Source organism: Coptis chinensis, chromosome 5 (assembly GCF_015680905.1).
Source record: "Coptis chinensis isolate HL-2020 chromosome 5, ASM1568090v1, whole genome shotgun sequence".
In the NCBI taxonomy this organism is placed as follows: Eukaryota; Viridiplantae; Streptophyta; class Magnoliopsida; order Ranunculales; family Ranunculaceae; genus Coptis; species Coptis chinensis.
Genome location: NC_141460.1, coordinates 17,864,985 through 17,937,073, shown reverse-complemented (window position 1 = coordinate 17,937,073; position 72,089 = coordinate 17,864,985). Strand labels below are relative to the sequence as shown.

General features: G+C 36.1%; 4 long non-coding RNA genes and 1 pseudogene across 6 annotated transcripts; 2 read left to right on the top strand and 3 right to left on the bottom strand.

The window, feature by feature from the left end:
• Positions 1–41,930: 41,930 nt before the first annotated feature.
• On the bottom strand, positions 41,931–43,222 carry LOC147496957 (uncharacterized). Its single transcript, XR_015194980.1, has 2 exons — positions 42,945–43,222; positions 41,931–42,848 (listed from the first exon to the last, which is right to left on the bottom strand). It is a non-coding gene; the product is annotated as an uncharacterized LOC147496957 (long non-coding RNA).
• A 2,647-nt stretch (positions 43,223–45,869) lies between these two features.
• Positions 45,870–49,458, bottom strand: LOC147496956 (uncharacterized). Of its 2 annotated transcripts, XR_015194978.1 has the most exons (7): positions 49,259–49,458; positions 49,096–49,138; positions 47,946–48,039; positions 47,745–47,861; positions 47,165–47,418; positions 46,717–46,861; positions 45,870–46,191 (listed from the first exon to the last, which is right to left on the bottom strand). It is a non-coding gene; the product is annotated as an uncharacterized LOC147496956 (long non-coding RNA). The 2 variants fall into 2 exon arrangements; XR_015194979.1 differs by lacking the exon at positions 46,717–46,861.
• A 2,319-nt stretch (positions 49,459–51,777) lies between these two features.
• On the top strand, positions 51,778–52,701 carry LOC147496955 (uncharacterized). The gene is made up of 2 exons (XR_015194977.1): positions 51,778–52,274; positions 52,398–52,701. It is a non-coding gene; the product is annotated as an uncharacterized LOC147496955 (long non-coding RNA).
• A 79-nt stretch (positions 52,702–52,780) lies between these two features.
• On the bottom strand, positions 52,781–61,490 carry LOC147496953 (uncharacterized). 2 transcript variants are annotated; one of them, XR_015194975.1, is made up of 4 exons: positions 61,313–61,490; positions 59,256–59,398; positions 54,701–54,863; positions 52,781–53,460 (listed from the first exon to the last, which is right to left on the bottom strand). It is a non-coding gene; the product is annotated as an uncharacterized LOC147496953 (long non-coding RNA). The 2 variants fall into 2 exon arrangements; XR_015194974.1 differs by having other exon boundaries at positions 54,701–54,854; positions 61,313–61,489.
• On the top strand, positions 57,866–59,249 carry LOC147496954 (uncharacterized; annotated as a pseudogene).
• Positions 61,491–72,089: the final 10,599 nt, after the last annotated feature.

The window sequence follows — 72,089 nt, the reverse complement described above, 5'->3', positions numbered from 1 at the left end:
CATAATTGAAATCTTATTGGGACTATCTCCTATGCAAAGGAACCACTATTTTGAGTAGCAATGCCATGCTCAAAGCTCTGAGCATAATCATCCTGTAGGACTCACATACATAAATGCAATTCAAAAAAGTAATAATCCACATCAACCAAACAGAAGAACTACACAAAAATGAACAACTTAAATCAAATAAGTTGTCTGATGATAATGCTATTGAAAGAAAGATACCAATAATAAGGAACATCGCTAAGGTATACACACAAAGCAAGCACAATTCAATATGAGATTTATGGTGCTCTACAAAGCAAGCAATTGTAACCCTTTTTATGCTACCTAATTATTAACATAGCATAGAAGTAAAAGAAGATCTGCTCTACATTATGACAACAAATTTCAAATTACAAATCCAGGAAAGAAAGTTCAATTAAGCTAAGCTAAAATAGTACTTAAGTAATTGACAAATAATGCTTCACTTCACCTGAATGAAATCAACACCAGGAAAACTCTAAAGGAAGTAATGTGTAATCTTCATACGCAAAGGAGTTTCACCACTTCAAACTTGTTTCAAAGTCCCCAAATCACACCTCTCTAGAGCCTTTCTACTTATCAAAGCCATCAATAATGGCGGAAGAGTTGGCAAGTGTGTGACACTATGCCGATTGATAGCTCTAACCATCTCATTTCCATTAAAATTCCTCATAACCACAACATTAGAACACAAAGACCTTTATTGTATACTATTCAATATTATGTGATTAATTCTATTTTGTTATTGACTCGTGCGACAGTCTGACGATGCAAAGTAACCGGACAAAAAAAAACCATTCAATAGTTATTATTTAAAAAAAAGTCGTTCAATAAATTATTTTAAATAAAACAACAAATATGCCTAAACTTAATTATAACCATAGAAACCATGCATCCCTAGCATAAGAAACTATAAGTATTGCTACATATATAATCTGTTATGTCCAAAACTATGCTTATTGGGCTATTGGCGGCAGTTCCTGTTTTTAACTCATTTATTTCATCCCACAAATAGATGAACACTTAGTCTAGGATTAGCTAATTCCAATTCGAGTAGGAAAAACAACAAAAATGGTCCAAGTATAATGCCATTTATGAAGGGCATGCACAAAGAAGATTGATGAAAGATGAACTAAATAATTTAGGACATACCTTAACCGAAGTTAAAATCAAAAAATTAATTTAGTCTTTCTCATATTTGTTTGTTGTAATTGGGAAACACGTGGGTTTCTCAAGAATTATCCATTGTAACTCTTCATCAAAAACACTCAATCTCTATTCAATCTGCAATATCCTCCATCTCTTACATAAATTTCACTGGATCTCCAAGTTCGGCTTTGACCCAGATGAGGACACCTAGAAAATTAGCAATGCTTGTACATATATATATGGTTTTTCGAATCTTGAAAACCAATATACCTAGCAATATACAATGCACAAATAAAGATAATCACTACTTGTAATGGACCTCGATATAATATAAACAAGCCATAGCGGTTCATTTGATAAGAATTATAGTGGAAAAAATTCAGACAAAAAAAAACCTAAAAAATACTTCAAGTATGAACACATTTATGCAATGATTTTCAAGTCATGAAGGAAAAAAGCCTAAAAAATACTTCCACAACTTCATTTTTAATAATATTGATTACTTTATAACTATAGCAAATTGAATGGTCTTTTCCTTCACGAAAACAGTGGTAAATGCATAAGAGCAGCCCTTCTAGATAAATAAATAAAAAATGCAAGTCTGTTAAGAATTTTTCTATCCCACTCCTCGCTAAATGGATTACTAAAAAGAAACCATTCTAGTGGCCAAGCAAATTAGTTCAATCAAATTCCAACGTCAGTACAATAGTGGATGCATACTGCAGTAACTCTCAAATTGTTTATTTTTTGTAACACTGAACTATATGAAACACCTTGAACAAACTGGATTCAATCAAGATTCATGTCTACAACAAATCTCATCTAGCCGAGTATCATATTATAGGTGTATGCATAACATGGAAAAAACTTGACTAACACACGACAAAAAGCACTAACAAACATAGCAATGCTTCATTTCATTGGGCATGGTCAACAAAAAATGAGATGTGGTCTCTCACATAAAAACTACCTGAGCTGGTGTTGAACCTGTGATGGAGATGAGCTGCCTAAATTCCAACGTCACTACAATAGTGAGCAACTAAAAAAAACCCCTCGTGGCAATATTGAACTACATGAAACACCTTGAACAAACTGGATTCAAGATTCGCATATATAACAAATCTCATCTCGCCGAGTAACATACTATAGTAACATATTGTAGGTGTATGCATAACATATTAATAATGCAATATAATAAAGTTTATCAATTAAAATTATTAATAATAGAGTTTAACAGTATAGCCAAGGAGGGATACCCAATGAAATATGTAATATAGTAGGTGTTGTTAAACTATCGCATCGTCAGTAGCAGGCAACCTCTACTTCCTTTGAACAACTTGCTTTGGAACATTGATATCAATAGCAACAACAACTTCCAACTATATAATAACTTCAGCAACAATTGATCATGCCATTAAAGTGAGATTTGTAGTTCTGAAATTTTAAACACCACTACATTCAATTATGATTAATATCAACAGTACTAATAATTAAAAAAACAAATATAATTCTCCTAGAATCAGTAGCTAACTTTAAAATATATACTTCATGCAATGCTTACTATGGAGACCAAAAGAAAACCCTAAAGAAAGATTAGTCAGTGTTGTCTAGGCAACGTTATAGGCACGACTAAGGAAATGTGTACTGAGGGCTGACAGTGACATGAAAATATTAAACTAATGACACCACAAAGTAAATTCCTAGGATAGAAATTATTTATGATACTAAAATTCCTAGGATGATGGTGAATGCCTATGCTATTAAGCTATTGACACCTTGCCACATAAAGATCAAGAAAACTGTTGAACACACACATGAACAGACATACTAACAAAAAGTTTACCTATTGCATATGCTAGTTCCTTTTAGAAATAGTCTGTAGAAAAAGAATCAAGGAAAAAGAGAGTTGACAATGGGTACTGATTCTCAAAGCGTTTTCACGTGGCATAAGAATTGCTCTTTTGAAACTTTAAGAAAACCAAGTCTAGGCAACTTTTTCAAATATATCCTTAGTTGAATTATAATGTACATACTAAATTGCAAGAGTTTGACTTTTGGGAGCCTTTAAGTTAGCAACACACCTTTATATAACAAAAATCAATGGAACATGACAAATATCAAATCACTAACACACCTTTATTCCATGCATACATTAAGTGCGAACCATCTTCGAGAGTGAGAGAAATTCAAATGATGAAAAGGATGGGGTTTGCGAAAGGGGAAGAGGTTGTCGTTGGAGAAATCATTGGCGGCCTCATTTAAATGGAAGTGACTCATTGAGAGAGGATTGGAGGAAGATAGAAAAAGCAATAGGTTAATTTACTTTGATAAAGCTTAAATTTCTTATTAGTGGTGAAGAAGGCGAAGTGATGCTTTGGGCAAACACATTTCGCAAAAATGCATTATAAGCTTTCGAGCAAATTCTGCAAGAGGGGAGTCAAGCTAGTAACCATTGGATGAAAACTTGTGATGCAGTGTATAATCCCCCAGAGCCAAGTAATATGACCACTTGAGAGTAAAGTATCACGTCATGTTGATCCTGACTACAAAAAACAAAAAACTAACTATCGACGAATCCATTACCAATTCTATGAAAAAAGAAGAGATGAAGTAGAGGCAGGGTGATCCCATATCACCATATCTCTTTGTGGAAGTTCTCTCAGGCCTTATTAATCAAGCTCTCATCTTTGGACAGATTAAGCCACACTCAAAATGCAGGAAAATGGGTATCTCCCATTTGTTCTTTGCTGATGATGCCCATTATTATTTTGCAAAGGTGAGATGGACTCTATTCTGCCAATCAAATATATACTCTTGCTTTTCTCTCAAGCCACAGGGTTAAATATCAACTCAGCTAAATCCACCCTTCTAGCTGGTTGTACATCTAAAGAAGCTGGTATGGACTTAGCTAATGCCATGGATATTTCCCTCATCTCCCCTCCTATTTCTTATCTTGGTCTCCCTCTGACCTCATCAAGACTAGGAATAAAGGATTGTCTTCCTTTGGTGGAAAGATTGACTTCCAGGATCTCCAACTAGAAAAATATTTGTTTGTCAAGAGCAGGCAGGTTAGAACTCATTTAATATGTTCTCTCCTCCCTTCCAAGTCTACTGGTCAAAAACCTTTGTTTTGCCAAAAAAGATTCTAGACAAGGTTTCCAAGATATGCAATCGTTTTCTATGGTCTGGACCTAATATGACAAACAAAATGCATCATGCCAGCCATGAAGTATTAAGATACTCTAACGAACAGGGTGGACTAGGAATGACAGATGCAAGAACATGGAATAGGGCTGCTTATTGTGGGATGGTTTTCAAAATTGCAATGAAAGAAGATTCTTTGTGGGTCAATTGGACTTCTAGATAGCATATTAAGAAGAATTACTTCCATCTAGACTATGAAAACTCCTTTTAGTTACTCTTAGGTTTGGAGAGAAATTCTCAAATACAAAACAATTGCCATAAAATTTATGAAATATATCATTGCTGATGGAGCAAACACCCTTTTCTGGCATGACCCATGGTGCTCTAATACTCCTCTTCATTTGGGAGAATCCGGATGCAAGGAGCCTCATCAATATCAATGAGGATGCAAAGGTAAGTGATATCCTTGTTCATGGAGTCTGGACCTCTCTAATTACTTCTCTCCCTGATGGTGACATTAAAAGATGAGGTTTTGTGATCACCTAGTAGCTCAGCCAGATTTACAGTGAAGTCAGCTTATGCAGTTCTTAAGAAAGTCAAAGCAAATTAAAGGTAAACTGGTATAGAGTTGTCTGGGGTAGGCTCTCGATCCCAAAATACTCTTTCACTCTATGGCAACTTCTTTCTAACTGCCTCCCCACTCAAGATAGACTGATCCAGAAGAAGGTCCTCCATCATTCTAAATGCATTTTTTGTAACAATTCTTCTGAACACTCCAACCACTTATTTTTTGACTGCCTATACTCCAAAAAAGTTTGGGAAGGTGTAAAAAATAATATTGGAATAGGGGGCCATATCAGAGACTCTACTCCTAAATGGTACAATATTTGTAGGCTCTGTAGACAAATGAATACTTGTGTTGATATCTATAAAGCCTTTGTTGGAGCCACAGTGCACGAGATTTGGTGTGAGAGAAACAAAAGGAAAAAGAACCATCTTAATCGCACTCCTCAGCAGTTAATCTCAAAGATCATGAGCAACATGAAGATTTATCTTCAGAAGACCTTGACAAATGTTAAGAACTTCACAGGCCTTCAGGCTCTGACATCTAGACTGGGACTTGAACTTAACTTCACAGTTCAGGAACAACTAGGGTGTACATGGTCTGCTCTAAAGGATGATAACTACATGCTCAACACAGATGGCTCTGTCCAAGATGGAGGTAATGGTTATGGAGGTATGATCAAAGATGCATTAGGTAATATTCTTTTGGCTTATACAGCCAACTCAACTAAGACCTCGGTTATCTATCAGGAACTACAAGCTATTGCAGAAGGCCTAAACAATCTATAGGAAGTCGGATTACAAATCTGGAAGTCCACTCAAACTCATTAGGAGCTATCAATATCCTCAATGGCTTAGAACGGTGTCCTTGGTACTGCTCCAATTTGGTAGCTTTGATTGTAACTCTCAAAAGTTCTTTTTTTATTTGTAACTTTAAACACATCTTTAGAGAGGGTAATCAGGCAGCTGATTACCTTTTAAAGTTGTACAGATCATAGGTGATCATTATCTCTCTTTTCTCCCTCCTCTGGATCTCAAGTTAAATTCTAGGGTTAATTAGACTAAACCCCCCATTTTATATACCTGTTTAGACTAAACCCCCTATTGTATAATGCCTTGGACATAAACCCCCATTCTGTTTTCTCCTCGTCACACCAATGTTGGTATTTCACCTACTACCCTAACTACCCTTATTGTATAATATTTTATTGTAGGCTAAGACAAAAAAGTTGAGGAAAAGAAAAAGAAAAAGAAAATAGAACCTCACTAGTCGGCTTCTTTATTGGAAGCTCTTAGTTCTCACCATTTTTTGTCTCCATTGCATCATCTTGGCATATATCTTTGTCAATTTCCTCTTTTCAAGGTATGTTATTCATTCTTCAAAAATATTCTCACATTTTCTCTTCGTTCAAGTTAGGATTTTTCATGTTTTAACAAAATTTATATTTTTAACCCTCTTTGTTAACTGCGTTACTAGTTTTACATTTTTTTCACATTTTATTTTGTCTTTGTAATGAGATATGGGTGATGAATATGATCATAGAGAGTTTAGGTGTCACTATGATGGTGTTTGGAAACAAAATGCAATGAGAGTTTACACCTAGAACCAGACCAATCAGTAACACTCTTCATAGGCCAATAAATCCTGAAACTTATGAAGACTTGAGTTCTGTTATGGGAAGAGACAATACAAGTGAAAGAGCACCAAGTGGAAGAGCTAGGAGAGGGGCGAAAAGAGGAGGTCGATCAGGTGGAGCAAGGGGAGGTAAAGGAGGTATACCGTAACATGCAACTATGTCATTTAGTGAGTCTCAACCACCTCTACCACTTAGTCAATCACAACCAGCACCGGCCGGCCTCCACCCAGCAGTTCCAGTAGAGGAAGAAAAGGAGGTAGAGCATGCAGAGCAAGTAGTGCTAGAGGCAGAAGAGGAGGTCCAACTAGCACCATGATAAACTGTAAAACAATAGTTTTACTTACTATTACCTAGTTATGCTATGAATAAGTAAAACTAAATGCTATTTTACGCTATATTATCAAAGATTCTACTCTCGGTTATCATTAAATATGTGGAGTAGAGAATTCGTTCCACTCCTAGTTTGTTTAGACATGTGATTTCGCTAGTTTAATCGATTCTAACAAAAACGAATGAGAGTAATGGATTTAATTATACTAATACAGTGATTGTAATTATCATAACTAGATTATACTAACGCCAATTTAATACTAAGATGTGAATATGGAGAAGGGATTAGGGGGATTTTATTCCACTTAGATAAATTCCTAATATGCTAGCATAGATTATTGCAATCTTAACCAATAAAGATTAAGCAATTGATCCATAATTATTCATGGCAATCTCTACCAACTAATAATTAGCATGTGAAGAAGTTCAACCCATTCTCCTGGCGAATCAACTAACCTACTAGAGTGAAACTCTTAAATGCAATAATTCTAACTAACACATCAAGTTTTCATTAAATCTTCATCAAACCCCTCTAATGGAGGTTTAAGCTAGAAGTCATTAGACTATTATTAATATATAAATAAGAAGAAGACATAATGAATAACAATAACTTGGATATTATTAATCTAATGGAATAATGAAGAACAAACAACTAACTTAAAACTAATGAAAGAGCTATATGAACTAAAACCTAGGTTTAAATCTAAGTACATGAATTAATAACTTAGTTCCTAGGTGATTAGTAAGAGTTTGGCCTTAGTCCTCTTTATATAGGAGAAGACTAGGTTTACAATTTCGTGCATGGGCTTTGGAGCCATGTTTTGGGCCCTTAAATCAAGCCCAAAACCTAATTACTTAAGTCCAAAAAGGGTTTTTCTGCTGGAAATTACTGCAACAGCTTTTTCATCCACTTTTGATCCTCTAATTGGGTCAAGACCTGGACTATTAGAAAGCTCTTTAATACGTGCATAATAATCAATTATCTACGGATAATAAACTATGCTATGAAATGCAATAACATGTTTGTTTCTAAAACTTTGGAATAGCGTCCTTAAGTAGGTCCTCACATATATGTCAAGATAAAAACACTCTGATTTTTCCACTCAAGTTTCGCTCACTCCAGTGTGCAATGGGCACACTTTACCTTACAATCTCAATGACACACAAGGAAGCCAAAGTCGATCAAACACATCTACCACTTACTATCACACTAACATATTCCTAATTGAGCTAGAGGTCTTTATTAGGTGTTGCGGGGATTATGAGATAATTTAAGAAGGAAGGAAATGGATATTTAAAAAAGGACAAGTCTGAGATAATAGAGTCTTCATATTATATAACTAGAGAAAACCTTGTTCTTACTTTACTTCTACACTTTGTTTCCATCCTTAGCCTTTTTCTTTTTCTTTTTCTTTTGGCTTTTGACTCCTTTGATTCTGTTTTTGGAGTTCTAACTTTTTATTTTATTTTTCTTTTCTTTAGATGGAAACTTTCTTTTCTTATTTGAAACAACTAACAATTCTTGGTTTCACAGGTCTTTCTCTTTTCTATTCTTCATTTCATCTCTATTCTCATACTCATTCAAAAATGGGTAGGCTGATTTTTATTTTTATTTTGTTTTGTAAAAGGGTAAAGGATTTGCAGTTTATGAAAGGCTAAAGAAAGGCTCAGAGGGGCGACTAGTGGAAAATAATTTCATAAGGTTTGAATTTCTAGTTATATCGATCCAAAAATGGCCTAAATTCTCGCTTAGGATATGGTATAGTGATCAAGCAAGTGGACGTGTGATTTCTCTATTCGAAATTTACTTCTCCCTTTTGTCATTTCTCAAATATTTCACTCATATAAGGCTTTAGGCTATATTCTCACAAGATTTGTAGAATAAGTACTCTAGCCTAGATTTCAGAAACTTACTGCAAATACAAACATAGATGCTCATGTAATATATTTATGGAAAGATGTAATGATTATTACCTACATATTAACCTAAATTTCTAAAAACTATTCTAATTTAAAAGCTAACACGAAACTTCTAGACTATTATCATCATGGAGAAAGAAACAATACCAGTATTCCTAAGTGTATAACATAAAATTTTTATTTACATTTTTGAATTTTTGAATTTTTTTACTAGAAAACAAGTGCATATTAACATATATATATATATCCTAATAGGTGCCTTTAATTATGTGTGTTTCTATGCCACACCCAAACAAGAACATGCTTTATCCTCAAAGTATTAAAATAAGAAGGGTAGGAAATACTATGGAAACGTGTGAAAATTGAAGAACACCTGCAAAACAAATTTAGAACATACTAATATAGATAAACAAAAACAGACGCAACTCTATATGAGTTCCACCCGTTATGGGGTTAACAAGAATTAAATTGCTTGGGATATAAGCAGACACGAACAAAAAGTAAAACTTACCTCATATCCATCATTTAAACATTGTCCTCCTCATCTATATAGAAGCGAGGTTCTTTTATGTCCTGCCATGCCATGATAACTTGCCAAGCCTTTCTCCATGTATCATCAACCCGTGCTAACCTGTCAAGCGTTACTCTGTCTGATGGGGTGTAAGGAGCAACCCAAGGAGGTTGTACCCTCCATCCCGGCCAAGTCATAACATAAAACAAACGAACAACAGAATTGATGGGTCTCATAATTTCAACCCCAACCCAATCCGTGTAGCGGGTACAGAAATTAGGAAAAAAGAAACGCATGATGCGGCAAACCAAAACAGGCATAAGAAGGTACTTATGCCTCATATTATGAGCTCTTGCTAGACTAGCCACTAAAACCTGGGGAATGTCATATAAGAAACGTCCCTCAGCTAAAGCAAGGAAAACGTCATCAGTGGCATTACTCGCAAAAGAAAACCGCCACTACCCTAAGATATTCATCATGATAAAGAACATGGTAGTGCCTACGTTCAGGGACAGGCTACCAAGAGCTATGTTATATTACCCTTGGTCCTATACATGAAAAACCCCTGCCCCATAAGTCTCATGAAAATACTCATAGTTATAAAGGTATACATTATCAGACAGATAGCCCCATGAGTTTTTAGGAACAGGCATAGGCATTCTCACAGCAAAGGCAACCTAAAACTTGGTAAAATACATTGTCGTATCATTAACTATGATAGAGAACACTTGTTCTCCATCTGGTTGATAAAAGAACTTAGAATTATTATAGAAATATTCAGTAAGTTTAGGTGAATACGAGTCAACAGGACTTACCAGTAGATTCTGCCATCTTGACTGCACGATCCTTTCACGGAACCATCCTCCATAGGTCTCGCTCCCAAGCAAATCTTTGAAGGACTGCTCCGATATAATCTGAGGAGACTTCATATCACACAAACACACTCTAGAACTGCTAGAAACAACCTCGAAAGAACCCATAAAAAAATCAGAACTGGAAGTGGCTGCGGAGGTTAAGGCACGGGTGCGCTCAAGATTGCATGTGTGAGGGCGCGGACGCGCTCTTGCTTGACGAGAGGTCCAGTGTTTTGAAGGCGACCACGCTCAAACTTTAGGCACAAAAGGGGGTGTGCGCGCTTCGTGTATATGAAGTACTATGAAGTGAAAATCAAAGGTAAAGTGAGAGGTGCAAAGTGAGAGGTGTGATGTTAAGTTGAGAGTGAACCCTGTATATATAGAGGACTAGTTTCTAAGTTCCACAAGTTTCCCAACTAGTTAAGGCAACATGATGGAAAAAGACATTTCTAACTCCAAAATAGAAACAGACAAGAGGCATACTCCAAAACCAAACCAATAGCTTTTTGGCTGGAATTAAAATAGCAATCATCTAATTACGACTCCTTGAAGTTGCACCAAACAACACTAGCTAATTCTAGCGACACCAATTTAGCAGCATACTCACATAAACGCATCATTATCAAGCAAGCAATAATATTTCGACCAAAAATACGTGGATATGATTAGAGGCATTGCTAAATAAATAAATTCACCCCCAAACAAGTTGGAAGGGTGGGATTCACTACACAAAACATAGCATATGCTGGAATTTAAAACAATTTCAAATTTAAAATAACAAATACAAAATTCAAAAATTAACTACTTAACTAAACAATTCAAAAACAAAATCTACTAAAAACAGGGAAAATATTCTTAACACAACAATAATACAATAAAACTAGCCACGGGACGAGGATGGGCCAGAGTCATCCGTCCTGCGTCGATGATGCTCATGCCTTACAGAGTCATCAAAAGAAGAACCCTCATGAGGTGGCAAGCGTCGTAGAACTTCTACTTGGAATTTGCATTGTTGTTCCATAAATACATTCATGGCTTCCCAACGCTCATCCTCACGCTAGACGAGAGCCGCCATGTTAGCTTGGAGATCCCGATGACTATCACTGATCTTCTCAAAATTCTCATGAATGGTAACCTGCCTAGTCCGAGTATTAAGAGAACACATGCCACGATGCAATAAGGAGGCACGGGCTTCATCCGTAGTAGCCTTTTCCCAAACTCCGGCATCAAAACACGACATCTCGCCCTCATCCTCCTCATCCGATTCCGTCTCAACACCCCTATCCTTAGGCAACCGCCACTCCCTCTGAATACATTTCTTATAAATACATGCATTTTCATGCAACTTTAACATAATCCTATCAGTTTTGGAACACATCCCCAATGCAGCATGATCTTAGTAATCAATGTAGGTAAAGGGGCGGTATATACACCTACTGCTCTAATCTCAGTTATCAAAAAGTCGAGGATACAAAACTCATACCTCTTCTCCTACAGGACCCAGAGAATGTGCATACACGTCGAGTTGATGTCACTTACTTTAGTGGTGCCAATGATATTCCGACCAACCGACTGAGCTACAGCTAGCTGGTTGGTTCGCAGAGACGATTGTCGAACACAATGCGATTTCGAATTGTAAATTCCCTCCAAAATAGCCTCCTTCATCAAAGCCTCTATTCCACCCCACTGAGATTCCTGCATTGTGAGTATGAGGTCTCTTTCCTCAATGCCAAAAATCACAGACAACACAGCTGTATTCAATTCCCTCTTCCTACCATCCACTTTCACAAAAACCCAACGACCCTCAACCTCCCTCTTCTTATAAAAATTCAACACCAAATCGGTGTGATAAAAATCTTCCATCGAATACCACAAAAAGTGCCACTTCCTACGAATCATCTCGGTATCATAAAAGGTTGTGAACTGTTGAACTTCAAATATTTGTTCTGGAAGAATCTTGGGTTGAAATGGAGCCATTGAGTTGGATTTCAAAAATTGGGATTAACACAAGGAGGGTTTAGGGAAAGGATCACTCGATCGAGAATTGAGTATGGGTTGTGTGGAGGTTAGGGCGCGACACGAGGGCGTATGCGCTTAAGTTGTTCTTGTTTGGATTGTTCGTGAGTTTTTGTTTGATGGAGGCATGGAGAAGAAAGAAGAAAATGCGTTGGGGTTTCACGTGACTGCGTAGAGTTTAATTTGTTGGGCCCAAGCCCAAAATAATACATAAAATACCCATCCTATCCTATGCCTCGTATAACTTAAAACTGAGATACCCAATTCGTTAACGGTCTGATTTTTTCGAATGAGTTATGAAAACACTCAGCAAAGAGAGTACAATCCAATGATCTGTAAAAAAAAACTCAAATATAACCGTGGCTGACATATAAGAAAATGGAAAACGCCTCAAAGTCCGTGCATAACATAAGTTATGTGAGCAAAAGGAATCTAAATTCATAAATATAGTCAACTCGAATCAAAATACGACTAAACAACATAAATAACAAGAATAGGAAGTTGAGTGATCAAGAATGGAAATACCAAACACCCCACCCCCAAACAAATTTTGAAAATAGGGTTTAGAAAATTTGTTTAAACGCATGGGTCTTTTAAAGTCAGATTCTCGAGATTTGCTGGATTACAATTTTTATGGTTTTAACATTTTTTTTTTTTAATAAGTTTAATATAAAGGAAAACAATAAAGTAATAAAAACATAAAGCACTCCATAGAGAAACATGACTCAAAAACCGAACAAACATGCAAGAGCGGAAAGCATGAATTATATTAATCGTGGACTTAGGATCCGGTACTTACAGCCACACATTCTAAAGGAAGGGCCCTGTTACCTTAATGGTGCACTACCAAAATATAAGATTGGAATGGAGTACACCGAAGAATAAAATGAGTCTTTTAGAGTCAAATACTCAAAACTTTATCTAATATATATATATATATATATATATATATATATATATATATATATATATATATATATATATATATATATATATATATATCATACAGTTTACCATATATCAACAACCGAAATAGTTGTGGATCTTGCCATAAATAATTATCACAGAAAACACACCCAAACACAATCAAGTACCATGATTTCCCATGACGTGGCCTAGCGGAATTAGAGTGAATACTGATGTTTCTAGAACCTAACCTAGCATGCAAAGTCTTCTTGTTTTTCCAACGAAAGGGTGGCCAAGTGAATGATTGTGAGAAAATGGATGGGTGTGGAAGATATGGTGGATATGGATGAATTTTAGAAGTAAGAAATGGAAGAAATGAGAGTGTGGGTTTATCACAAAATTCATTGGTGGAGTTGGTTGGTATAATCACACAATTGAAAATGAAAGTATCATGTGGCTCTTTAGGTAGTATTTTCTTACTAGGAGAGTTTAGAAAATCATGAAGCACAGGAGAAACAAGAGGGTCAAGTGCAAACTCAAGGGTCCTTTGAAAAGGGGGAAGGCGGGGAATCGAGGCGGTTGGAGCGCAAGATAGTTCTTGAAATGGTGGATCATCACAGTCTCTAAGAAACTCATCGAGCTTGGTCGCATCCATATGATTATGGTATACCTCTGCATCTTTAAGAAAGTCATCAATCTCGTCCAAGGAGTCAAAATTGTGATTTTCATCCTCGGACATAAAAGGGGTATCTACAAGTTTAGGGACAAAAATGTCGGAGTCGGAACTTCCGAAGGAAAGGAATTTGGGCATCTGATTATCAGGAAACGTGTTATCAAAATAATCTTGAGCTAAGCTCTCGATCATGTTAACCTCTCCATCAATAATCATATCTGGGAACTGTTGCATCGTTTTGAAAACATTTACCTTAACAGAAAGATGGCCAAAGGACAAGGACATCGAGCCATCGCGGCAGTTTATGAGCGCGTTGGTAGTTGCCAAGAAAAGACGCCCTAAAATAATAGGAACAGAGTCATAAGCGACTTCTGTGTTGATGATAACAAAGTCAGCTAGGTAGTAAAAAATTTGAACTTTAACCAGCACATTTTCAACCACACCCTTAGGATACTTAATAGAACGATCAGCTAATTGCAACATCATTTTAGTTAGTTGCATCTCGTTTAAACCTATTTGTTTATATAAATAATAAGGTAGTAAGTTAACACTCTCCCCAAGGTCTAATAACGCAGTCATCGTGTGGGTATCCCCCAAGGTGCATTGTATAGTAAGACGACCAAGGTCCTTATTCTTAATGATTCCATTATGTTCAGTTATAGTTGGAAATTGTTCAATTAAAAAGGCGTCTTTTGGTATATTGGTCTTCCACCTAGTAGTGCACAACTCTTTTAGAAACTTAACATGTTGTAGTAACTTTTTAATAGCGTCAAGAAAAGGTAGGTTTATCATTAGATTTTTAAAAATTTCCTAATCTCATCAAAGTTTGTATCCTTGTGTAACATGGCTAGTCTATGGTTAAATAGTGGGTTCTCTCTATATTTAGCATATGGATCAATAGGAGTTTTGACCTTGGCCGCTTTCCTCTTGGGTTGAGATTTAACTGGTACCTCTACAGGAGTAGGATCGTCAGTTACTACATCCGTATCTAGTAAATTATCAGGTGCAATGACCACTGGTGGGGTAACAACAGGCATAGTTATGGCGTTATCTACTACCCTGCCAGAACGAAGAGTGGTGATAGCATTTAACTCACCTACGTTTAAATGTTCATTACTAGGATTATTGGTTACTTCAAATACTATGTTTGGCATTTTAGGATTAGGTATGGCTTGACCTGGAAACACACATTTTGGTTGGGCTTTCTCTTAGGCTAACTGCTAGATGGAATGATTAATGGATTGTAAAAGTTATTGGTTAGAATGATTAATTGATTGTAAAATCTGTTGGTTAGCCTACATGTAAGCTTCGAAACGATTCGGTTGTGAAGGTGTAGTGGCCATAGGTGGTGTGACTGGAACTATCTCACGTTGATTATTAACGGGTGGGTTGCAATACTTATTATTAACCAGATCGATACCTCTATTAGCATTATAATTATTATAATTACCTTGTCCTTGTCCTTGTCCTTGTCCTTGTCTCGGTGGAGCTTGGTTGTAATTGGTCGTTGGCCTGACATTTTGATTATTAAACCCTGGAGGTGTAACTTGTTGATTATTTCTCCAACTAAAGTTAGGATGTTGTCTCCAAGGTGTGTTAGGTTCGCTATTAATGGAACAAACATTGTTCGGTTGAGTGGATGGTTGTTCATAGACTACAGGACAATAGGAGTCGGGGTGCTTAGGGCTCAAACAGAAATTACATGGAATAGAGTTGACATTCATGACAGGAGTAGGCTTATGTTGGATAGAAATAGCTTCTATCTTTTTAGTGAGAGATTCGATTAAAGTTTTAAGCTCAGGATCAGATTTAACCTTAAACATACTGGCAGCCTTAACTGTGGAAGAAGAATTAGCGAAGCGGGAGATGTCATTGCCCCCCAGTTATTATAACGCTTAGATTGATCCTCCAAAAACTTATAAGCCTTTGAGGCTCCTTTACTAAGGAAACTACCCCCATTCATTATGTAAAGAACCTTTTTATGGTGATGTAAAATCCCTTTGAAAAAGGCACGAACAAGCGTGTCTTTCGTAAGGTTATGATGTGGACACTCGATGAGAAGATCAGTGAAATGATTCCAGGCCTTTGAAAAGGATTCATGATGCTTCTGGTGGAATAAATGAATCTTATATATCATTTCATCTATCTTCAATGGTGGGTAAAACTATTCCATAAATAATTGAACAAGTTTGGCCCATAAATCCACATAATTTGGCGCTTGGGCAGTTAACCAAGATGTTGCTTTATCAGCTAGGGTGAAAGGAAACACCCTCAATTTAATTTGTTCCGAACCTACATACAATAAGATGATGAAATGTGGTAAGAACTTGTTCTATCCTACGCATATGCTGATAAGGCTTCTCATGGTCTAACCCATGAAAAACTGGTAACAAATTAAATATATTTGGGGGGATTCGAAAATCCCCCACTGGGTCTGCAAGAATGATGCAAGACTTAGGGTTATCGTTAAGGGATTTATAAAAGTCAGATAGAGGAGTCTCTGTTTCGTCAGCCATTGTTGCAGGTGTAGTGTGTGGTATTCTAGATAGGCGTGTGCGTTGACATTTGCGATAAATACCAGAAGATGGTTTACTAGTACCGGACCTGAATCTCATGAAAGGCTAAGGCCAATAAAAAACAAACCACTAACAATAGTCAAACAACCTTGATATGCTAGAATTAAAAACACCTCTGATAGAAGAGGCAAGAAGTGGAAGGAGTACTTGAATGCCTCCTTGCTATGCGTTTGAATAGCATCTTGTATACGCAATCTCAGTGTATTCAAGAAGTTGGAAACAATGAATAACTTGAACGAAGAGAGTTGGAAACTAACCTGTGAAAAATCGGGCTAATTCATAAATGGGCGCGAGCACACTTGGAAACAGGCGTAGAAGGGCGCGGGCGCACTCTTACTTGAACCGATTTCCAGCATTTTCAGGGCATGCGTGCTCTCAAAATAGCGTACCTATGGCGCGGGCGCGCTCAAGGCAGAATTTCAAAAAAAATTATTCCTGAACCAAACAAGGGTGGGTGGGTTTAATGGGGTTCTGGTAGGGACAAAAATACTAAACAAAATGAATCTAAACAAAACTAAGATGGCAGCGGCGCCATTTGATAAGATGTAAAATAATAGTTTTATTTACTCTTAACTAGTTATGCTATGAATAAGTAAAACTAAATGTTATTTTACGCTATATGATCAAAGATTCTACTCTTGGTTATCGTTAAATATGTAGAGTAGAGAATTCGTTCCACTCCTAGTTTGTTTAGACATGTGATTTTGCTAGTTTAATCGATTCTAACAAAAACGAATAAGAGTAATGGATTTAATTATACTAATACGGTGATTGTAATTATCATAACTAGATTATACTAACAGCAATTTAATACTAAGATGTGAATATGGAGAAGGGATTAGGGGGATTTTATTCCACTTAGATAAATTCCTAATATGCTAGCATAGATTATTGCAATCTTAACCAATAAAGATTAAGCAATTGATCCCTAATTATTCATGGCAATCTCTACCAACTAATAATTAGCTTGTGAGGAAGTTCAACCCATTCTCATGGCGAATCAACTAACCTACTAGAGTGAAATTCTTAAATGCAATAATTCTAACTAACACATCAAATCTTCATTAAAGCTTCATCAAACCCCTCTAATGGAGGTTTAGCTAGAAGTCATTAGACTATTATTAATATATAAATAAGAAGAAGACATAATGAATAACAATAACTTGGATATTATTAATCTAATAGAATAATGAATAACAAACAACTAACTTAAAACTAATGGAAGAGCTATATGAACTAAAACCTAGGTTTAAATCTAAGTACATGAATTAATAACTAAGTTCCTAGGTGATTAGTAAGAGTTTGGCCTTAGTCCTCTTTATATAGGAGAGGGCTAGGTTTACAATTTCGTGCATGGGCTTGAGCCATGTTTTGGGCCCTTAAATCAAGCCCAAAACCTAATTACTTAAGTCCAAAAAGGGTTTCTCTGCTGGAAATTACTACGACAGCCTTTTTGTCTAATTTTTCTCCTCTGATTGGGTCAAGACCTGGACTATTGGAAAGCTCTTTCCGAGGCGATCGTTTTGACATATAATAGGCCCAATTCTGAGGTCTGAGTCCAAAGATACGGCTTGCAAAAGTTCTATTGACTTTTCTGCTCTATTTCTGCCCGCGTTGACTTTGACTTTTCAGCTTTGACCGGCTTTAAAAAGGCTTTTTCTCCTTGAATATTGGCCTTTAATCATAGAACTTCTTAGCAACCAACCTTTGCTCCTTTATCTCACAAAAGTGACATATTTCTTCACATATTGGTCTCTAATACCTAAAATACACAAAAGCACGCAAACAGTACTAACTCTTATTTATTATACACATAATTGGTCTAAATGTAATATTATTAAAGGTTTAAAACTACACCTTTGGGCTCTTATCACACCACCAACTCAGAACCATGCAATACCTAGTTTTAGTACAAGGCCTATATTGAACATACCTCCTATACCACCTATGCAACCACCACAACAGAGGAAGAGAACAACTTCTGTGCCTCTTGAACCACATATGAGAAGATACTACAGGCAAGGAGAAAGCTCAAATTCAATACCAGGACCAGGGTCTTCTTAAAGTTCATGTGTTTTTGTACTATTGGTTTCATGGAGTTGTTTATGCATTTTTTGTGCTTTTTTAGTTATTATCTTTAGTAGCTTTGGTTTGGATCAAAAGTTCACGGTTTTGGTGCTATGTGCTTATGATTATCAGTTAATTTTTTGGTTTGTATTTTGTATTGCAACCATGTGTGAGAGATGGTTTTATTCAGTTAAATGAATATTGAATATGTGCATTTATGTGATTGTGTGTTGCTATGCATTAATGACCTACGTTTGTTTGGTATATATTACTAGATTTATATAGAAAGGGGAGTCTAAAACATAATGGAGGTTGCCAAATTTATATAACGTTTGGGAAGGTGGACTAGTCAAAAGTATATAACGAATCTCTGTAAAGGCAGTTAGGGTATTAGGTGAAATACCAATATTGGTGTGACGTGGAGAAAACATAATGGGGGTTTATGTCTAAGGAATTATACAATAGGGGGTTTAGTCTAAACAGGTATATAAAATGGGGGATTTAGTCTAATTAACCCTAAATTCTATTGTTGAAGAGGACATGAGTGGAACAATGTATTTTAGAGGTTCATGATATACAGGTTGAGGTATGTCATAACCTCTGATAAGCACCCAAAATTGTAATATTAAACCCTGTAGAGACATAGCAATTCGGTTAATTATATGTTTAATAAACATGAAATAATTAGATTTTCTTACTTTTGCAGGTTTTCGCAGTTAATGTGAAAATAATGGTTAAACATGCATTATAGCACAGGAATAGTGTATATAGCTGAAGTCTTCCTAATCAGACCATGTGAAGCTCAATAAAGCCGAATTAAAGCCCAGGGACTCAAACAGGACAGAATCAAGTCAGAACGGGATTACGTGCAGAAAAGCATCTAACTTCCAAAGCTCATATCTCTTGAACCTGGACTCCGATTTCGATAAGTAAGCTGCCCAGACAATCAGTACAACAAGCTCTACCTCAGGCCAGATTTTGCTGAAATTGAGTTGCAGACCACCACTGGACGCAGCACGTGAACCCACTATGCAGGCCCACAAGAAGGGATGAGGCATCAATCATGGAGCAAGTCAAGAAAAAAGTGCTAAATTATTGGCACAAATTGACACCTTGCATGTATTTACTATCTTGACTAGACTTTTTGTGTCAAATAGTATTTAATTTTGGCTTTGTTTGATTTGGAGATAAGATGGAATTAAATGTGAGTAATGGTGGGAGGTGATTTACGTGGGAGAATCAGAGAAAGCTTTTGAAATGGGCTGATTTTGTATTCACTCCCATTCATTCTCATTCATGCATGTTTTTCATTTCTTTGCTATAGTTAAGTTCTTGTAATATCTTTAATGGTGGAAACTTGAGTTCTAAAATAAAAATCAGCACTTTCTTTAGGTAAATCAGCACTTCCTATTCTTCTTCTTCTTCCTTTCTTAATTTATCATAGCATAAATTGCATATCATATCAATCCCATGATCATGAGCAAAAACCCTCCAAGATGGAGGGTTAATGATGCTCATGTGAGGATCAGGCTACGTATTCTTAGATTACAGAACTACTACTTAGAAACTTAGGACTCATTTGACTTCCTACCTAAAAATGGTAGTGATCGGCCAAATTCAAGGCCTGGAGCTCGAGATGAACTCACATGCGCCACCCAGGTGACACTGGGACTAGTCGCGCGCGCAAGCTCCTAGAGAATTCAAACTTTTCTATTTTACAGGTTGATGTAAGATGAAGCCACGAGTTGAGATGATATTTCAGAGATGAAATATCAGTTCAACTCCTCATGCTAGTAAGATGGACTCAGAGATGAGTACATCTTGCAATGGATTAGAGATAGTAGTAATCTGTTTTATAAAAAAACACGTTGTTAGACCTTGTATGAGTAGGATTAAACCTCTACCTTTCTCTCTCTCTAGTTTTCCAATAAAAGTTTCATAATTTACCGTGCCTTGCATGTTACGTTATTGTAGGCAGTAAAAATATAAAGTTCAAAAATTCAAACATCCTTCTCACATGGTTCTCTAAGGTGTTAAAATTTTAGTTGTGACATCATCCTAGTCTTACCGTTGGAACAAAAACCCTTACTCTAACAATACAAACGAAAACACGTGAGTAAGGAAATATTGAATCTTGGTACGTTTCTAGTTCATTTGAATAGCATACACATTTAAACCATGCATAAAAGTGCTAACATCAACCTCTAATCTTTTTTTTTTTAAGACGAAGTAGGAATCAAATTCTTGCTTCATTAATGTGCACTCAAATGAAGCCAACATCTACCTACTTCACATTCAAAAAAAAATAACCACTGCTAGAATAGAATATAAACGGAAAAAAACATAAGAAATTCGTATTCTACCCAATTACTTTCAGCGAATACCTGATGGTTCAAGAGCTTGGCAATGTGTCAACTTTGTCTCACCCAATGCTTATTTGAATTGTGATTCACTAATAACAAAAGTAGAAACATCTTGGATTCACCACCCATGTTAACTTAGTGAAGTCTTCTCTCTGTCGTGTAACTTAATGTGGATGGAATTAGTTTCTTGTGTAAAGAAGAGTTTGAGTGTAAAGAAAACTAAAGACCCACTTGAATAAGTAAATCACAGATTGTCCATGTGTCTAGCTCCACAATCAACAAAACAAACATAATCAATCAATACGTACTATCATTGGCATCTAAGCAGTAATACATACTCCTTTAAATGCATTTGTACTTAAAACCAGAAATTTTGGTCATTCACAAATATGTCACTATCAAGCTAGGTTGTATTCACGTCATGTTGAATCCATGAACACTACGTACTCTTTTTTTTCTACAATTTGTTGTGAACACTACATATAAAGACGGGGTTTATGAATAACAAAGATGTGAGCCATGACTACTACATGCTAAGACCGCGTTTCGAGTCCATCATGCAATAGCATGCCCTTGAAATATAACACCTTGGCCTCTATACAATCAAGACAACCAATATATTAGCAGGTAAAAGAATTGTGTGGCCGGTTTCAAACTATCTTGAACTGGACGTTCAGTTTTCTCTATATATACATATAGATTGCAAAGTCGAAGAAGTCGATGCTTCGTTCCTAGCTGCATTTATTGCCGCAGAAAGACAATTAGTACCGGCCTAATGTTGCTAGATAAAGGTTCAAGTCAAGTTGAGCATTGTTACCCAGAATAGAAAAGAATCAAGTTATTGTTGGACCACAAATGGATACAGATCCATACACTTGCATTTTATGAAAGTGTATCACGCGCTGCGGGTAGAACCAGTAAGATGAAGGTCGATACTTTGATAGATCAATATATCATTTACCAATTACTAATGATCTTTTTTTAGTGTAGACCGATATGTTGAAGGTTGATCAAATTCTCAATCCATTGCAGGTCGCTCAGATTGTAAAGTGGAGGCTCGTTCTAGCTCCCCAATTACCCGCATTACATCGAGTTTGGATACAAGAACTATGGTTGATATACATGTACTCCAATAGTACCAATTTCTTTTTGGTACATCTCGCCAATTTGTGACTACTACTGTTTTTTCATGGTGTAGCTAAACTGTTACAGGTCGATTATTACACTCCGAACTGGGTTAGCTATAGCCATCTGCGCACATACAACCCAGCCTTTTGAGCTCGATGCTCGATTTATCTTCGAAATTACTATTTAGTTTGTTCTAATTCCCTTTTGGCGTTAGTTCGATCTAGTGTTGGTCAATCAAGCTCCAAACTGGGGGCTAGCCACAACCATCTCCGAACTGGGGCTAATTATTGCCATCTAAACATGTCAATCAAGCTACAAAGCTGGGGCTAACTACAGTCACGCTAATTCAAGGCTAACTATCAACCATATCATAGTAACGCCCCCGCAGGGCTAGCTCTGAACAAATCAGCTTGATCCCCTGCTAAGGACCAAATTCGATTCAACTATAGTCATGCCAATTCAAGGCTAGCTATAAACTGCGATCTCCAAATCATAACCCTTGCTTGAGCTACAATCTTCTCACTAATTGAAGACCTATACTTCTAAGATCAATTCAGTGCAGAAACTCGAACCAGATGCTATCATGAGCTGCTCTCTTGAGCTACAATCTTCTCACTAATTGAAGACCAATACTTATAGGATCAATTCAGTGCAAAAATCATAACACCTCTTGAGTTGCTCTCTTGAGCTACAATCTTCTCACTAATTGAGGACCTATACTTCTAGGATTAATTCAATGCAGAAATCAAAACGCTCTCTTAAGCTACAATCCCTCACTAGTTAAGGACTTATACTTTTAGGATCAATTCAATGTAGAAATTAGAATGCTCCCTTGAGCTACAATCTCCTCACTAATTGAGGACCTATACTTCTAGAATCAATTCAGTACTTGTCAAAGCAGCATCACTTGCATCTTCAGTCATTACCCAACGACCTAATGAAAGGGGGGCTATGTGAGGGACTTAATATACACAGCTAATGTATATTATACACGTGTCTAGCACAACTTATCACATAATTATAACGGCCAAGACCTCAGCTAGGTTGATTATACCAAGACCTAAGCCAGGTCACTCATATCAAGACCTCAACCAGGTCGCTTATACGCAGACATCAGCCAAGTCTTGTAATGCTCAAAGATGAAAAGGCAGTTGTTACAACAATTCGGTAATAGTAGCCATGCACTTTATTGCATCCACATTTAAGCTCATTCAAGAGCCACATTAAAAGTTATTGACCAAAGGTCATGGGCTATAAATCATGAGGGAACTACCAATCAAAGGAGGAGGAGAGACATCATCTCTATTCTCCATCTTCTCCACTCTCCAAGAGCATTACTTCTTCTCTACGATCAATCTTCATTTCCTATTCAAAGTACCAATCAAGAGGAACTAAGTCTGACTTTATTCAACTTGCCCCCCAAGAACTTGATATGTAGGCAGCTCGTACAAAATGCAAGCTCAGTCAAATCAACATGAAACACTCATCTTCCCCAATTATCCAGAGCTATAAATTCGTAACTAAAATGCACATTTACATAGATAGAGATGAAGTTGTGAAACAGAGTCGTGAGTCGGACACTACTTTACGTTCCAAAAAATAGGTTTTCCTTCTTCTCCGTCCAAATGTATGTTTCTCTTCTTTCACCATCGCCATTTCCAACCAATGCCCACTACATTTATAGCCTTGAGCCTTCTCTACGGAAGTACTATATATATAGTGTCCCTTTTCTCTCAAACCCAATCTAAAGGATGAAAGGGAAAATAATCTTCAAAAAATTCAGGAAATCTATTGATGACACCCTACAAATTCCACTAAACTCCTTACTTATTCACAATCACTTCACCAAACCAACAAAGATTATGATAAACCCATAGCAAGATTAAGCCAATCTAAAGACACGTTCTCATGCAATTATTTATTTTTTACCCAAAGTGGAATTCAAGGATGACAGATCTTAAGAATTTCTTTTCTCTCAGTCAGAAGTTGAAAGGAAAAAAGTTCAATAGTATCCTCTTTATATATTGCTTTGATACCCATTTTTATGATGATACATTAATACCCAAATCTTAATTTGAAATATATGTCATTCAAGTGAGAAATCCATCCATATTGGTTACCAATTATGTTTCAACAATAATCTGCTTCAACACAACGAGAGCAATATGATGAAATATGCACTAAGAAATATATGGGAATTGATGGTTGGGAGAGATCAAATTGAACCAAGATATGGGGCTGCCTATGTACCCAAGATATGTTCTCTAGGGATCAAGTTTCAACGTAGTTCCTTGTTGTGAGAGAGAATGTTTTTTTTATGAATTGGTAGAGAATGTAAAGTCCGTGGAGGACTTGCCTTGTTGAATGATTAAAGATTTGATTTCTTATAGATTTGTCTTTATCGATATAATTGAATAATGAAACTGGACATATTAAAGAAACAAACCAATTATTGGATGGGCTAGGGTTAAGCACGTGAGCTTAACTACTGGACTAGGCCTAGTATTGGGCTGGATTCGTGGGCTTAATGAGCCACAAAGTGGGGGTCTATACACTCATCTCAACGTCTACATCAATGTAAAAAGCTCGACAGTGAGCTCAACTCGAAGCCGAGACTTATGATCATGGGTATTGTTAGATACAAAGTGCTCGAGTTTAAATTATTTTAAAGCTTTTGTTCATTTATTTTCAACCTTAAAGTGCATTTAGTATTCAAGTATTGACTTTGTCACAGGCTTCACTAATGAAAAAATGTTAGCCATCAGCATTGGCGCTAGAGTCTATGGATCATAAAGTCATGCCAAACTCTAGGAAAAGTAGAGAAACCGCGAGTCATGCTCTTAGTAAGTTTGTTCTGATCTCCCATTTTAGAAGTTTCAAGAAATCTGTTACGACCTAATATCTCTTGGCCTTTTTCCTTTTCTTCCTCTGCTCCTCCTCCCTAGGTCCCTTTTTTATAATAGTAAAATTGATAGTTTTACTATTGAATAAAGCGATAAAACTCTAAACGCAAGTAAAACTAAAACTCGACTATACTCATGATTATCAAAGATTTCTACTCTCGATACTATTAAAGTAGAGTTGGAATAGAAGATTCGTTCCACTCCTAGTTCTTTAGCACTCAAGTTTCCTACGACCATCAATCCTACCAAAGTCAATGAGAGAATTACAAATTATACTACGAAATGCTACGAAATACTAAGGTTTGAATCTATAATATAAATTAGGGGGGGAATTGAATCCACCCTGAATCTAACTTAAGAACTAGCATAGATTGTTGCAATCCAATTCTTATGTTCTTACAGTAAGAATTGGTCGTTCTAATCCCTAATTATACATGGCATCTCTACCAATTCATAACTAGCATGTGAGGAAGTCCACCCATTCTCATGGTGAATCAACTCCCTTCTAGAGTGGAATAGACTCTTACAACGATTCTACACTACACAATCAAGTTTTCATCAAGGCTTCATTAAACCCCTCTAATGGAGGTTTAGCCTTGATTCATCAAACTATCATTTCCAATTGAATTAAAACTAGACATCATATAAAGATTCTAACTTTACTAAATTCAACTAAACAATAATTGAAATCTAAATTAACAACTAAGAATTCATTGAATAACAAGAATTGAAATTAGATCTAAACAATTTTAAATAACAAAATCGAATTTAACAAGAACTAACTATTTTATTTATCTAATCAATGATAAACAATTATTCAAATACTTAATCTAAAACAAGGAATGAAACTAATTAATGGAATGTAAACTAATTAATTAACTAATTCAAAACTCAAAAACTAGATCTAGAAGCTATTCTTTAATGGCTACTTTCTAACCTAAGCTAATTGATTTTTAATAGCTAAGTCTTGTGTGTGGAAATGGAGGAGACCAGATCCACATTTTCGTGCATGGGCTGAGGGTCTATGTTTTGGGTTGGAAAATCGAGCCCAAAGCCCAATTTCTTCAGTCCACAGAGACCTTTTCAGCACGATTTGACTTAAACAGGCTTTTCGTCCACTTTTGCTCCTCTAATTGGGTCAAGGTTTGGACCATTAGAAAGCTCTTTCCGAGTCGGTTGTTTTGACATAAGGTACGCCCAATTCCGAGGCCTAAGTCCAAATATACGATCTTTGGAAGTTCTACTGACTTTTATGTGTTGTTTCTTCCCGTCTTGGCCTTTCATCCCAGAACTTCTTAGCAACCAACCCTTTGCTCATTTATATTGCCAAAGTGGCACATTTCTGCACATAATTGACTTCAATACCTAAAATACATAAAAGCACGTAATTAGCATTAACTCTTATTTATTACTCGCATAATTGGTCTAAAAGTATTATTGTTAAGGGGTTAAAACTACAGTTTTGGGCTCTTATCAAACCACCCCCAAACAGCATTTTGCTTGTCCTCAAGCAAATATGAGAAATTAGCATAAGTGACCAAAAATGGAGTTCTAACTAATCTCGTTTCGCCGAGTGCGATTGCATTGACCAAATGCAACAAGGCCTTAAACCACTAGGAATTTCCTAGTGGACGAGTTATAGCCTCGTGAGAGTTTTCCAGTGAAGGTACTCACAAACTTCATCTATACTACAATGACTCAAAAATAAAACTATTGTTTCCTTATCTATGTCTCAATTATCTATACATCTCACTAGCAATGAATACATAATAATCAAGTGGAAACCTAAGCTAATATATGCATAATAATCAATCATCTACGAATAAACATATATACAATGAGTAATACTATGAGATGAACTAGCAGGTCCGTTTCTGAAAACTCGGAATAGCATCCTTAAGTAGGTTCTCACATAAATGTCAAGACAAAAACCACTCTGATTTTTCCGCTCAAGTTTCGCTACTCCAGTGTGCAGTGGGCACACTTTACCTTACAATCTCAATGACACACAAGGAAGCCGGTGTCGATCAAACACACCTGCCACTTACTATCACACTAACCTATTCCTAATTGAGCTATAGGTCTTTATTAGGTGTTGCGGGGATTAGGAGATGGTTCAAGAATGAAGGAAATGGATATTCAAAGAGGACAAATCTGAGATAATAGAGTCTTCATATTATGTAACTAGAGAAAACCTTATACTTTACTTTTGCTTCTACACTTTGTTTCCATCCTTAGCCATATTTTCTTTTTCTTTTTCTTTGGCTTTTGACTCCTTGATTCTATTTTTGGAGTTCTAACTCTTTATTTCCTTTTATTTTTTTATTTGGATGGAAACTTACTTTTTTTTTTTTTTAAGCGACTAATGAATTCTTGATTTCAAAGGTTCTTCTATTTTCTATTCTTCATCTCTATTCTCAGACTTATTCAAAGAATTGGGTAGATTGATTTTTTATTTTGTTTTGTTTTGTAATTGGGTAAAGGATTTGTGGTTTTTGAAAGGCTCAAGAAAGGCTCAGAGGGGTGACTAGCGGAAAATAATTCATAGGTTTGAATTTCTGGCTATATCGATCCAAAGAGGGCCTAAATTCTCGCTTAGGATATCGTATAGTAATCAAGCAAGCGGACGTGTGATTTCTCTATCCGGATTTTACTTCTGCCTTGTGTCATTTCTCAAATGATCACTCATATAAGGCTTTAGGCTATATTCTCACAGGATTTGTAGACTAAGTACTCTAGCCTAGATTTCATAAACTTACTGCTAACAATCATAGATACTCATGTAACATATTTATAGATAGATGCAAGGATTATTACTTACATATTAGTCTAAGTTTCTAAAAGCTATTCTAATGCAAAAGCTACGTGAGACTTCTAGATTATTGAGAGCATAGAGAAAGAAAACAATACCAATATTCCTAAGTGTATAGCATACTTTTTATTTATATTTTTTAAAAATTTTGAATTTTTTAACTAGAAAACAAGTGCATATTATACATATCTATATCCTAACAGATGCCTTAATTACACGTGTTTCTATGCCCCCCCCCCCCCCAAACAAGAAGCATGATTTGTCCTCAAAGTATTTAAATAACTAGGGTAGAGAAATACCATTGAAACGCATGAAATTCTGGAGCATCTGCAAAATAAGGTTAAACATACTAATATAGAAAGGAAAAACTGACGCAACTCTATAAGAGTTCCACCCATTATGGGGTTAATGAGAAATAAATTGCTTGGGAAATAAGCAGACACTAACTGAAATAAAAACTAACCTTAACTCCTGTTTAAGCATTTCCCTCATTTCTATCTCCAAAGAGAGGAGGTTCCTTTGCATCCTGCCATGCCATGATAACTTGCCAAGCCTGCCGCCGTGTGTCGTCAACTTGTGCTAACCTGTCTAGTGTTACTATGTCTGATGGGGTGTAAGGAGCAACCAAATAAGGTTGCACCTGCCATCCCGGCCAAGTCATTACTCGAAATGAGCGAACCACCCAATTGGTGGGTCTCATGACTTCAACCCTTTTCCAATCCGTGAACTGGATATAGAATTCAGGTAGACAACTGAGCATGATGCGGCAAACCAAAATAGCCCATAAGAAGATACTTATGTCGCATGCTTTGGGCTCTTTTAAGACTAGCCACTAATACTCGGGGAATGTCATATCGGCGACGTCCCTCAGCTAAAGCAAGGAAAACGTCACCAGTGGTACTATTAGCAGAGGTAAACTGCCAATTCCCTAAAATATTCATCAGGATGAATAACATAGTGGTGCCTACATTTAGGGACAGACTACCAAGGGCTATGTTGTAACGCCCTTGGTCCATTATACGAAATACCCCTCCCCTATAATACTCATGAAAATATGTATAGTCATAGAGGTATGCATTATCGGTCATATATCCCCACGTGTGAATAGGATCAGGTATTAGTATTCCCGAAACTAATGTTACCACATACTTATTGAATTCTAGGGGTGTGTCATTAACCGTGACGGAGAATTCTTGTTCTCTATCCTGGTTACAATAGAACTTAACATTATTGTAAAAATATTCAGTAAGCTTAGGTGAATACGAGTCATCCTCACTTACCAGAAGATGCCTCCATCCGAACTGTATGATTCTCTCGCGGAACCAATGTCCACAAGACTCGCTCCCCAACAAGTGTTCGAAAGACTGCTCCGGTATTACTATAAGAGAAGTCATCACAAAACTACTCTCTAGAAACAGCTACAACGATCCTGGAACAACCCACAAAATATTAGAATTTTTCTTGGCCACGGGGTTCTGGGCGGGGGGTGCGCTCCACCTATGCCTGGATAGGGCACGGGTTGTGCTTTGGTGATTTTCGAGTTCCAAGCACTTGAGCAGTAGCACTCCATCAAGCACGCACGCTCGAAATTGCGATAGTGCTAAAATGGATAAGAAGATGGGAATCGTGGGAGTGAAAGGTGAGAGATGAAAGTGAGGTGTAGTGTAGGTTGTGAGTGTAGAATGAATGAAGTTTTTATAGGTTTTAAGTTGCTAAAATGAATCGAAAAGTTACCTAAAAGTTTTTAGGTAATTGCCGAAAACAAAAAATTTCCAAACCCGAAAATGGAAACAACTCATATTCTCTATTCCAAAACAAACCTAATATCTTTTAGGTTGAATTTAGGATAGAAACTACCTAATTCATCGAGATTTCATCCTATCACATTATCTATTCATAGTGAGTCCCATATCGGCAATATTCTCAACCCTCACTCCAACACAAATTCTAAATCGGAGGATCATATCAAAAATCATGCTAGAATACATAATACCACCCCCAAAAAATTCAGGAAAGTGGGATTATTGATAAAAATAATGCACAATTTAAAAAAAAAATAAAAAAAAAAACGGATTATATTAAAATGGAAATTTGAACAACATTTAACAACCAAATTCAAAATTAAATACGGAATTCATAAATTAACATCTGAACTAAAATAAAAAGCAAATACAAATCAACATCAACTCATAATATTCCTAAATCACTCGCTGCTGGTAGTGGAAGGGACATGGGAAGGTGATGTCTCCTGAGCTCCTGATGGGCCAGATCCATCCGTCTTGCGGCGAAGACGCTCGTGCCTCACCAACTGCTCCTCAAAAGAAGCACCCCCCTGGGGTGGAAAGCGTGCAAGCATATCGTCTCGGAACTTGCACTGAGCTTCCATCTCGGCCCTCATCTGTTCCCACCGCTCATCCTCACACTGGGAACGAGTCTCGAAGTTATGTGTATGGTAGCCTGCCGAGTTCGGAGGTCTTCACAAATAGTATTGAGAGAACGCATGCCACGATGAATCACAGCCATGCATTCTGCATCCAACCTACACCTCTCCAAGGTATCGGCATCAAAACATGTCGTGTTCTCCTCATCCTCCGAGTCATCCTCCTCGACTACCCTCTCTTCAGGCAACCTCCAAACTCTCTGGATATACTCCGTATAAATATGAAGATTTTAGTGCTCTTTCAGGCAAATCCTATCAGAAGTCGGAGTCACTCTCAAAGTCATCATGATCTTGGTTATCAAAATAGGGAGAGGTGCAATACTCTTCCCAACTCCCCTAATCATGTTACCCAAAAACTCCAAAATACAGATTTCATACTTCTGCTCTTGGAGTATCCATAGAATGTGAAGGCAGTTCAGACCGATGTCACTGACTTTCTCCTTTCCTATGACATTCCTACCAATCCACTGAGCTACAACCAGCTGGTTGGTTCTGAGAGACGACTGGCGAACACAATGCGAGCTCACATTGTACTTCCCTTCTGAAATAGTCACATTCATCAAAGGCTCGACCCCAGTAAATTGGGAATCCTGTAGTGTGACATCGAGATGGCGTCTAGGCGGAATGCCTAAAATCTCAGCTAACAACCCAGTAGATACTTCTCTCCTCCGCCCAGCCACCTTAACAAAAATCCTATTTCCATCTAACTCCCTCATCCTGTAAGACTGTCGGACCAAATCTTCATGGTAAAAATCCTCTGCCGAGTACCACAAACCACTCCAATCTCACCTAACCATTTTGTCACCGTAAAACGGCGCGAAGTGGTTAGCAGTAAACGCGTGCTCCGGCAAAATCTGACATCTTTGAGCCATTTTAAGATTTGGGACGATGTGGGGGTTTAACTTAAATGTGGGGATGGAGTTTGAGACAACCTCACTAACCAAACAGCGGTGGTGGCGCAGCAGTTCAATTTCCACAATTTTTGTTGTTTTTTTTTTTTTTTTTTTTCCTAATGTTTGGTGGTGGGAATTGGTGGGGGAATGATTTGGAGAAGATTTGGGTTGGATTTAATTGATGGACGTGGGTGTAATTAGATTTCTTTGTTTTTTTTTTTTTAGGTTAGGTTTGGAAGTTTAAACTTTGTTAATGGCGGTTTTAAGGTGAAATCGCGACTGTTGGGTTGAAGGAAAGGGACACACGTGCGCACGATATTGGACCCAAGCCCAATTTGATTTTGTCGTTTTTTCGCGCAACTTCAAATTAAAATTGCCACTTTGTTTCCGGTCCGATTTTTGCGAATAAGCTATGGAAATGATCAAGAGAGAATTTCCAATCCAATGATCCATAAAACACCCTATTCCGAATGTGGATGACATATAAGAAGATGGAAAACACCTCGAAGTGCGTGCATGACGTAAGTTATGCGAACGAATGAACTCTAAGTTCATAGATGAAGTCAACCTGAATCGAAATACAATTAAACGGCCTACGCAACACAAATGGAAAGTTGAATAATCCAGTACATAAACGAACACCCCACCCCCAAACAAATTTTTGGCAACGAAGTTTAGAAAATTTGTTTTAAAAGTGGGTCTTTTAAAGTCAAATTCCCGAGACTTCCTAAATTACTATTTTTATGATTTTAACAATTTTTATTTTTTTATGAATAAGATTTAATATAAGAAAAATGATAGAGCAATAAATGCATAATTCACACCATAGAAGAACATGACTCAAAATCCGAGAAAACATGCAAGAGTGGAAAACGTGAATTATGTTTAACGTGGACTTAGGATCCGGTACTTACAGCCAGACACTCCATAAGGAGGGATCAGTTATCTGAATGGTGCACTTACCAATATATGGAAATAAAAGGAAGTACACCAATGAAAAAGGTCAGTCCTCATAGACAGGGTCCTATAAAAGGACTTCCTCTACATTAGGGGACAATAGCTCATGAAAATGTTTCAACCGTTGGCCATTGACTTGAAAGGTACTGTTGTCCTTGGGATTTACCAAGGTGATTGCCCCATGAGGGGTGACTTCAATAACCAGAAAAGGAACAGACCAACGGGTTTTTAATTTCCCTGGAAAAATATGTAGACGGGAGTTGTAAAGCAAGACTTTTTGACCTACCACAAACTCTTTGCACAAGATTTGTTTATCATGAACACGTTTCATGTTAGCTTTATAATCCTTCACGAGATCATAAGAATCGCTATGGGTTTCTTCAAGCTCATTCAATTGCAACTTGCGCTTGACAACCGCCTCATCGACATTAAAGTTAAGACTTTTTATAGCCCACATAGCACGGTGCTCCAATTCAACGAGAAAATGACAAGGTTTCCCAAATACAAGTCTAAAGGGAGACATACCTATAGGAGTTTTGAAAGCCGTCCTATATGCCCATAAGGCATCAGATAGACACTTTGACCAGTCTTTCCTATCAAGATTTACAGTTGTTTCTAATATCTTTTTGATTTCCCTATTAGAAACTTCTACTTGTCCGCTAGTTTGTGGATGATCCGGAGTTGCGACTTTATGTGTAACTCCATACTTTTTCACTAGAGATGCAACAACTCTGTTGCAAAAATGTGTTCCACCATCACTAATGATGGGTTTAGGAATGCCAAACCGACATAAAATATATTCCTTAAGAAAAAACACAACTGTCTTATGGTCATTGCTACGGCAAGCTATGGCCTCTATCCATTTAGACACGTAGTCCACGGCGACTAAAATATAAATGAAACCGTGGGAAACTGGCAAGGGACCCATGAAATCAATGCCCCATACGTCAAAAATTTCTACCACCAATATTGGATTCAATGGCATCATATTACGCTTTGTGATTCGCCCAAGTTGTTGGCAACGAATGCATATCTTGCAATGCACTTGGGCATCTTTAAAGAGAGTAGGCCAATAAAACCCAGATTGAAGAATTTTAGCAGCTGTTTTTATACCACTAAAATGGCCACCACACTCTTTGTCATGGCAGAATGAGAGAACCTCATTATATTCCCATTGGGGAATACAACGACGAATAATCTGATCCACACAATACTTGAAAAGGTAGGGCTCATCCCAGTAGTATAGCTTAACTCTGGCCAAGAACTTCTTACGTTCATTTCTTGACCGGCCAATCATAAAAAATAACATCAAACGCTAAGTAATTCACAATGTCAGCATACCATGGTGTAGAAAAAATAGCATACAAATGCTCATCCGGAAAAGAGTCTAGTATGGAGTCAGAATCACTATCATCATCGTTTGTAAGTCTAGATAAGTGGTCGGCAACTACGTTTTCAACCCCTCATTTGTCCTTTATTTCTAATGTGAATTCTTGCAGGAGAAGAATCCATCGGATCAATCTCTGCTTAGCATCCTTCATAGCGAGAAGGTACCTAAGGGCTGCATGGTCCATGTAAACTAGAGTCTTAGAACCAACCAAATAAGGACGAAACTTATCTAAAGCATAAAGGACAGCTAAAAATTCTTTTTCAGTAGTTGTATAATTCATTTAAGCATCATTTAGAGTTTTACTAGCATAATAAATAACGGTGGATTTATTATCTAGTTTCTGTTCCAAGACAGCACCAACTGCATAATCACTAGCATCACACATAAGTTTGAAAGGTTTAGACCAATTGGGAGGCTGTATAATGGGTGCAAAAGTTAAGGCGGCTTTTAAAGTTTCAAAAGCCTATTTACAGTTAAAATTAAAATCAAAGATGGCATCCTTTAAAAGCAGATTAGTTAAGGGTCTAGCTATTTTCGAAAAATCTTTGATAAAACGCATATAAAAACCTGCATGGCCTAGAAAGGCTCTAATATCACGGACAGTCCGTGGTATAGGTAGAGTCGCTATCTTATCTAGTTTGGCCTTATCTACTTCGATGCCATCACTAGATACGATGTGACCTAGTACTATGCCTTTTTTCACCATGAAGTGACATTTTTTCCCAATTTAAAACGAGACTCTTCTCTTCACATCGTGTTAAAATTTTAGACAGGTTAGACAAGCATTCAGTGAAAGAGTCTCCATAGATAGAAAAATCATCCATGAATACTTCCATGAAACGCTCTACCATGTCACTAAATATATGAAGCATACACCGCTAGAAGGTACCAGGAGCATTACAAAGGCCAAAAGGCATTCGTTTATAGGCGTATGTTCCAAAAAGACATGTGAAGGTAGTCTTTTCTTGGTCATCAATATCAATAATAATTTGGGAATAGCCAGAGTAGCCATCTAAAAAACAATAAAAAGCATGACCAGCTAGATGTTCAAGCATCTGATCTATAAAGGGTAAAGGAAAATGATCCTTTCATGTCATGGCATTTAAACGTCTGTAATCAATACAGATCCTCTATTTCATAGGGCCATGCGTGGCAACATATTCACCCTTGGCATTACATACCATGGTAATCCCTGATTTCTTTGGAACTACATGAATGGGACTTACCCATTCGCTATTAGAGATTGGGTATATGATACCCTCATCGAGTAACCGTAAGACCTCTTCCCTGACCACTTCTTTCATGGCAGGGTTTAAACGACTGAGGGGTTCGCAGGAAGTCTTTGTGTTATCCTCTAAATGGATACGATGAGTGCACACATTAGGGTCAATTCCCTTAATGTCGGCTAGGGACCAACCAATCGCAGAACGATGTTCCCTAATCACCCTGATCAACCGTGTCTCTTCCTCCTTAGATAACAGAGAAGATATAATTACCGGATGACTACCATCCGGATCAAGTTGAATATACTTTAACTCAGGAGGAAGAGGTTTAAGCACCGGGGTGGAACGAATATTGATAAATGCTTCTGGAGGGTCCTCATCTTGAGTAATAAATACTTGCTTAGGCCATAGGTCTTCAAACTCTGTATATGGAGCAACCGAAGGGTCTAAGATTTGTGTAGACTCGAAGATGGTGTTGACTTCCTCTATGTAGGATTCATCGACAAAATCTAAACTTCCAAAAGAAAGGAATTTATACATATGGTTTTCTGGGAACGTGTTATTAAAGTAATCTTGAGCTAAGCTCTCGATCATGCTAACCTCTCCATCTATAGACGATTCTGGTAACTGTTTCATCATTTTAAAAACATTTACCTCAACCGAAAGATGGCTAAAAGACAAGGACATCGACCCATCGCGACAGTTTATAAGCGTGTTGGTAGTCGCCAAGAAGGGACGCCCTAAGATGATCGGAAGAGAGTCGTTAGCGACTTCTGTATCGAGGATAACAAAATCAGCAGGATAGTAGAAATCCTGGACCTTAACAAGCACATTTTCAACCACACCCTTAGGGTAATTAATAGATCGATCCGCTAATTGTAACATCATTTTAGTAGGTTGCATCTCTTGTAGATCTATTTGTTTGTATAGATAATACAGGAGTAAGTTAACACTCGCCCCCAGGTCTAGTAAAGCGGTCGTTGTGTGGGAATCTCCTAAGGTGCATTGTACAGTAGGACGACCAGGGTCCTTGTACTTAACGATTCCATTGTGTTCTGTTAAAGTTGAAAACTGTTCAGTTAAAAAGGCGTCTTTAGGAATATTTGTCCTACGCCTTTTAGTGCACAACTCTTTGAGAAACTTAGCATGGTGAGGTAATTTTTTAATTACGTCCAGAAAAGGTAAGTTTATCGTTAGATTTTTAAAAACTTTCCTAATCTCGTCGAAGTTTGTATCCCTGTTTAACATAGCTAATTTCTGGGGAAACGGTGGTTTCTCTCTATATTTAGCGTATGGATCAACTGGATGTCTAACCTTTGCTTTATGTTTCTTAGGTTGTGGTTTAACTGGTACCTCTACAGGGGTAGGCTCTTCAATTTCGATTACGGTATCTAGTACAATCTCCGGTGTAGGGACAACTGGTAGGGTAACTATAGGCATAGTTACTTTGTTATCAACCACTCTCCCAGAACGGAGAGTAGAGATGGCATTTAGCCCACCTACGTTTTCATTTTCTGTACTAGTATTACCATTTACCTCAAAGGCTGTGTTTGTTGTTTTAGGATTAGCTATCGCTTGTCCTGGAAACACACCTTTGGGTTGCACTTTCTCTTGAGCTAATTGCTATAAGGAAAGTTGGATGGCTTGTAAAATCTGTTGTTGAGATTGCATAAAGGTATTGAAATGATCCGGTTGTGGAAAAGTGTTAGCTATAGGTTGTATGACAAGAACTATGTCATGTTGATTATTAATGGGTGGATTTTGATAGTTCTTATTTACCGGAACGATACCTCTATTAGTATTATAATTATTATTGTTATAATTATTATAATTACCCTGACCTTGTCCTTGTCGTGGTGGAGCTTGGTTATAATTGTTTACTTGCCTAACATTTTGATTATTAAACCCTGGAGGTGTTACTTGTTGATTATTTCTCCAACTGAAGTTAGGATGTTGTCTCCAAGAGGCGTTAGGAATAGGAAAACTATTAATCGAGCAAACATTATCTTGTTATTACTGTTGTGGTTCATAGGCGAGAGGACAATAGGAGTCGGGATGTTCTGGACTCAAACAAAAATTACATGGATTGGAGTTGACATTTATGATGGGGATAGGCGTTTGTTGAACAGAAATAGCCTCTACCTTTTTAGTTAGAGATTCGATTAAATTTTTAAATTCCGGATCGGGTTTCATGTCAAACATACCGGCAGCTTTAACTGTTATAGAAAAACTAGCGGAACGGGAGAAATCGTCACTACCCCCCCCCCCCCCCCCAATTATTATTACGCTTAGTTTGATCTTCTAAAAATTTATAAGCCTCTGAGGCTCCCTTACTTAGGAAACTACCCCCATTCATTATGTCAAACACTTCTTTGTGGTGGTGTAACAATCCCTTGAAAAAGGCACGAACTAGCATGTCTTTCATGAGGTTATGGTGTGGACACTCTATAAGTAGATTGGTGAAATGATTCTAAGCCTCTGAAAATGATTCATTAGGATTCTGTCGAAAGAAATGAATCTTGGAAAGCATTTCATCATTCTTCAGTGGTGGGTAAAAATGTTCCATAAATAGTTGAACAAGTTTAGCCCACAAGTCCACAGAATTTGGCGCTTGGGCAGTTAACCAAGACGTCGCCTTATCGGCTAAAGTGAAGGGAAATACCCACTCAATTCTTCTTCAGTAACTTTCTTCAAACAGTAACAGCAATTCTAAAGTGAAGGGAAAAAAAATAGGCGCTCTCTAGCAAGCTCCACTCAATTCTTCTTCAGTAACTTTCTTCAAACAGTAGAGCAAAAATATATATATATATATATATATATATGTGTGTGTGTGTGTGTGTGTGTGTGTGTGTGTGTGTGCTCTCTAGCAAGCTCCAGTCAATTCTTCTTCGGTAACCTTCTTCAAACATTGGAGATAATAGGTACTCTCTTTGTTCTTTTTTAATTATAGTGGTTCTTGAGTCATAGATAATTTTTAATGCTTAAGTACTATTGACATGATTTGTTAAGTGTTGAATTGGTTGGATTAGAAGTCTCATATATACTCCATTGTTAATGCTTAAGTACTGAAGGAAATAGGCTCCTGAAAAGTTCAAACTCTTTTCCACTTTTAATGTTAATCTATATTTTAGCGTGTCAATGTGTAACCTTATGTTGTTATATCAAGCGGTCAGGGAGAAAACAGTTTTGGGATGATCCTATGGTGATAAATAAATTTCTTTTAAGAATCATACTTATTCTAAAAAACTCACCAAAATAAAACCCCTATTTTTCCCCTCTTCACGACAAGAAAAAACCTCACCTTCCTCTTCTCGTCCAAAAAAAAATGTGCTCTCTAGCAAGCTCCTGGTTCAATTCTTCTTCATTAACCATCTTCAAACAGTGGAGATAATAGGTACCCTCTTTGTTCTTTTTTAATTATAATGGTCCTGAATCATAGATAATTTTTAATGCTTAAGTACTGTTAACATGATTTGTTAAGTGCTGAATTGGTTGGATTAGTTTTCTAGAAGTCCCATATATACTATATTGGAAAATCATCTTGGTGAATATGGCATATTTGGGATGTCTAAGAGTATTAATGAATCTGTTATTAAATATTTGGATTGGAGAGGAAAAATTTGCATGCATAGACACTTTGATTCCCTTTCAAATCCTAAGGTGTGTGCATACTAATCGGTTAATTGTTTTGATAGCAGTAGATATTTATGGGAATGAATTGATAACATGCTTCCACTTCAATTGTCTCTTTTAATTTTCTCTTTGTTTAATCCCATAGAATTGAAGTAATTGGAGTTTAAAGTTTGGTTAGTTGTTATTTCAATGTTTTTGACTTAATAAAGTGGACTAGAGAATTAGATTATGGTGTTTACTCAACATGTAGCATGTTGATAATACATACTATAATAGAGGTGTTTCAGTGTCTTTGCTTTAGGAACTTTAAAACAGTGTTAGACATGTTAGTACTTCAAGCCAACACATGTATATGACTATGTACATTAATATGTCATAGTGCTCAATCATTTCATATTTACTCTCCCATTAGTCTTTACTCAACGAAGTGCATGTTGATAATACGTACTATAATAGAGGTGTTGATAATAAAGCAATACTTAAAAACATCATATGGTTCATGTAATAGCATTTTAGTAAGTTAGGAAAGAACCATTTGAATAATTCTTTCTCATTCTTCAGGCTATAGTTTGCATTATGCTTAGTCTCAAAAATTTCTTAGTCCCATACTATATTACTTCAATTTACAAAAGGTTTTTTATGAACTGCCTCATAGAACATATTTGCCTGAGCATGACACGACTTGTAGAATTGTATTTGTGACATTTAAGTCTTTGTTAGTGTGAGTCCTCATCGTACACATTGTTGTCCCAATAGTCAAACTATTGTTTTCATTCATGGACATTGACACGTAAAGTTTTTTCCAAGTCATTTGTTGTTGATGTTACTGATTTTGGATGGAAGATCATGATTATCAATGTAGTTGTTTTTCGGCCTAATGATATACTACTTTTAAATTCATGTACAAGTTAGGAACATTTTAATTTAGGAATATAAGCATTTAACGCTTTGCATGATGCTGATTACAAGATTTATAAGTGGCTAATAGCTAGGGCGAAGGCAAGTGCAAGTATTGGGTGCTTCATAAAAGTTGATGAGATTTCCAAATATTTTGTTGCCACAAGTTAAATTTATACTACTACTGAACTTCCTTGACATGCTATAGTGAATAAATTATGTAGTAAGACTTAAGAGACTTGAGATGCGGCGCTTTAGAGGGAAACCTAGAAGTTATGGTAGGTTTATATTGTAATATTAGTTTTGGTTGTTTAGCGTAGGCTTTCCTATGTATTATTATAACTCTCTGCTTCAATGATCTAACTCAAGAAAAAGATCTCTACAATATCATTATCAAAAGAACCAAGGGAAAAATAAAAAGTATGATACTTGCATAGTCAATGATTTTGTTGTCTTTAGTGAAGAAATGACACTCCATGTGTAGTCAAAGAAATTTGGTTTTAGAAATTTAATTAATTTGTAGTTGTTCTCATACATATATATGCTAAACCAAAATGATTTTTTTATGGGATATTTAATTAAGGCCTTCAAGGTATCATAAGGACAAATAGGTTAAATTTAAATGTAAAAAAAAAATAGTTGGAAAAGTTAGTGCATAATACTAAATTTACATGTGTCATAATGACTTGAGTGGCGTAGCCACGGGTCAAATTCTAGTATATATATATATATATATATATATATATATATATATATATATATCAGCCCGGCTCCTAAAAGGACCTTAAATAAGAACCAAGTCTAAAACACCCACAACTTCACCTACAAAATGATTTAAACCCTAATCTTTTGTGCATATGATCTACTAACCATAAAGAACATCTCTACAAAAATTCAACTCGTTTGATATCCTCTAAATTGTTTTCCACTTTTGAATATATATATAAAGGTCTAGAAATGTCTAGTTTTTGCATTCATCTTTTGCCAGTGTTAAAAATTGTCAAACGAGTTGAATTTTTGTAGAGATGTTCTTTATAGTTAGCAGATCATATCTTACAAAAAGATTAGGGTTTAAATCATTTTGTAGGTGAAGTTGTGGGTGTTTTAGATTTGGTACTTATTTAAGGTCCTTTTAGAAGCCGGGCTGTATATATATATATATCAAGCACGTGCACTTATATAAATATTATCATGTACAGATTTATTAGTTAATACATACAGTGTATTAATTAATTCATAGTATATGTGCATGTAGTCGTTGACATTGATTATTATTAATATTTATAATACATATGTTCAATATAATGTTACAAAACATGCATTTAATAACATACATTCACTATTATGCTACCTCTATATATTTAGTAAACTTTTATCCCTAAAAAAAAACTATATATATATATATATATATATATATATATATATATATATATATATATATATATATATATATATTAATGTTTGGGTTTGCATTTATTTCGTGTAATATAATACTAAACTTTATATATCAAAATCATACTAATCGGTTTTGATTTGGGTTCTAACGGGTTCGGATCTTTATCGGTTCTGTTATTGAAGACCCAGAACCTAAAAAATATATATATATTATAATGTTTGGGTTTGAATTTATATAGTATAATATAATACTAAATTTTATATATCAAAATCATACTAATCGGTTCCGATTTCGGTTTTAACGGGTTCGGATCTTTATCGGTTCCATTCTTAAATACCCACTTTTAATGGGTCTAACATTTTAAGACGGAGAAACACTATAAATGATGCCAGTTGGAGTCGGGTAATTAGATATCCATGCACACCCTAATCAATATCAATGGGTTCACAAAATAAAAAGTTTAAAATAAGCCTTTTTTTTTTTTTTTTTTCATTCCGTTTTTTCTGCTCATTTGTTGAGACAACTGAAAAAAATGGTGTTTTCTTGTTCCAGGATCGTTTTTCTCTGTTTTTAATCATTTGGTTTAGACAATACTTCTCGGTGATCCTTAATCATCACTTTTGTTTCCTCTATCTCCATCCATAGTCTAACACAATCACACTATTCGTGAAGCTTCCTTTTTTTCTTGAAAGTTCCACGCACCCATCTTTCATAGCTTGCAAGTTCCATCTTCTCTTTTTTGTTTTTTTTCGATAATTACCCATCTTCTCTTTTCTTGCTAGAACCGTTCCGCCAATATCATTCCAGCATTTCATGTAGACTCTAAAATTTTAAAAGAGAACTCTTGGCAGAAAAATCCATCATTTGAATTACCATTTGTTTGTCCTATGCTCACTCTTATCCAGGATGACAAAAAGTTGAATGCTCACGCTTACATGGCAACAAATTTTAATGTAATAAATTTGGGTCCAATTCAAATTTGATTGATTCTTTATCTAATTCCACATTTTAACTTTCTTGTTTGGTTTCACACACTTTAGACCATAGTGCCATAGTGGTAGGGTTTGAGCCGAGCTGTTCGTGTATGACTCGAGCTCAACTCGATTCAAACTCGTCTGCACAAAAATATAAATTATGTACGAATTTAATTTAAAACTCATTCTAAATGACGAGTGACTCAAACTCGAGTTTGAATAGTTAGAGAGCTACTCATTTTATAAGTCCATACATATGTAATATTTTAATGTTTTCTACACTATTTTTTGAATATGAGCTCCATTTTGAGTTCAAACAAACATAACTGAGCATGAACTCCAACCGAATTTAATGTTTTATACACTTTTTTCTTTTCTGAATATGAGCTCGAGTTAGAGTTCAAACACGTAAAACTAAATATGAACTCAAACCTGAGTTCAAACTCACAGTGCAAAATGAGTCAAACTGAGTGGAGCTCAAACTATTTGTACAACGGGACAGGTCGAGTTTGAGCCCTATCAGTGCAAAACTCAAATTACAACCTGAAAATTTGAAAAAACATAAAAATAAAATTGAGCTTAAGCAATAATACACAGATAATTGAGCTTACGTCAAAATCCCATGCTCGTCATGTGACTACACTGTAGAATAGTAAATTGCACGCCAGTCAGACAGACACGGTACAGAATCGAATAAAAATCCGCACGATTTAACACATAAAAATTAGTGGTGGACATTTACAATCTCTAGGTATCGGTGATGGTATGGTTATTTAGTTTATCGACCCAAGCTAAGTGCAGCTTGAACGTCCAACCTCCATGCAAGATCTCCACCAGCCATTCTCCACACATCACAAGGTACTATCATCGACTTCTTTCCATTTTTCGCCTTGTACTGCAACCTCACACGGCACACAAACGCCCAGCACATCGATGGAAATCTCTCTTTCATCACCAACCACACCATCTCATGATCATGGCCCACCATCATCTTATACGCTTGATTTGTCCACAAGACACTATTACAACCATTAGATAGAAACCCAGGACACGTGTCGTTCTCTAAATCGATTGTCCTCTTAGCTGGGTCGTGATTCCATACTCCTTCCATACTTTCCACAATTACAAGCGAGCCTACTGATCTCACCCCATGCTGCATCACAACCGTCTGATCTGATAAAACATTTTTTGATGCTCTGGTAGCGGTTAGATCATTGAGATCTGACCTTGATGGCCTCACTGGTGTGCCTTTATTACCTGGGCTCTCAGGTAACAAAGATAATGTTAATGTTACCATTTCTCTGGCTGATGGATCTGACCCACTTCTATTTTTTCCTTCCAAGATTTCCCTTCTCTTGGTACTTGACTTTTTGTGTTGTTGTTGTTGTTGTTGTTGTTGTGTTGTTGTTGAGTTTGACGTACCTTCGCTTTGATCTTCGTTTGGCGACGACAACATAATCGTTGTTTCCTGGACAAAAAACAGACCCACTATGAACAACAGGTTTAGGTGCAATAGGTCGGAATCTTACCATTATCCGATCCAAATTTGGACTACCATACTCACACCTTTGGGTGCAGCACCCTCTTCTCTCACCACCACCCATCTAACTCTCTCTCTCTCTCTCTAGCAAAAATGTTAACTGGGAGTGTGTATTTAACAAGGTAGGGTGGGCTGAAGTGAGTACGAGCACTATGACCTATGATTTTAAGTGGGGTCCATTTTCGGTCTTCTTTGATCTGATTGGTGGAATGCAAAGTAGTGTTTCTTGGTTGCGCCAAAAGTAGAGGGTGCAAGGGATGAAAGGGAACGTACAGGAAAATATAGAGAGATAATTGAGGGGCAGATGGACCAGTGGTTCTTCATATATGAGGTTACTATAATGAGCTCTACTATAATTGGTTGGCAATGTGATAATGATACGTGGATGGTCAGATGAGTTATGAGTATATTGATATAGATACGTGGGGGCTGGGAAAATGATAGGTTAGTGGTCGCCAAGTTTGTGGAACACATAAATGGGATCATGCTTTAACTCCGAATTGGGTAAAGAAAGTGACTAGTCACCTCGAATACTGGGTATAGTCCATTGGTCATGGTTCATTGGTTCTACCCTTGTGCGTTGAGCATCAACCTAGGTCAGTAGGTCACACTGTCCACAGACTCACAGCCTTAGTGCTGCCTAAATGCACATCCAAAATATCTGCAAGAGTGCCATTGGTCAACAAAAAATCAAAAATATTGTAACTATGCCCCAAGATGCCTAAATTGTTCATTTAAAATAAAACAGGTACCAAATCTACCACGCAATTACTCATATACGGCCATACGGGTGCCAGTGTAATTATGTACACTTGTTAACAGTCCTGCGGCTAGCCACTTAGTCCGTTAGCCATGCAATAAGGTCATCCAGTTAGCTCAGCACAAAGCTGTTTTGAACAGTTATAAGCATGGGAAATAATGAAACTTTATATACAGCGAGTTTGGTTAAGCTTGACAGTCAAAATCTAAAAAGACACTCAAAACGGTTCTGTGCAACGATACTATTTATGTGCCAAACTCCTCTGCCAGTGTTGGTCTATTTTAAGGGTCTTTTGAGATGGAAAGAGCACCTACTCACCTAGTACATAACCCTTTTTCTTTTGCGCTTTTCTTCGTGGTAATATTTACTGTATGGGACCAGTAAGGCAGTAACAGTGTAAAACTTTATACCACGTATCCCGAGTTAACAGCAAGTTAACTCCCTTCTTTTTTATCTTTTTTCCATTTAAACACAAGAATCCTCGCGAAGCTCTAGTAAGGAAATACTGAAATAGTCAAAAAAAGTGATTTAAATATTAGAAGCCTCCTTGTTCTAAATTTTTTTTTTTTTGGCTTTGTTTTGCTTATTTGAAGAGTATGAGATTGTGGGTACCTTTTGTAAGAAGAGATACTAGAGGCTAGAAAAGGAAGAAGAAGAGATTGGTTGATGGGTCTATTTGTTGATTCCTCTTTGGACTTTTCTTTTTACTTTTTTTTTTGTTGTCAAAGACTTGATTTTTCTCTCAGAAGATAAGTCTGTATAATTGAGATCAATAAGAAAGAAAAATTAACTTCCTGTTAACTCAGGACATGTGGTATAAATTTGACATGATTATTGGGTTCCCATAATCCAATCCAGTCATCTTTTTTCATTTTATAAATATATCATAACGTCGAAATTGTAACGAGTTTCATGTCTTTCTTAAACGAAAAAGCTGAAGACACCTAAAGTTTTAAGGTACAACATGAAGTTTAAGAACAATATTGGGCTATTGGCTGAGGAACGTTTAATGTTTATAAATGCCAGAGATTCTTAAATTAGATATACACGCAGAGCCAGTCCACTCTCATCTGATGAAAACCGCACCTATAAGAGGTAAGTTTAATGTCATGTGTTTTGGTAGACGAAGGAAAACCTTTTTGGCTTTATTGGGTCAGGAATCATTCCCTATGTTGCATCATTCTATTGGAACACTTGGTTGGATCATCACACTTATGTATGACGCAACAAAGGTAGCGCCACATTGCATCACGAATTCACGATGTACTTGAATCAGTTGTCACGGACTTTCTGAGTGGTCCTAAAGTTGCTAAATTCATAAAACAGTGTGGCTTTAATTCATGCGTGGAGGCCTTAAGAGTTAAGCCGCATACCTGGTTATTAGTTGAGTTCTCTTCCACGTTGATATCGTCATTGCTTACAAGTTACAAGTTACAATAATAGCATCATAAGGTCATATCGAGACTGAAGAATTTATTCCTTAAAGACCACGTACCATCATGGCCCAAAATATCGCCGATATATCCGATATCTCGCCGATATATCTCGGTAAATTGGTACACCGATATCGATATTTTCGATATATATCCACCGAATATTGAACCCCTTTTTTTCCGAGATGTATCGAAATTTCCAATATGAAACTTTATATCGCCGATATAATCGATATTTCCGATATAATCGATATATATCAGTTGACTTTTTTACTATTTTTAAATATAAATCTGATATTTTCGATATATTTCTGATATTTCCGATATTATATGTCTGATATATCCGATATTTTAAATAGTTTGAACTGGTCACCAAAAAACCGGATATATCCGATATATCTCGGTTTTTTGATACACCGATATATTAACCGATATCGAAATTTTGGGCCTTGCGTACCATCATTGTGTAAGGTTCCCAGAAGCAGCAAGACTTTTTATTTACTGATTATTATTGATATAAGGACACTGCACCAGATCTGTTGAAAAAAGACATGATAGATGTGTTGTTTTTTTAAAAAAAAACACTTTTGGGTGTCGTATGGTGACCCGTTTTTTTTTGCAGTCGTTTTTTTTCTACGACACTTGACATGTGTCGTTTTTAATTTTTTAATTTTTTTTTTAAAAAAAGGCCGAATCAGGACCAAAAAAGTCCCTAGCCCAATATCTACTGAATCATTGCCAAAAGAAGCCCACCCAGTACAGATTAATTGGATCCATTCTTACCTGGCCCAAAATCTCTTTAGAAACACAGCCATACCCAAATATAACCATTCTCAAAATAACCAGAGCCCAAACTACATAACCAAACACCATAATTCAAAGTCAACTAGCTACTTCTCCAATTCAAAAAATTATCCATAATTAACCAACGGCCTCGTATGAATTGACTCAAGCCCTGCTAGACCAGGAGCAGCTGCATATGCTGAAGCTGTCAGAGACACAACTTCCCATTCATTTCCTCTCGTGGGAGTTTCCTGTGTATCCTTATCTTCTTCCATGTTTCAAATCTAGTGTTTCCCTACACATGATTCAAACCTTAAATAAGCTCATTTGCACCAAACAAGTCAACAACGCAAATATCTGAACTTAAAATAGAAATAACCCAAACAAGGACTGTGTTTAAAAGCAAATAAAGATGTGCTCAATGCTAAACTTAATTTTCCATGCCACTAGATCTGTGAAACAACTAATTATATGACCAACTCATCCGTCCACAGCTAGAAAGCTCTCCTAAACAAACTTTAATATCTTAGAACAACAAATTTTGGACATGCACATATTCAAACCCTTCAGGTAGACACATATCAATTATTATCAACAGACAACAATCTCACAACATAAACTCAAATTTATAATATTAAATAATCTGATCAAACTATTAAAAAACCTAAATCATCGATTAATTATGCTAAACAATTTCCATTTAAACACGCATATACTGGATCTAAAATCGATAAAAAATCGATATTTTCTACGGTTATTATTATTTCATGTAAAAGGATGTGTAAGTTTCGATCGAATTATTACCGAAAAAATATCATACCAAAAAGCTCAAGATCTTTGTCGAAATAGATCACATAAAACCAAATTCAAACCATAGTGAATTAGTTATTCCTCCCCGATCGTGGTCATCATCTCCTCTAAGATTAGCAAAATCCACTTAAACTTGTTGGAAGGTAGATGGGCTCCTGTAGCATTATTGCAAACAATATTCATTACGTACTAAAAAATATTCATTACCGCACAAGCTATAGTTACTCAATCTTGTGTTCATACAAGATATCATAATATCGGTTCTGCATGACGTGTGAAGGGGGAATCAAAAAATTGTTAACAGAAAAATAGAGGATGGAGGAGAGAGTTTAGTGAGAGATCAGTAAGAATTGAACATGTAAGTAAAGCAAGTTTTGCATGTCTCATTTATATCTTAGTAGTTTTTTATGCTTCAAAAGAACAGTTAAGACTATAGTAGTTTCATAAAAATGAGTTACCTACTCCCAGCTGCAACCCCTGCATGTTGAGGTCTCTTTCTAGTGACCCTACATAGATGTGCTCCAAATAAATCAGCAGTTCTCTCTTCAGCAAATAAGATTGATTCTCTTAAATGCGAATCTGGTCCTTCTAAAAGCCACTTAGAACAGTTTTTTTCTCAGACATGATATCGCCTTTTCTCATTTCGTCAATGAACCTCAAATCCCTTTCACAAATCTCAGGAGGAACAGATGCAGCACACATGTCAACAAAGCTGCATGGAAACAAAATGAAAACGGAAATAAAATTATCATAGCTATATATGTATATGTCAAAATGATAGGAGCATGTCAATTATCATAGCTATACATTAAACAGGAAGTATCCTTATTATGTAAAAATGATAGGAACAATGATAAAACAGGAAGTATCTTTATTATGTAAAAATGATATAAAAATGGGATATAAATGAAACAGTAATATAAATATGATAGCTATATATATAGGTAAAATTATCCATAATTATACATGTCAATTATCAAAGAAGAGATGAGTACCAACAAAAAGATTTAATGGTATCAAACTTAGTGTGGTGCATACCGTTTCGATATTGTCCTCCTTTAGCTTGGGACGCTGACAAGATGCTCTTAACATGGCAGTCACCTGCTTCTCATTCAACATTTTAAAATATCTCTGCCCCTCGACAATCTTGCAAATCTAGATTTGAAATAAAATAATACATGAACCTTGATAAAAGTACAAGCATCCCAAACATAAAGGACTTGAGTAAAAAGAAAGGACCTCCATAGGCAACTATGCTGGCTTTGAATCACTTCCTGCTTGAAGGCCTCGCCAATGACCATACCTCAACTGGTAGATCCACAAAGATTCTATCCTATACAATATACTCTACATGTCAAGTGACATCCACAAATTATCCTAGATCACCAAGTGACATGTATCATATGATGCACCTTAAAATTAGCCACCAATTACTGATTAACCATTTACTGCATGTTAAACCCAACTGCTGCAACACCTTGACCTCCACCACCCCTATTGCATATTCTCCCTTGACCAACCAGTAGCACAATCGTTTATGGTCGAGTAATGAGAGTACTGCCAGATACTTCTTCTTATCTACCTCGTCTTATTAAAAATGGTTCAATCATGTTTCTAATATAGGTCACTTCGTTGCTTGTAACAAAGTCCCACATACATCATTTTCCTGTGCATCCAAGAGACATGCAATTTTTAAACGATATCTAAATGTATATAATTCATGATTTCAACACCATGCCACCAACGTTTATAGCATTTACAAACAGAAGTAAATTTAGATAAAGGAACTAATATAAAGGGATAACAGTATCAAGCACAATATCAATGAGCACAGGTAAACACAATATCTGTATCTAACTCTTCTTAATTCTTCCATCAAGCACACAGATTCAATGAAACTAGCATATTCAATGAAACTTACATACAAAAAATTATTAAAGTATACCTCTATCATCTGAAGGTCTGCCATATCCTAAATAAAACAAAAAAAAAATCACTTAGATACCACACAATGATATAGGACTAAAGAAAAAGTGAGATAGAACACTCTGCCAACCTGTACTCCATTAGATAAGTCACAATAGTCGCAAAACGTAAGGACATGGAACAAATTGGATTAACTCGGACCCATTTCATAAAATCATTACCCTGTTGCCAAATTGGAACAGGAAATCTTAATTTTCCGTTGAATTGCGTAGACAACTTTTAAACAAACAAATGAACTAACATCCTAATTCAAGCTCTTATCCCTATAACTATGACATGTATAAAACCAATAAGACAAAAACAGCTTGAGGTATAACTATGACATGTATAAAACATATCCAAAATAAACATTTAACATTTATACAAAAATTTAGGGCTATGATAGCATGGTTTGTTTACTTACTGATGATATTAAAACAATGATCAAACAGCTGAAAGTGAACAATCTGTAATGATTAAGAAGTGATCGATATCAATCAAAACATCAATTGAAGTGATCGAAATTAAAACTGAAATCATTTATTTGGGATCGAAATGAAAAGATCAATTTAAGTGATCAAAATTACCTGAAGAGAGATGATATGTGATTGAGAAGAGAGTGATTTGAGAGCGATTTGAGATTCGAGAATGATTTGCAATTCGAGAGCGATTTGAGAGCGAGGGTTTTCTTATTTTTGTGAAGAGAACGAATAAGTGAAAAGTGATTTTTTTTTTTTTTTTTTGTCCTCTCCTATTTTTTATCTATGGGTTCTGATCCGACGCCTCACAGGGACTTCAACGACACACGTGGTGCGTGCTCATAACAGACTAAAGAAGGGCGTCGGTATTCTTGTCTTTTTTTCGAATATCTGGTGTAGTGGGAATTGAAGCAAACTTATTAGTTTGCCATATATATATATATATATATATATAATATATATATTAAGAAACTATTAAGAAACTATTGCTGCATTGATTTGGAGCTTTTGTTTGTAGCTCGAGCCAAGGCGTGGTAGTCATTTTGGAGCTTAGTGTTTCTCAAGAGCCACCCTAGTAACGTGATTCATTGATCTTAATATATATATATATATAAGAAACAACCCAAATTTTCTTTTAAATAAGTTGGAAAATTTTCAAGTAAGAAGAAGATAATTGGGGGAAAAGAGAAATTTGGATTGTTTGTTTTTTGAGATTTTAAAACACAAACTTGTAAAACAATTAAAATTTTAAGAGGGAGAGAGATGTGAAAGAGTTCAACTTCAGCATTAGAGTTGAATCATCTATTTAAAAAGATGTAACATTTGTAAGCCTTTACATTTATTTTGATTTATAGACAAACCAAACTAAATGTGCAACTTTTAATCGCTAGAAGAGACTTTCTATCTCTATATTATACTCAATTAGTATGAAGAAAAAAAATGAGATATCTTTTTCTAAATGATCTTCTTAATTCTTAGTTTCTTCTCCACATTAGTTATTTTGGATCTTAACCTAGAGAAAGAACTTGTGAAAACTTTACACAAGAGTTACTTTCATTAAAATGGAGTTTTCTCCTCCAATCGGTTTTATTAAACCCTCCATAAAAAGAGAAGTTAGCCTATTGTCATTAGAACTACTCTTACACTAAGAATTAAAGACATGAAAACTAGATAAGATAAAAACTAAAAAAGTTTGTATTAACGAAGGCTAAAAAAAATGCTAGTAAATGAACTAATGAAAATAAAATAGAGGATTGCTAGCGTCCTGCCCTCTTCAGGAGTAGGACCATCCTAACCCAAATACAAACAAGCCAAATGACCTGTTGACCTCTTAGATAAGTCACCACTTCAAACCATCAAAAAGAACATTAGATCAGTGAGTTAACTCCATCTTCTCCAAGTCCAACAGAAAACAACATTACTCCAGTGCTACCCTTACATCATCAACCTTAAGACCGACTGCAGAAGCATTGGGGGAATCTCAAATTCTATTTATTCAATATCCTTGGTTCACAATTAGTTCACTTTTAATTCCTCAATTCAAATAACCCCCTAACCTACCAACCACCCCCAACCCTCTTCTACCCATTCTCCACCACCTCAACCCTGCTACAGATTCTCCGGCCGCCAGAATCCAATCAAGCCAAAGTCCCAAGTTTATTAATCCCCTTTAAACAAATGAAGAATTACTAAAACTTAATAAGTTAATAGTTTAAAAAAAATGAAGAATTACCACTTCCACCATAGAATAATTTTACTTCGGCAACATAACCCCCTCTCTAAATTTCAGATCCAACTATGATGGTGGCATTGATAGTAGACATTGGTGGTGGTGTGTAGAGAGGATGAAGAAAAATTAAGAAGAGAAATCAAAAGAAAAAGGGAAATAAATAGACAACACCAAATAATTATAATAAGAAGATGAGAATAGTGGAAGTGGTGGTGCTCGACGGTTGACGGCGGCAGGTGGTGGTGGTGCTTGACAGAATTTGTAGTTGAGGACTGAGTAAAACTCACTAAATTTTTTGCAAAGTAACTAGTCACTCTTAGCTTGTCTTTTATTTGGGTAGGATGGTCCTACCCCTTAAAAGAGGTAGGACGCTAGCAATTCTCAATAAAATATGATTGGATTTGGAGGCTATCCTACTTTTATATGTTTCACATGTGTGGGTTAATTAATGTGCCAAAAATATCACTAGAGTCTATTACATTATACATACAAACCCAAAATATGTTAAAAGATAACGTGTTTTACTATAGCACCATTATTGTCTATTTTTATGTGCAAACGTACTTTATATCACTAGAAAGATCTTCTCGAGCTGATCGTTTTGACATCTAATAGGCCTTAATCTGAGGTTTAAGTCAAACGTTATATTTATTTGAATTTTTGTTGACTTTTAAGCATTTTTGTTATCTAGGTTTATTTATGTTTTACTTCTTTGACTTGGGTTTTTTCTTCTTGAATCTTCTATTAATCAACTTAGTTTCATTTTCATTCAAATTTAACTTATTTTTACACATATTCAATTTAAAATTATGAAATATATAAAAATAAATAAACAGTAATTCATTCACATTATTATAAACATAATTGACTTAAATGAAATATTTGTAAAGAGTTTAAACAACAATTTTATCTGTTTATTATAAATCACTGACTAGAATAGCAAGACTGTTTGTGCAAGATTGTTTCGGACCACAAGATTATTTAAACCACTAGATTGTTTATTATAAGTACTTTCAATTCCATAGTTTGTGCAAGACCGTTTCGGACACAGTAGAATAGCAACAGTCGATGAGAACAATCTTGCTTATGTCATTGTAAATTGGCTGGATCCATAACGGAATCAATTGCTGAAGAGTGCGAGTAAAGGTCTCATCAACACACCTATCAAGGTCATACCTTTCAATAATGTCTCAGCCACAATAAGTATGATCATGTCGAGGTCCACACTCCACAAATATAAGATTTTGGATAAGGGTTGATTGGAGTGCAGTAGCAGTGGATGGAACAGTTATATCGAAAAGGGGGGAGGTACCATCGTAGCAGACGAAGTGAAATGTTAGGATCGAACGCTTAATACAGTGTAAAGACAGAAAACTCTCTCACTAGTTTCTTCAGGTGGGTGAGGATGTTTATTTATACTCGAATGCAATTAGTTATACAAAATATTGAATTGACATAAACTAACAGATATCAAGACACTTATCTCCATAACAACTCTCATCAAAATAATTGATGCAGGTTGAACAGGTCAATGACATATCCGTGGGAGAAATTATCTTGACTGTGTCTGACAAGTTTGCCCAAATGTGAAGTCTCGAAGCCATAGTGGTAAAGTCTCGAAACCATAGTGCCGGGCTGGTCATCGAGCTACTCCTGTTTAGGAGTAGGTGCTCAAGTTCGGCTAGTGTATTTCTCGAGTCGAGCTCAAATTTTGTTCTAATTTTATTTCGTGTTCAAACTCGACTCATTCGAATAGCTCAATGAGTCTAGATTCCTATTCTTCTAGACTACAAATTTGAATTCAATCATAGGTTCTAGAGTTTGATTTGAGTTGTATTATATATAAATTCGAAATAATTGAGCACAAATAAATTTTAAATTTTATCTCAAGACCAAAATAATTTGCTAAATTTATATAAATAAAATACTAAAATGTAATTACAATTCACTAATACCACAATAACCACTATCAAACAACCATTTCAAAGTGTGCACATTATAAATACAATCAATAGTAATTATAATCCAACACACTAACATAAATAATTGTCCCAAATAAGCGTTAATTATGTAAAGTGCGAACTGTGAGTAGCTTGCGAGCGTCTCGAGTTCGAGCTCTAATTTTAAAATATGCTCAGACTCGACTCATATTATTGAATGAGCGAGTTTGAGTCGAGCTTTCGATAAACTGAGCTCGAGTTACTCACGAACAACTTGATGACTAGCCCTACATAGTGAGCATAAATCCATCCATCTTGTAGCAGTACACTATTGAAATTGCGTGTTGCCCATAAGATAAAAGAGAACCAAAAAACACAAATCCCATTGCTTGACCAGTTCTACAAAGAACTATCCAGTATTCATCAAAAAAACCCTTCATAAATGACATTCCAACTTTGTAATTTTAACGCCTGACCATACAACAGCTCAACAATAGAGTGAGGTACTCGTAGCAGCTAACCAGAAATAGACCATGCCCAAGCAATATTATCATGGCTCTCATTGCCTCAAGAAAAGTTCTTATTTCGTTCATCTCCAAAAGCAAAAACATTGAGCGTCATGAACAAGACAAGACTCGAAACTGCAATCAACAAAATAGATGGCAATAACTTTATGTACCAAATTCTGGTAATGAAATCGAACATGATAGATTTGTGTATGAAAAATAAGAATATGTATATATATGTATATATATATATATATATATATCCCCGACTCTTAAAAGGACTTTAAATAAAGACCAAATCTAAAACAACCACAACTTCACCTACAAAATGATTTAAAACATAATCTTTTGTGCATATGATCTACTAACCATAAAGAACATCTCTACAAAAATTCAACTCGTTTGATATCCTCTAACTTAGATAAAAATTGTTGTCCATTTTTGAAAAATATCTAACGGTCCAGAAATATCTAGTTTTTGCAATCATCTTTTACCAATGTTAAAAATTGTCAAACGAGTTGAATTTTTGTAAAGATGTTCTTTATGGTTAGTAGATCATATGTACAAAAGATTAGGTTTTAAATCATTTTGTAGGTGAAGTTGTAGTTATTTTATATTTGGTCCTTATTTAATGTCCTTTTAGGAGCCCCTTTCATTTTGTATTAGTTGTTTCTTATTCAAAAGTTGTACTTAAGCAGTACACTGATGCATATTTATGAAATTGGATGGATCATTTTACAGTGAAATATTATCATTATAAACTCCTGGTTGTGCAGCAAGTTACGAGAAATGACTTTAAATAACGGCAGTTTGTACATCGTGAATTCATGGATGGTGAAGAAAATATGCACAATCACCAATAAACAAGAACAAAAGGCCAAAGAAAAGCACAAGTGACGACAACTAACAGAGTACTCAATAATCGAGAAATGTGACTGCAACATGTGAAACCAAAACCTATCCATTGGAACGAACCCTCTTTATTCTCCCCAACACTCTTGCTATGTAGAATACAAGAAAGTCTGTTGAGAACACCCCACAATTGATAAATCCAAGTATTCCCAGATCATGAGAAAACCAAGGAGAATACCCCATAATACCGCAATTACTTCACGGGAGGGATTCTAGGGACTTATGGATCAATTACAGTATTATTTGCACAGGTTGTTCAAACTAAGCCGAGGCTTCAATTTATCATCAATGAGAGGAAATAAATAGTGTAATAGCATGCAACTTACTCTTTGCCTTTTCCAAGTCCCATGCATAGTTTGATCATGCCAAAAGAAGCTACCTAAAACCCTTCGAGTTTGAAGAAAACCAAAAGCTATGCAGCAATTAATATAAATGAAAAGATAAAATAAACAGGAGATCGTACCTTTCTGCAAATACTGCAGAGTAGTAACTGTAGAAGATCTTTTATCATTGGGCTTTCTTCTGATCAATATTTACTTATTTGCCGCCTTTAATAAACCGTTGACAAATTGAAGGGAGCTTATTATTACTGAATTTGAAGTTGTAGTTGACAAGCCCTTCCCAAACTCATAGAAACACATCATGGGATAGAGGAGTACAATCAGTAAAGTTGGTCGAGTAGGACCATGATAAAAAAAGATGCATGGTTTATAATGATATACTAATAGTGGAGAAGAATAGATTAGATTCAAAATTGAATATCACGTAGAACCTAATTTAATCTCAAGAAGAAAATTTGCAGCCTAAAATTTCAACCCAGGCACATGCATCATTCAATTGCAAAACAATACTATGATATTGATCCAAAAAACAATACTTGGCCCACATTAGTTGTAAAGGAAAAACAATACTATGAAATTGTTTCTAGTATTCCAATTGAACCTAACCATAATTGCGTCAACTGGTTGCAGAGTATTACTGACACGTACATTGTTGCTCATTAAGATGCATGGTGATTTTCATAACTAAATATTTGGCAGTGCTGTGTGTTGAAACAAATCTATTTACCAAGTCAATAAAAAAAAAACAGGAAAGAAATAGTGATGAGAATACTGTAAAAGCTGAAAGTTAAATTTCATGGGCTGCAATTCGATTCAACACAAAGTATGAGGTTTTGATGATTTTTGGTGGATATCATCAATACATAGATCATCTCCACACATATCAAGTTATTCTGAAATTTCTAACCTTACCAAATGTGGTCTTCAAATAACAATGAAGATGAATGGACAATGGGTATTTTCCAACAACTTTTGATGGGGGTCAAAAGTTTCAATTCGGCTTATTTCTTGTGGAGATTTTCAATAAAGCTGAGAGATTATCCTCACGAAAAAATTAGACGAAATCAAATATTTCTAAGTGTGTCAACGACGGTAAACTTGTATGTGTCAAACTTCCAAATGTCCCTACATCCCCACCCTAATTTTACTTACAAGCTCTAGCTAGTACGGACCCTTATTTTTGGAACAATGATTTTAAGACTCGACTGATTCAAGTTTGAACCGGCTGCTTTGACCCGGAGTTGGAACTACCAGGGTCAATACTTTCAGGTTGAACAGGTTCAACATAGAACCGGTCAAGATTCAGGTTTAAATCCCCACATTCAATATACCCCACATCCATACTAATACTTCCAACATAACTAGGTAACTAGGTTATGAATTCATGAAATATGGATTCAAAATAAAAATAGAAAACTACTACAACTTTGGGGGTTTTCTAAACTAATATCTCCATACAATTTTCCATGAGATACTCAAGTTTTTAGATCAATAACTAATAAAAACCAATATCCCCACTCTAATTTCTAATTTTTCCCAAAACCACAACATGGATTTTAAACAAACCCATAAGAAAATTTTGAATTTAAGAAATTAAATATGGGAGACACTCACTAAAGCAAGAATTAGCTAGCAAGCTCTAAAAACCAAAAACGATTCTTCAAGCTCCAAATAGTTCCTGAAATTCTTCTTCTATTTCAATTGATCTTCAATTTCATTTTTCAATTTAGCTACCCACATTTATAATTACAAGGTTTCACTAAAAGTAACTCTTTAATCATCTCGAAGTAACATTTCCTCTCAATTTTTCTTTCTCTTTCTAAATGAGCTATATTGGAAGAAAATGGAGAAAGGGGAATGTCTTCTGAAAATTTCATGTTCTCACTTCTATTCTTTTAACAAAATAGTCATCGTCAAAAAATTATATCTAGTTAAGTCCCCAAAAAATTTAGCATATAATCTCTAAAAACTGCCCTTCTTCGGAAACACTTCCTGGAAATAGCCCTCCCTAAAAAACAGTCCTTATAATAGCATTTTAAACGAGGTTTCATGTGAGACTGTCCTTGGCGAAAACCTAACACCTCCATACTACCATGTTGTCATCTGTGTTGCATGGATACGGGACGGAGTGTCTGGTTTGGACATGGGTACGACGATTTGGACACGGCGAGATCTGAGAATTAGGGTCTGTTTTGCTTGTGTCCGGGTGTCCGTACCAGTGTCCGCAGGACACGGGTACGCGATACAGAGGAAATTAGGGCGTACCCATGCAACAGAGGTTGTCATCCAAAAAGCGCATTAAATGTCATACTAATCGCGACATCATCAAATATCAAACCACAAATCTTTTTAAATATATATACTAGTTCAAAAATTAAAAATAAAATGCTAAAGAAAAAGTTGGGCCAAAGAAATCTTGTCCCGAGATCCGTAATGGAATGAAAATAACTCGGGATGCATACAACCGATCAATGATGGAAGATTTGTCCCCACCCTTTGTGTTTCCCGTATCAGTTTGTTCATACCCTTTTAAGGTACATTCGCAAATCCAACACGAATTTCAGCGTCCCAATTGTCATGGAAGAAGAGCAAGAAAGAAGAAGAATAGCTATGTAATACTAATTTTTATTTGTCACTACAGTCTCATGTTCTCTCCCTCCCTCTCTCTCGTAATAATCTACTTCCTACTCCATTGACTAGTGGCGGCTTAGCTTAGCTTTATTTGAGTTTTGTTTTGTTTCAGCGGAGAAGAAGAAGATGGTTTAATTTTTAGGGTTTTAAAAAGTTTATAAAACAATAGCTGCAGCTTTTTAGCATATCTAAACATTTTTAGATGGAAGGTTTTTGCTCTAAACTCTAGTCAAGGCCCAAAGCCAGAGTGTGAATTGTTTTAAAAAGGAAAACATACATACTTTTAGCCCACATTCCCAATTCCCAACCATTTTCATGAATATTTTAGTTTCCAAAATCCTTACAAGTTCCAACTAAAGAACAATTAATATAGAAATTAGAAACTGGAGTCAACAAAATCTATTATTCCCTCCAAAATTTTTATAAATCCCTCCAAAATTCCCAAACTTTATTCTCTACATCTCTTTTTATCTACGTTATTCCTCTTCCTCACTTTATTAGTATTATACAACCAACCATTAAAAATCACCATCAGAATTCACAAAGATCTCATTTGGAAAATAAAGATCAAGAGAAGAACAAGATTTATCCTTCTTAGGAGGAAGACAATATTCAGGGTGCAACTCAAAAAGATACCGAAGTTCCGAACTTGGTGGATGACGCAACAGATGAAGAAGATTCTACTCCTAATACTAGTGGTAAATGCTCCAAAAGCACCACTACTAGTGAAGCAAGCTAAAAGTAAGACAACAAAAAGAAGCATTTGCTAGATGAAGTGATTCATTCTGCGACTCAACCAAAATCAAGCAGGGTAACAAAGAAATGGTCCTATAAATTTTACGAAAAGAGCTTTTCCAGTTCGTACACATACACAGTTATTCATTATCATTTTTTAGGTTGTCCACCAGGAAAGAATGCTGAAATTGCACGCTGCACAGTGTTGCTCACAAATAGGGCTGAATATGAAAGGGTGCAACAGAAAGTATATGAGGCAGAAAAAAAACAAAGGTGTCTTCATAATTGAAATCGTTTACACTTACCAAGCCACAACAACTGTTATGGGGGAGTCCGCTTGAAAATGCTTTCGCAAAGATGGACATAGATCAAGTTTATTTGATGATACTAAGGTGATTATGTGCTAATGGAATTCCATTCATTGTATTGAGAAGTCCTCAATTTCATGAGATGGTTACAGCTATAAACAAGGGACCTCAAGTTACAAGGCTCTTTCTTATGAGAAAGCAAGAACTTCTTTGTCGAATGAGTGCAAAAGAAATGTTGAAAATGATATGGCTAATGTTAAAGCCACTTGGTTTTCTCACGGGGTGTCCATTGTTTCGGACGGATGGACGAATGTCAAACACGTCAAATACCCGTTGATCAACATCATAGTGGTGAATAGTAGTGGAGCAATGTTTTTGTATGCTGATGTTTTAAGGGGTTAGAAAAAACAGGACCAGTTATTGGAAGATACTTGTTGAAGTCAATTGAAGAGGTTGGGCCGCCAAACTTGTTACAAGTTGTCACGGACAAAGCAGCCAGTTGCAAGCTTGCTTGTAAGGAGGTGGTAAAGGTACATAAACATATATTTTGGTTGCCTTGTGTCGTACAAACTCTAAATCTTATGTTTAAAGATTTAGCCGAACAAATTTGTTGGTTCACAAACACTAGCAAAAGAGGAAAACTTATTGTTAAGTATTTTGTGAACCACACTCATGCTTTGGCCATGTTTAGAACTCAATCTATATTGGAGTTGCTAAAAGTGGCAAAGACGAGATTCACCTCGCATAATATTTTGTTGAAGAAACTTACTGATTGTAGAGTAAACATACACATACCACATGCTCTGAGTCGCCTACCAACATACACATACCACAAACCATAAAAGGGAAAACTGTTACTCAACATTCACTTATGAATGCATAAAATATAAATACAGTTTGAAATAGTTGTTTAGGATGAGAAACATTTTTTCTTGGGAAAATATTATTGATTGTTTACTGCAAGTGTAAATTCTAGAAACAAAGAAATAAGGGAGTAGCAAACCTGCAAAGCCATCACTTGCTCCTTGAAATCTTGGAGCCAAATCTAGAGTTTCTCAAACAGTTAGCTCAGCAATATTGATTATCTGTTTGGCTTATGTATGCCGACGTCCATTGTACTCAATAACAAGCATATGCAGATTGTATCTACAAGGAAAAAATAATAATCAATTAACACCCAACACCAAATGAAATAGATTCTAAACTCAATCATTTATTACATTCATAGAATTTACTATCTATGAGAAGATATTAATGACGACCTCGCTTGTTATGTTGCAAACTTTAATGTGTTTGAACCACATAATATCCTGTGTACAATTAATTTTTGATCAAATAATATATCTTAAAAACAAAAAACAAAAAACAACCTAGCACTGAAATGTTCTAGTCACTGAAAACGCAAATGAACGAAAATTCGAGACTGTATCCTTTCCACGTTAGTGACTAAGTACTAGTCAAGTAGTCAAGACTGACTGGTTCCACAGGTTCAATAGGGTAAGTAGGGCCTTTGAACCTGCGTTTGCTACATGCATCCAATACTTCAGGCCAGATGTTAAAGAAATACCATGCAAACAAGGACGCCCAACCAAAGCATCACTGCAGATCAATTCAAGCACGCCACCATCAAGCCATATCAAAAGGTAGAAGAGATTCTAGACAGAAGTATCACTCAAGCACATGATAATTACCATGAAAGTTGAACTTTTAGCATTTGAGTTTATTATTGCCTTTTACTTTCACTTACTGCTTGCAAGCTTATGAGCCCCAAGCGCCCCACATGATCTGAGTCGCCTATGCATGTCCAACTTCACTTACAACATTCACTTTTGCAACTAATCAACCATATGTCTAAATTCTAGACAAAACTGACCAATCTTGCAAGTTATTAACCGTATATTGAAACACTAATAATGAGAAGTGGCAGAACTACATACAATAAAATATGGTGCAATGTACATAAACATTTTTTATTTACTTATTTAATTTCTTGCTTGGTATCGCTTAGAACAATATTGCAACTAGGCAAAAGTTTCTTCCATGGGATAGCAAGATTGATGTCCAAGGAGAAAATAAAAAATTATCTTCCTCACGGTAAGGATTCACAGATATCTAGGATCCATGTGCACAAAATATAATCTGTGTTCTAGTAGACACTAGACAGCTAAATGCTCCCACCAAGCTTAAGCAGGAAAAAACCCCCACCCCCAAGAAAAAGGTCCAAACACACATACAAACAACCACCTTTTAATCACATGCAGATTAAAAAGCTTCATGATATCAGTCGTTGCTAGTGCCAACTCTGCCACAACCAGAGCCTCCTGCTGAGATTCTATCCCTCTAAGCTTAAAGTCTCACGTGTTCTATAATAGAAATAATCTCAAATCACCTTATTCTCATAGACGCATCCCACACTTAACAAACAATACACTATATTCTAGCATACTGAGAATCTATATTCTATATTCTAGCATATTGAGAATCTAACAATAATATAAGCTAATCGGAATAAAATGGTCAGAGCACTTCGGATGGTACAAATATATGCATGTTATAGATATTGAAAAATGTGTTCATCAACAAATAAGTGAAATTTATAAGGAAATTTATTATGTCTTGAAAGATTTAAAGTTTGGAACTAAAGAGTGGGCATGGGCACCTTAAGCATTTAAAGCAAATAAGATACCTTCAACAGTAAATTGCACTGTTCTATTGTGCACTCCATGAAATAAGGGTAAAATGTCAGTTCAATTTGGTGAATTTGTTAAACCATAGAGGAATATCCCCCAGTGATAATCCCCACCCAGCTTGGAGGTCTTCTAAAAAATAAAGTTGGAGGAAGCTTGGATTATATAGCTGTACAGTCGGTCAATCATTTACTGTTTGGTCGTATTTTCATGAGGTATCTGAGTAACATTGGATAAGTCCTGGTCGGGTGGTGGATCTCTTTTCTCAATGTCCAGGTTCATTTTCATCCAGAGGCCAATGTATTTGGAATATGCAATCAGAAAGCCAAAAAAATAAATCGCAACATTTTTGCACAATTATAAGTAGGCTAACCTTTACGTGCCCATCAAGGTTGCCTTCGCAGCAAATTCATCCTAGCAAGAAAGTGGATGTTGGGTTGTTTCTTCGTTATACAAAGCAAACCCGAGTAATTGAGAGAGATGGGAGAGGAGAAGCAGTCGAGAGGAGTTTTTTTTGGGTGATTTAGCTTTAGGTCCCCCAATAATAATAAGGGTATTTGCCGTTTGATTGGATCCAAAGTGTTTCATTTCTTAGCTTTAGGTCCCCTACCGTTAGTTGACCGTTGTTGACCAGGTTTCACTATCCATTGTTGTCTGTCTGGCATCGTGCATTTTCATAATGGCCAAACTACCCCTCGCATGCAAATCTCGTGCCCACACAAAAAAACTCAAAATCCAAATTGAAATTTACTCGACACGTGTCGACATCCTGGCTCCCCGATGCAACGGTTGCTGTAAGATAATAAGAGCTCGACTAAAATAAGCGGGGAAGTTGACAATCAATCTCATACTCCCCCTCTTATTCACTCTGTCAGTTTTCGTTATCTCACCTCTCTTATTCACCTGTCTCTCTTATTCTCTCATCTCTATCATTCTCTCATCTTTGTCACTTCATTAAAGTTGATGGAGCTTGGTGGAGGTTAGAGCTTGGTTGTAGGATTGTGGTCTTTGGAGCTTTTGCTACAGGTATAGTTTTTTTTTCTTGAATTTATGTTTTTGAATGAAGTCATCATTGAATGTTTATGTTATGTATTTAAGGTTTAATATTTAGATTTTTATTTGTTTAATAATAGTTAGGGTTTAATAATGGTTTAAATACAGAAATATGCAACGTATTTAGGTCCTATTAACACTTGTATCAACATAGAATTTTTTTTCACAAATGTATCAATGTACTATGCCTGATTTCACAAAAATAGCAATCCGTTAGTTAAGTGATGATGTGTCTATTTTTTTTTCAATTTCGTTTTTTGCATTTTCCACTTGGCATACCATCTCAGTAGTGCCCAAAACCTACCCATATAACCCGTTTTCATCATCTATTTTACCCATTTTCGAACCCATTTCCCTCTATTTATCTCAAATTAGGGTTCAAAATCAAATTTGTACAAATAAAACAAAATAAAACCAAAAATGGGTGAAGAAGATGGTTTTCATCATCAGATTAGTACTGTTTTAGTTTCTTGAGTGAAGAAGATGGTGAAACGGGTCGATTTTGACCCATTTCAGATCTTGTTGACATGGGGTTTAGAATATGGATGGGAATTTTGTTGGTTTGATTTGGTTTTGAGCCATTTCAGATCTTGTTTGGTTTGATTATGATTGTTTTAGAGTATGATATGGTCTATATGTAAATGGGTTTGAAAATGGGTGAAATAGATGATGAAAATGGGTTATATGGGTAAGTTTCGGGCCCTGCTGAGGTGGTATGCCGAGTGAAAAATACAAAAAAACGAAATTGAAAAAAAATGGACACATCATCACTTAACTGGCGGATCCTAACGGATTGCTATTTTTGTGAAATCGGGCATAGTACATTGATACGTTTGTGAAAAAAAAATCTATGTTGATACAAGTGTTAATAGGACCTAAGTACGTTGCATATTTATGTATTTAAACCTTTAATAATTAGATTATGATTTGTTTCATGGGCACTGTGGAATTAGAAATTAGGGGTTTTTTTTTTTTTTTCTTTTGCAACTGTTTTACCAATTACAAATTGGGGATTTATTGTTTCCATGTGCAATTGATGAAATATTTTATGATTTATGAATTAACAAGTTAGGGATTTTGACTTCAGTGGGTCCAATTGTTAATAAAGTCAATTAATTACTTTGATCATATGGGCCATTGTTTATTGGATTTATGTGATGTACTTTAATTATACTCATACTTTAAGTGTTGAATATGATGTATCACTCATATGTGGCTTTGTTTGTTTGGTTTATGTGATATACAGTCATGTAGTGGGGTAAAAGAACTTTTGTAGTTCATTTGGGATGAGGTCAATCATGGTTTCATAACTGTGCATGACCATAGTGGTGGTAGGAGGAGAAATTTAACATTAGATGGAGATGAGTTGATGTATATAGATTTTATTAAGGATATTGAGGGTTTTATGCCTAAAGGGAAGAAAGTGTCATCTGTGACTTGTATCTTGGCAGGATTTTTGTGCCCACTTGGGACTGACAAACAACTCATGCATATGTGGGAAAACATCATGTTAGAAAATGACTACAAATATCATTTGTTTGTAGCTTATGATGATGTTGTGGGCCTAACTCAAAACTGGGAGAGAACCCAAGTGTGAGGGGGGTAAACCAAAGAAAATATGAGCCCTTCTTTAGGTCAATTTTGGGTGTTCAGTACAAGTCCAATATACCTACTAAGTCCACTTTTAATGTACATGTTGACTCCAAATCCAATGTACCTGTTGAGCCCATATCCAATAAACATGATAACCCCAATCCAATTGTCCAATCTACTGCAGAGAGTTGTGTCAGCCCATTCAAAGTCATTAAAATAGACCCTGATCATTCAACACATAAAGCTATCAACCCTAAATCTAAAAGAGTTTTAGTGGAGGTAGATGGTGTCCAAAAGGTGCTGTTGTGTAGGAAACCAAGAGTTATTAGTGTTGATTCTGATGGTGAAGCAGAGCCAAATTGGGAAGCTAGTGCTGGTTTGAATGATGAGGCTTCTCAAAAATTGAAAGAAGTTGTAGACCATGTGTTGACTGATTGGGCTGATGTTATTGCTACTACACAAGTTTTTGATGAAGGAGCTGATGTGGGAGCTAGATTTGATGTGGGAGACATAGGAAGTTCTGGTGATGAAGCTGATAAGGTTTTTTTGTACGGGTGATTGGTTTGGTCTTACAGTTGATACCAATGCAGGTGTTATTGCTACTACACAAGTTTTTGATGAAGGAGCTGATGTGGGAGCTAGATTTGATGTGGGAGACATAGGAAGTTCTGGTGATGAAGCTGATAAGGTTTTTTTGTATGGGTGATTGGTTTGGTCCTACAGTTGATACCAATGCAGGGTACAATAGTTATGATTCATCTGATGAAGAAGATGAGGATTTTAACCCTGAAGAAAATGTCATGGATGAGGACTCTGAAGGTTTTGTAACTGGTTTGGTTGATGAGGAGAAGCACTTGAATGAAATTGATGAGGGAGACCCTATTGACAGTTTGGGAAAAATAGGTTCAAATTTGTTTGAAAATGAGCAAAATGAAGATGGAGTTAATATTCCCATAGTTGGGCAACTGGTGAAAGGAATGGAGTGGGGAACCATGGAAGAGTGTAGGAAGTTCTTCAAAGCATATGGAATTCAGAATAGATTCAGTTTTAAGCATAAGAAAATTAACAAAAGGAGGTACAAAATCTGGTGTTGTAATAAAGGAACAATGGGAGAGGAGTGTCAGTTTGGTATGCTTGGTGTAGTGCTACACATGATCACCACACTATGCAGATGAGGAAGTTCAATGACACTCACACTTGTGAAGCTGACAAAGATGATAAGTATAGGTAGGCTAGAGCTCCTTGGGTTGTTGATGAGCTGGAAGAATATGTTAGAGATCATCTAAACAGTAAGCCTGTTGATATCTCCAATGAGATTTTTCATAGATATGGGGTAAAGATTTCATACCTCACTGCTTGGAAATCAAAGGTGAGGCTGTTAGAGAGAATTAATGACAATTATGAGCATAGCTACAGCATTGTGAAGGAGTTAAAAAGACAAATTTTGAAAAGAAATGAAGGGAGTAGAGTGAAATGTGTTAGGGACAAAAAATTTCAATTCAAATGATTTTTCCCTGCTTATAAAGCTTCAGTAGATGGTTTTGTTAATGGGTGTAGGCCTATTGTTGGTTTAGATGGTGCTTTTCTGAAGGATAAATATGGTGGTTGTGTTTTAAGTGTTATGGGGTTAGATGCAATGAATGGATTGTTTCCACTTGCAATCTATGTGTGTAGGGGTGAGAACACAAAATCTTGGTGCATGATGTTAGGAATGCTTCAATAATACCTTAAGAAGCACCCAGAACAACTCACTTCCATATCTGACAGACAAAAAGGACTTGTTCATGTTGTGGGGACTAGATTTCCAGATGGCAACCAATGGTATAAGTTGTTTGTGTATTCACTAATTTATCTAATTTCCCTAATTCCTTTATATATTTAGATGTTTGTTTGTGTTTTTGATAGGTTTTGTTTTAGACATATGTACAAAAAATTTAAGAAGGAATTTAAGGGTGACCACTTGATGCAAAGTTGGGGGGTAGGGGGGGGGGGGGGGGAGCATGAGCAATTCATGGAGGCATTGGCAAGTGTTGAGAAGGATGTTGTGGACTGGTTAGAGAGAGAGCCTAGGATAACTTGGGCAAGGTCACATTTTGACCTTATTTCCAAGTGTGATGCAGTTACTAACAACTTTAGTGAATCATTCAATGCATAGATATTGAAAATTAGAGACAAGCCACTGTTACAATTTATAGATAAGTATACCAAAACTGTGATGTCTCTTATACATGAGAGAAGGGTACTTTCTAAGGATATGAAAGAGGGTGACCTTGTAACATCTGTTGCAAAGGTCACTACCAAGCTAGAGATAAAGCATAATAGATATAAGGTTGATGGCTTTGATACCAACAAATATTGTGCTACCAATCCAAAATCTAGGAAACATTTTGTAGTTGATTTAATTGCCAAGACATGCTCTTGTATGGTATGGCAGTTGGGTGGCATACCATGTGTTCATGCTATTGCAGTCATTAGACCTCTAAGGCCAAGTAGAGAATCTTGGAGCAAGTAAGTACAAGTTTAATACTTAAGTCTATACAATGTATTATAAATATGTAATTAACTCATTTCATATATATGTTTGGGTTTATAGATGGTGTAGCCCTTACTTTCATGTTGAGGCATTCAAAGCCACTTATGCTGGTAGTATCTATCCCTTTGGTAATGAGGAAGACTGGGGAATTGAAAGGTTAGTTCTGTTGTGTTATGTTTTATTGGATTATATTTTAATATGACACTTATGTGATCATGTTTTTTTTTGTTACAGTTAAGTTATGAAGATCAATATCTACCACCACTTGTTGAAAGAAAAGCTGGGAGACCAAAAAAACAAAGAATCAGAGATGAAGATGAGGAAAGAGCTAGTAGCACAAGAAAATGCAAATTGTGTAAGCCAGGACATAATCAGAGGACTTGCCCTGAGAGACCTAACAAGCAGTGCAAGAAGAGGAAAAGGAAATCAAAATCAAAATCAAAAGATACAGGTACTATTTATTTTAGTCATGTTTAATAAATTTTTAATTTCATTATCTTAATTATCTTAATTGCTGTATTGTAGGGGATGTAGCTGAAAATGAAGGTCAAGCAGCTCAAGGCCAAGTGCCACCTCAAGCACCTGAAGGCCAAGTGCCAACTATAAGTGGTACTAAAGGTAGTAGAGGTAGAAGGGGTGGTACAGTTAGATCAGCAGAAGTCAGTGAAAGTCAAGTTTCCCAACAAGTCAATGCAAGTCAAGCATCTGAAGAACCATTGAATGAGAGTCAAGCATCTGCAAGACCACCTACAAGGGGTAGTAAAGGTACTAGAAGCTTTAGAGGTGGTCAAAGCAAAGGACGTATGTATAGCTATTTTGAGAATCCAACTTCATATACACATTAGCCTGCTTTAAGAGCCACAAATGAGTCTTCTGTAACTGGTCAAAGTCAGGTATGAACTTCCCTTCCCAATACATTCGTACTAGAGGCACTAGAGGTGGTCAAAGCAGAGGACGTATGTATAGCTATTTTGAGAATCCAACTTCATATACACATCAGCCTACTTCAAGAGCCACAAATGAGTCTTCTATAACTGGTCAAAGTCAAGTATGAACTTCCCTTCCCAATACAAAATGTATTGGGAGACAATTTGGCATATCACAATTTACCTTTTCAAGAAATTGAAATCTTCATACCTTCAACAATACTATAAAAGGATCTCCTTGGGTTCTCTCTCTCACACACACAATCTCAAATGTAGAAGAATAGAGGTAAAGGTAGGGAGCAAGTGAACAAGGGTGAGAATTCTAGAAGGGGTGAGGAATATCCAGATCATCTAATGTCTTGTGTGAGATTTGGATATAATAATATGGCTCGGGAAGAAGTGATGGTTGCTAGAGCCTATGTTGATGAGCATGGTGATGAAGTTTCACATGATGAAGTACTTACTCATGTGATGAAATGGAGAGATGCAAGAGATGCTACTTTGGTGGCTAGGGGACTTCCTACTGCATATCCAGAAGAAATTGAGGAGAAATAGCTTATGCAGGAGTGTTTGGAATTTGAACAAGCTAGGTTAGCTAGGGAGAGAAGCCAATGTTCAACTCAACCTAGACTGGTGGTGCAAGCTTTGATGTGTCCTCAGAGCTATGAAGATTTCAAGAATTCAATGAAGAAGATGATGTTGGTCTTTATTTCTTGGGTTTTCTGTGGTTCTTTATGTATCTGTCTTTATTTATCTTGCTAAGTTTTTGTAAATTAATGTCATTATTGTGTTTGTTTCAACAGTGAACCTGTGACAGATTTAAGAATGCTGCTTTTGCTTATAGGATGTCAGAAATCACAGTGTGATGCTGGGTGCTATGGTTTTGTGTTGAAGTTGTTCTGAGATGGGTGAAGTTGAAGTTGAAGTTGTCAAGTTGAAGTTGTCAATGTTTATGTTTTGGGTTTTTGTGTTGAAGTTGTCAGAAATCAGCTTGTGCTATGAGCTGGGTGCTATATATGTTGGATGTCAGTCAGATGTCATTTTGTGTTTTCCCTTTTGTTTACCCTTTTGTGTTGGGTTTCTTTTGTATTTTATGGTATGTAGTTAACAATGGGAATGACTAGGGCCCGAATGACTATGTAGGTATGACTCTGATTTGGGAATGAATATGTTATTTTGGTCAAGTTGTTTATTGTTGCACAAGTTGTTTATTACTACTCCGTAACATTTTATTGATCACTAGATAACTGACATTCTGACATTAGAGAACTAAACTCCATACATAGCAACTCAGTTGCTCTTTATACAAGAATTAGGGACATGACAACCCTTGCATAACTTACAACCTTCACAGAGCTCATCTTCTTCCTTACACAGGTTACACACTTCTGAGTCAACCTTTTTGTCAAAGTAAATCCATTCCACTCCACTACAACCTTCCCTAGAACACTTGAGGTACTTGAACTGCAAAGTGCCTTCTTTCATATGACATAGTACCACTCTCATAAATCCACAACACCAAGAACGAAGGCAGTGCATGCCAAGATATAGACATGTTGAAGCATAGTGACCTTCGTCATAGCAAAGTTGACAAACCTATTAATCAATGAAAGAACAACAAATGGTCAAAACCAAATCAAATCTGGAAAACAAAAACAACTATGATTGAAAACCCTTGAAAATATTAGCATATAGTCTTTCCATATACACATTAGTTTTGCTTCAAGTCCTTCTACCGCCATTAATGAACATAATATGGAAACTTCAAAAACAAGAACACCTTTGGTGCAGCAACAATAAGAGCTTCACTTCCACCCATGTTGATGCTCAAAAGGAAGAAATTTAACAAAACTTGTGTGTTTAAATGGAGAAATTGAGTACATTCTTATAGAACTAGCTTATGACCGTTGGGGATGGGGTGCTCAACAACTATCTTACATCAACTGTTGGATCAGGGAGCCAGGATATCAACACGTGTCGAGTAAATTTCAATTTGGATTTTGAGTTTTTTTGTGTGGGCACAAGATTTGCATGCGAGGGGTAGTTTGGCCATTATGAAAATGCACGACGCCAGACAGACAACAATGGATGGTGAAACCTGGTCAACAACGATCAACTAACGGTAGGGGGACCTAAAGCTAAGAAATGAAACACTTTGGATCTAACGCAAATACTCCTATTATTGGGGGGACCTAAAGCTAAATCACCTTTTTTTTTAGGACATTGGATCTTACAAGTCCAATGGGCCAAAAATATTTCAGTTCATTTCATTGTGGAAAACCCAACCCAGTCATTCAATTTGGAAAATTGAATTATGTTTGTGACTCAGCTAGCACAGAGAGTAACATACACTTTTTGCTATTCCTATGATAAGAAAGTGGACATCTGCCAAGAGAATCCAAATAAGTTATGCTTTTAAGGGTGTGTTTGTTTAGTGGCAAATGGGGGTGGCAAATAAAATTTTCCCACTAGATGCACAATTTGCCAGTGTTTGGCTGCATTTAAGGGTAATGGCAAACACTATTTGCTATTTGCCGGCAAATGAAATTTTCCCACTAGAAGTGGGAAAATAGAATCAAGCTCCCCCCCTAAACTCTTTTGCCACTCCTTATTTTCCCACTAGGGCAATAATAATTTGCCACCATCTCTTCTCTCTCTCTTTCACAGCCACAACACTTCTATCTGCTCTCCATCTCTCAAGCCCTAGCTCGATCTCAAAAGGTAATCTCTCGCTCTCCTCTCATCTCTTTCTCTTCATCTGCTCTCCTCTCTCACGTTTTTTTTGTTTGTTTGTAACTTTCATAAATTGAAGAAGGTTGAAGAAATTGCATCAGGTACAAATTCGATTGCTTAGATATGTTGGTTTTTTTAGAACTATGATAGCATGCCTATGTATATTACCCCTCAAAAAAGCATAGCTATGTAGCTATTTTAATATGATTAGCAGTTCAGCACTGATCCATTTGGTTTTTTCAATACTTTGATAGAGAGGTTTTAAATATTGAGTTGACCTATGGATCATGGGATGTCAGGCTTTAACGTGTTTTAGGTAATTCTGGGTCCATATAGTGCACACAACACATATAACAGTTCGCCAGCCGTAGAACTCCCTATAACTTTCCTTCCTGCCAGTAGTTCTTTGTATTTACGTTCATTAATTCTGTCATTTTTAGTTTCTACATCGAAGACTCGAATGGATTTGTAGTTTGTACTGTTGTCTTAGATCATTGGTCATTTGTTGTGTGAATCATTGTAGAGTTGTGGTAGTGAATGTCAGCAAAGTTTTGATTGAATATACAAGTTCTTTAATTCGACTCTTAGTTACGCCCGACCCTGTCAGTTGTTTGATCGCCACTTCAAACTTCAAAGTCTATTTGGAAATTAAAACTTAAGCAAATGTGTATCGGGAAAAAATTTACTTTAGCAATTCGAAATTGAGGCTTGTAAAAACTCAGTTTAGGCAATGTTTAGTAAGAAAATCTTTTTTCAGATTAAGAAAAAAACCACAACTTCCATGGATTGCATTCTTATGAGTATTAGGCACTTGAATTTGGAAAGCAAAGGGTAATCTTGAGTAGTAATAGGATTTAATTCGATTCGAGGGACAATAGTAATGGGATTTTATTAGGCACTAAACAAACACACCCTATGTTTATAAATCTTGCAATTAATTATGTTGCTTTAGATATGTTGGTTTTTATTCGATTTTAAGGCTCGATAGTTGATACCACAACTTCCATGGATTGCATTCGATTTTATGAACTGTTTTGGTAAATTATGAACTTGGGTATTTGTATTCGATTTTATTCGTTTTTTCTATTTACATCTGTTTTGGGTATTTGTATTTACATCTGTTATGAACTTGGTCATGTCTCTCGTGACATTATGTATGATACCAATAGTCAACCACCATAAAGGCTTATGTTTGTTAAGTCTCTATATCTTTGTTTTAATATAAAAATTAGATTTTTAGTTCAATTATGCTTGAAATTTACTAGATATTAAGAGCACAAATGCCTTGAATACTAGATTTGTTTTAGAGGGTTTTATGTGTCATTCACCGCATAAATGCCTCGAATATTATTTGTTTCAAACTAGGTATGGCAAGTGGTGGTGTTAATCCAATGCGTGGTAATTCCCGAGTTACATGGAATGCCAATATGGAAGCGATCTTGATTGAGGTGTTGTTGGAGGAGGCTTCTAGTGGGAGAAGGAACAATTGTATTGCCATTAATGGGTGGACGACAGCGAGCTTGAATCGAATTGCTAATGAAATAAATCGACGACTAAATATGACTCTTGTATCTGACAATGTCCGATCAAAGTTAAAAATAATGAAGAAAGATGGGACACTTGACCAAGCAGGGTTGTGAGGCTTTGGTCTATCTTGGGGTGGTCATGTTTTGAAAATAAAACTTGTTTGTATTTGGGAGTGCTAATTTATTTTAGATATTACTATCTTGGGTGCAGTTGATGGTAATGTGTTATGAACTTATGAACTTATGAACTCTGTCTCTTGTGTTTTGGGACTGTGTTCGTTATGAACTCGTTACTTCTGTCTCTTTTGAAAATATTTTGAATTTGTTTGTGTGTGCTAGTGGAGGTGCTGAGTATGCTGAAATTAATATGTCTTTAATTGTTAATAATCATGCCAAATATTTTCATAGATCATATTGTGAAATCTATATAACTTTAAGAATGATAACTGTAAAATGATTAGTTTACCTACGAAATGAACTACGAATCCACAACGTAAGTAAACTAAACTTAACTACTTTTACGTGTCTATATCAAAGCTTCTACTCTCCCAATGCGAATTGCACTAAATGGAGTACGAAGTTCGTTCCACTCCTAGTTCCCTAGCACTACGATGAAACTAAAATGAGTCTACGTTGAATTTAACTACGAATACTATGGAAATATGCTTGGTTTTGAATCTAGATAAAGGATTAGAGGGGAATTGAATCCACCTCGAATCCAACTTAATAACCTAGTATAGATTCTTGTATCTCGATTCTCACGCTCTTACGGCAAGAAATTCGAAG